Source organism: Nicotiana tabacum, chromosome 1 (genome assembly GCF_000715075.1).
Source record: "Nicotiana tabacum cultivar K326 chromosome 1, ASM71507v2, whole genome shotgun sequence".
Lineage (NCBI taxonomy): Eukaryota > Viridiplantae > Streptophyta > Magnoliopsida > Solanales > Solanaceae > Nicotiana > Nicotiana tabacum.
This window is the reverse complement of record NC_134080.1, coordinates 68,332,103-68,404,191: the sequence shown is the minus strand read 5'-3', so window position 1 is coordinate 68,404,191 and position 72,089 is coordinate 68,332,103. Positions and strand designations below refer to the sequence as shown.

Genomic DNA, 72,089 nt, shown 5'->3' with positions numbered 1-72,089 from the left:
CTGTTTACTTTAAAAATCTTGCTGGCTATCTTTTCCAGATGGTTCACCGAGATCTTGTCGGGAACATGGGCCTCATTCAGGATTTTCATCAATGATCGGTGGTGCTCATCTGAATGGATTAACAATGAGAGCAATGAGATCTGAGCTGGCGTTTTCCTCAACTGCTCTACAACAGAATAGTCATGCACTTTCATTTTACTCAAAAATTCCTCTGCCACTTCTTTAGTTACAGCTTTCTTCACCGGCGTTGGATAATCTATAGCTCTTCTTAACTCCTCTGGAGTAAAACACCTTCCTGAGCGAGTTAAACCTTGTGCTTCACAAACTTCTTCTTTGATTTCTTTCCCTTTGTAAATCACGGTCACCCGTTCATAATTCCAAGGAATAGCTTTGTTGTTGATCACTGGAAGCTGAGTTACTGGTTTTATAATAACAGGCTCTGTGTGAGCTCCCTTCACGACCACAACAGGTTTACTTGCAACCCCTAGTACTACCACTTTAGCTTTCTCGGGTTTCACTGCAACAATGCTTGAAGACCCTTTCTCGGCTACCACAACTGGCTTATTGTCTACCCCTTTCAACTGGACCATTGATTTCCCACTAGTTACCTTTTCCTTTGAGCTGGTTTCACTGGAACAGATCATCATTACCGTCTGCGAGGGCTTCTTGGGATCCCCTCCTTTGTGTATCAACTCAATCATATGGGTCTTATGGTGAGCTGGCAGTGGATTCTGATTGATATTTGGTACTTCTTGGGCCTGAACCTCGATCCGATGAGTATCAATAAGCTCTTGCACAGTTGTTTTCAATTTCCAACACTTCTCTGTATCATGCCCTGGGGCTCCTAAATAGTACTCACAACTCACCGAGTGGTCAAGATTTCTAGGAGGAGGATTTGGCATTTTAGGCTCAATTGGATTCAGCATGCCCAACTGCCTCAACCTGTGGAAAAGACTAGTATATGATTCCCCCAGTGGAGTGAAAGTCTTTTGCTTCTGTAACCTTTCATTCTTGAAAACTTGGTTTGGTCGAAAACCCGTTCTGGGGGGATTTCTGTAGGCTCTTGGAGGTGGATATGTGTTTTGTGGAGCTGGGTATGGATTTTGTGGAGCCGGCGCACGCCATTGTTCGTGTGCTAGGGTTTGGGTATAGGTTTGTGCATGATGGACAGAAAAATGAGGATCTGGCGGTAGGTAGTAATGCTGTGGAGGGCTATATGGAGCATGGGGGTAATTTTGGTGGTAGGGTCGGGGTTGGTTATAGTAGGGTGATGGGCCTTTAGATCCGAACCAGGCTACGGACTCAACAGTCGTGACATCTTCTTTCTTCTTTTTCCCAAGTACACCCCAGTGCTGCTTTGAATGGCCTGAATGGTTGCCTTGATCGCTGAATAACTCATGATTTTGTTGGACTTAAGCCCCTCCTCGACCATGCCTCCCATTTTTACAACCTCATTAAAAGACTTGCCAATTGCGGACACCAAATGACCAAAGTAAGTTGGCTCCAAAGCCTGCAAAAAGTAATCAACCATCTCGCTCTCTTTCATTGGGGGATCTACCCTTGCTGCTTGCTCTCTCCACCGGAAACCATATTCTCTAAAGCTTTCACTATGCTTCTTCTCTAGTTTAGTCAAAAATAGTTGGTCTGGAATGATCTCAAGATTATACTGAAAGTGACAAGCGAATGCTTGTGCCAGATCATCCCATGTGTACCATCTTCCGTGATCTTGGCGGGTGTACCACTCCAATGCTGCTCCGCTCAAATTCTAACTGAAGTAAGCTATTATTAATTCATCCTTTCCTCCGGCTCCCCTTATCTTACTGCAAAAACCTCTCAAATGAGCCACCGGATCACCGTGTCCGTTGTACAAGTCGAATTTGGGCATTTTGAACCCTGCCGGTAGTTGTACATTTGGGAATAAACACAGGTCCTTGTAAGCCACGCTTACCTGACCTCCTAGCCCTCTCATATCCCTGAAGGATTGTTCTATGCTTTTCATTTTTCTGAACATCTCCTCATGTTCGGAATTTTTGGCTGGTCTCTCAGCTTCTCTCGGGAGATCAGAACGTGGATCGTAGGGGTAGGTTTCGGGAGCTTTGAAGGTGGGCTCCGGGGGATAATACTGGTTTTCCTGAGCTTTGAATATAGGTTCACTCGGGGATCTATAGAGTACAGCTGGTGGAGATGCCACAAAGACAGGGGTGACTGGCGGAAGAGGGTATGGAATTGATTTTGGTGGTGGAGCTTGCGGCATATGAGAAGTAGTGCCATGGTAGTGTTGATAAATGGGAAAACCTGGATCGGTGGCAGGATGATCCTGAGACTGAGCTTATGGTGGGGTAAAAGCTGGGTTGGCTGGGTAAGACGGCGGTAATTGCCCTTTGGACCAGGCCTGGTACATTTCGGCCATTTGTTGCTTAAGCTTGAGCATCTCATCTTTCATTTTATTGACGTCCAACTCCTCTACCTCAACACTAGTGTCGACATCTGGGATAGACATGATTTCTGGTATTGGTCCCTTTGATCTGGTTTAGTAATGATAATGTACCAGTATCCTCTATATAAACTAACTGCTTGAATTCTCTGGAAAACAACAAACTTGTTAGTTTTTAGAGTTTAACACATATGCAATTACACGTTGGGATGCAATGCACTTAGGCAATTAACCATTTTCTATCATGCATTTGCTTTGGATGCGTGCGTCATTCCGGCCTCTCATAATTGTGCCCCTTCTTTTAAGCTTCCTTTATTCCATCCTCCTTTATTTATTTTTCATTTCCCCCTTTTCTTTTTAGTAGTGGTAGAATCCTATAGAGATTGCCTACGTATCATGTCCCCGCATGAATCAGACCGTGCGTAGTTCTAGCAGATAAGTGTGAAAGTAAATAAAATATTTTTGGGATTTTCAGCTTTTATAAAAATAGATGCTTTGATCACAAAGACTCAATACTAACAAATTTCAAAAGACTACCAGACTCTGATGCAAAAGACAAAATACAGACTCCGAAATTAAGCTATCATACTTTAAAGAAATACAGACTAACAGAAAGAAAATATAAACCCAACATGACTTACGGACTCCGATAGAAAAGGAAATACCGACTCAAACGGAAAATCATGAGTATATCAATGCTCCTGGTGCCCGTGGGACATCATTCGGTCTCGTCGCGGGCCTATGTGCAAGATCCCTTTGAAGTCGGTCCAAGTTGTTCATTATTTGTTTAACAAAGGTCATCACCGCTGCAAAGAACGTAGTGTGAGTCATATCCTCACAAATGTGGCACTTAATAACGATGTAGTCTGCGATGTTTCTAATTCTCTCTCTTATGACGCCCTTTTCTTGTAACAAAAGCCCAATCTGCTGGGCCCTGGCCTCCAAAGTTTGCTTGGCTGCATAATTTTGTTCCTGAAGTTGTTGCAAGTCTATTTCTAACTGCGCCAATGTTGTGCGTTCCCTTTCAACCTTGAAGTCTTTTGCCTGCTTGATCATTTTGTTTTCCGTGGCGATGACCCTTTTCTTCAACCCCGCGACCTCATCATCGTACCTTTCTCTTAACTGCTTAACCAGACATACCCGTTCATCTGCATTTTTAGCCAATTGTTTTTTAGCCCTGGCCAGTTCACTTTCTGCTTTGTTCAAATAGAAACTATAGTTACTCACTTTCTGCCTTAGGTTAGCTACGAGCTTTTCATCTCTGTTACTTCAGACTGGATTTTCTGCTGCTACTTTTAGTTTCTGAATTTGAGCTCGAAGGGCCTCATTTTCTTTGGCTAGCCTTTTTTTTTCACCCCCATCCGCCGCTGCTTGTAAGCCATTCTCGAATTTAAGGTCTTTGACTTGCTTTTCTAGCTTTCCTATTGTGGCCCTGTACTCGTTTTCTTTGGCCAACCAATCCCACGGTTCTTGCGATGCCTCGACGAATTCCTGAATGTGCAGTTTTTTGGCCGGTCTTTCTGATTCGGCCCTTGCAGTGTTCTTCTTTCTATACCAGTCAAGGTAGGCTGGTGAGACCTCGCCTTTAGATAGATTCCGCACTCGGGTACTTGCCGTCAAAATACTGGCACTCGTTCCAAATAGAACGAACTGTTTTTTCGTGAAATTGGCCGTCGAAGCTAATCTCAACCGCGTGGATACTGAGATCTTCATCTGGATGCATCACCTGACACCTTCCTAATTGTCTTATCACTCGGTAGGGAGCATAAGGTTGAATACCTCGAAGACCCATTAGGAGGAAGTAAGGACCTGTGGCGGCTATATACGCAATTTCTTCAACAGGAAGCCAACCTAGTGTCCATTCTATTTTTCCCGTAGTGATGGTTCAAAGGCGGGCTATCCATTCTCCAAACCCCTCCGGTAACTTGAACCCTGAAACCCTTGTGTTGAATTCTTCAACGCATCTTTTCTCTGCGGATCCATAACTCATATACTGAGGGTGGTGGTACAAGTGCTCGATCATCCACATTTGTAATAGCAAATTGCATCTCTCGAAGAAGTCTGCCCCATCTTTACAAGCTGTGAGAGCTCGGTATATCTCAGACACTATCACAGGGGCGAGAGTGCTCTTGGCGTTGGTAACCAAGACCTTGACGACTCCAACCACCCGCAAATCGATATTCCCGTCTTTTCGGGGAAATACCACAAGGCCTAAAAAAGCTACCATGAAGGCGAAACGCCTATGCTCAACCCATTTTATTCGGTTTCCTTTGCTACAAACCCCGCTTGTCGGATCATTGAACCCTCTTACATGCTCGTACCTCTGGTATATAAAACGTAGAGTAGCAAAACCATCCTCCAACTCAAAATACGGTACTCCCTTGCTTATCTTTAGCAAATCTATGAACTTGTGAGAGTTAACGGCTCTTGGGGCGATCAGATACTTATGCCTCAGCCCTTCAGTACTTCCCATATAACCTGCTATCTCTTCCAAGGTTGGGGTGAGTTCAAAATCCGAAAAGTGAAACATGTTATGGGCCTGGTCCCAAAATGTAACCAAAGCCTTTATGACATCTCCTCTGGGCCTGATTTTTAACAACCCGGTAAGACCTCCTTGATGTATATTGACCTTATCTTGCTCTGATTTTCCCAGATCTTCCCACCACATGCGCAACTCCAAAGGGATCTTGTTCGTGACTGCTATCGGCAAACTTGGACTCGTGCTCATTCTGCACATTTATTAGGGTGATTAAGCAAAAATCAAGACTTATTTGACTCAAAGACAAAATTGACACACTTTTTCTTTTCCTTTTTTTTTTCAAAAATAAAATCCGGTTTTGCAAATACGACCTTTCAGCACCTCGAAGACGAAGATTTTAAGGCTGTATTGGCTAACCGGTGAAAACCTTGAAAAATTACCACAGGCAGCTGTTCTTGCAAAAACGGCCTTCCGGCGCCCTTTTAGAGACATTCGGCTATTTCTGACAAGAATGAAATCACCCTAACTATTTCCAAATAAAAGTAAAATTTTTGTTCTTTTGGATTATCTTTGCAAAAAGGAAGTTGGACCCGATGGGGGTTGCCTACGTATATCACACCCTGTGAGAATCAAACTGGCGTAGTTCGGGCAGATAAAACAAAACTATTTTTGAAAAACAAGCCTCTTTTTTTTTCTTCATTTTTCATTTCATAAAACAAACTGTTTTTGAGAGCAAACCCCACCCCCTCCCCCCTTTTTTCAAAAATTCGGCAGAGTTTTGGCACTATTTGAACATTCAGAATAGGCGATTAACTCTCTTTAACCCTCATACTGCTATTTATCTTTCCATACTCTTTTCTTATATTCAAAAGCCGGTCAACATGCAAATCCGAAGCAAATAAATGCACAAGTAGCAAGTAAGATGCATCAGGATGGTCTTTTCACTTTTTGTACACCTGTCCTAGACAGTCCCAACCCCTGTGTTGAGTCTCCAAAGTCAAAATGCACGTGATGCAAACAAACGTTCCTACTAGGGATCCGGCATGAGGTATTGTTATACTAGGTTTAAAAACCTGGGTTTATTTGTTCTAGACCTGGCTTACCCGAGCGGACAACTCGAGCCGAGGGGGGGCTGCGTACCGGTAACCAAAAGATCATCCGGCTTTGCAACTTGTCCGAACCTCGTTCTATTTGGGATATGACACTAACAGAAAGAAGTCACGACCAGCGTGCACTCCTCGGGAGAGAGAAGAGAGGGGTTTTGTAGCAGTTTAATATATATAGTTCAGACAATATCAAAGCGGTAAAAAGCAACATTTAGCACATTAGGCTCAAACATGTAATAAAATCAGATAACAGATAAAACCAAATATAACAATTCGTCTAAGCTCGAATTCTTGAACCCTGAACCAGAGATTTTGGGTTCGGTCCCCAGCAGAATCGCCAGAGCTGTCACACCTCCTTTTTACCTACACCCCCGGAAGGGTATTAAGGAGTTTTTCCAATTAAAGGACAATCTAAACAGGATTATTATTAAAGATTCAGAGTCGCCACTTGGGAGATTTATGGTGTCCCAAGACACCGGTTGAATCCCGAATCGAGGAAAATATTGACTCCGTTTAACAGTCCGCGAACCAGAAATCCGGGTAAGGAATTCTGTTAACCCGGGAGAAGGTGTTAGGTATTCCCGGGTTCCATGGTTCTAGCGCGGTCGCTCAATTGTTATATTCGGCTTGAATTATCTGATTTTAAACAATTATGAACCTATGTGCAAATTTTAACTTTAACCGCTTTTATTCATTTTTAAGAGAATTGCAACGCCATCAAAACACGTCTCGAGCCACGTCACATAAATGCACCCGTGATTCTTGACGTATTTCAACATCGTTGAGATCTTGATTTGGGTCACATAAATGCGCACCCGAGTTTAGGAAAGTAATATTATTAAATGGCGTGCCTAAAGCAACTACGCATTTTTTAACTTCGCGATGGCCGTGGAAATTTAGCTAAATGGCACGCCTCGATTTCTAAGGATTAAAATTGATGACACAAGGGCCATGGATTATTTAATGAAAATGGCGCACTTCAAGTTTTCTATAAAAAAAAAACTAACTAGCTTTGGGAGGGCCATTGATTATGGAAGGTCAATATAGATAGATGTATAAAGATTAGTTTTTGACATGTACATCAAATGGATTCTACCAACATGGGTCCTGAATTCCAAAAATCCTTATACGTTTTGTATTTTTTTTTTAAATCAAAATAAAAAGAAACTGATGATATCATGAAACAATTGTATAGCAATATTACATGAGCCAGAATACACAAATGACTTGTACAAGAACTAATAATCAGTTCAACATTTGTTAGGTGCGTGAATAGTTGACTTAAACGATTATACTTCCAATTCACGCAATACACTTTCAATGCTTAAAATAAATAAAAAAACTCATGTGCTATTGACACATACAGCTTCAATTGACTTTTCGCTAAAATTTCAATTTTTATACACTACCTACTAGTTATACGAGAACTCATGTAAATCTTTGAATACAAATGAGATCGCAGCTAATCATGAGAAGCCTATCAAACATTCGTACATGGACACAAGAATAGGAAAACAAACCATCGGACAATTTGAATCACTTAGCATGAGTACATGTTTGTCAATTTACAACTGTGACCAACTAGTGATTACAGCTGTTAAATGATCAGTCCCCTGCAATGACTAAACTCCACAATGCCATACAAAAACACTTCTATTCTGATTAGCATGACTCAATTTTAAAGAATTAACTGACAGTAGGATTCAATGAACTAAGATTCAATTCCAGCATCAAAACAAACCATATCATCATAAAAGTCCATACATTTCAGAAACTCATAAGAGAGTAGGAAGCAAAATACTTATTTCCTTCGACAAATAAACCTTGGAACAATCTTAACTAGTACATATTTATCAATCCAAAAGATCCAGAGTTAGCTATATTCAACCAGGCTCAAATCCAGACCTTAAAGCAAAAACAAGCAACCAACCAGATATATTTAAAAGGCTTCAACTAAAAGAGATACCCATCCAAACTATCATGTAATCTGCAATATTCAGAAAGTTATTCTCTTGATCACATATTCAGGGGTGGAGGGGTGATGATCAAAACTACCTAAATGAAATAGAAACAAACAAGTAAACTAACACAACACAAATCCTATTCAAAACTCCATAAATCCATCTTTTATATATATTCCAAGCCAAGCTTTACATTAGGTGGAAATAGAAGCGAATACCTGGAAAAGAGGGTAAACAATGAAGAAGTGAGATTCAGCAAGCTCAAACAATCAGCAGTACAACAGATAACCTCAGATTCAAACCAACAGGTGTTGAGATCGACCCCAGAAACCCATAGAGCATCTACTTGTTCAACCAACTTCACATCCCACTCAAAACGAAATCCATTCTACTTTAAACACTCGAATGAATTAAACTAGACTGGACAGATTGAAAATTTGAGAAAGAAAAATCGAACAAGAGAGATTAATGAAACAGTGAACTAGGATTCATTTCAGGAATTCGAAATCTAAGAAATTAACAAGATAACTTAATGAAACAATAGTTTCTACAGCTGCCTGGTATTTTCAGAATTTCTCCTCTCAGTATTTTTAGAGTATCCGGATCTCCCTCCCTCCTATTTTAGAATATCCAACTGCTGTGTATATCTTAATGCTTATCTCTCTCTATCTCTGCCACTCTCTCCTCCAATGTTCTCCTCCCTCCTTTTCAGAATGTGTTTATGTGTATTTATATTCCTAAAACTCATCCTTTTCCAGCTCTTAAAAGCACTTCAACAATTAAGAAACAATTTTCTCCCATCACCCTATGATTTTCAAACACTAGAACAGGAATCTCAGTACCCCATTACCCCCCTTTCCTATTATTCTATTCAGCTGGTATGGGCAGCCTGATATTTAAATTAGGCGTGCCCTGACAGCCCATGTTGCTTATGGTTTTCCACTAGTAAGGCATTAATCCAACCTATCATTCTCCTTTTTCATTAGTTAATTCAAAAGGTTGTCAGTCCTAGTTTTATTTAATGAGTTTTCCCTATCTCATTTCCAAATTACTCCTCTAAAGCCTAATCATTTGATCAAACACCTGACCTAAATTTTAACATTGTAATGAAAATCAACAAATACCTCACACATGAACAATTAAGTTGGCAAGAAATAATCAGTGAATGAACCAGAAGTTTAAGCAAATTCAAACAAAACATAGAAGGAAAGACCTAAACATACGCAAAAGACAAACAATCAATCAAAAGAAAGTAGCAACTTACTAAGTAGATTTGAAATTGATACTGACATTCCAACTCACCCCAAGATAGTTAATCGCTCGTTCCTTTTCAAGAACTAGCAACCATCATTATCTGGTGGTAAGATGTCCTTGAAATGTTCAGAAAAACTCGAGAATAATCACTCCAAGGTTCAGACCTCAGATTGAAAATTTGAGACAATTGAAAGAGATTCGAGGGGAGCTATGCTGAGGTTCGGAAAGAGGGGTTCATGGGGATTATATGGTGTTGATTTGGGGTTGATTGGGTAAACTAGGGTTCGGGTCCGATCTTCGATCTGAAATTCGAGGGATTTGGCAAAGCTTCGAAGACAATGGTTTGGGGATTTGAGGTGATGAGGTGAAGGAGAATCAAGGGTGTTAATTTGGGGTTGTTTGGGCCACTGGAACCGCCGTGAGGCGATTTCCGGTGGGCGGAAGAGGGCGGCGTGCGGTGGTGCCTGTTCTTGGTCTTTGAAGAGACGAGTGGGGGGGGGGGGGTTGGTATATTAAAATGGGGAATTAACCGGGGCCGTTGGATTAGAGGGGATCGACGATCCAGATTGATCAAGGGAAAAATCAGGGTCGTTTGGTGGCTAAGTGGGTGATCTAGGTATGGGAATGGGTCGGGTTGTGAGAAAGGTTTGGGACCGTTCGATCAGGCTGATTCAATGGCCCAGATTAGAGCATGTCCAAACGACGTCGTTTTGGTTGAGGCTGGAGACGGACCGGGTTGGGGGAGACGGGTCTGGGCTGGTTTGGGGTGTATTTGATTTGGGCTTTGGTGGTTAAATTGAGTTTGGCCCAATTTGATTTCCTTTTCTCTTATTAATTCTTTTTCTTCCTAAATTGTCTTCAAAATTAAAACCAAAAATCCTAACTCAAATTATAAAACCAAAATTGACTTAAAATACTAATCCACTTTAAATAATATTTATCACAAGTAATTAAATACTAAAAAAATAAAATAATCACACAATTTGACATTAAACACTTTAAAAATGTAAAATACGTTATTTTTTGATTCTTTCATTTTTGTAAAAATAAGTAATTTACTACTCAACTAAAAAATTATAAAATTAAATCCTAAATGCAAATGCAATCTATTTTTTTTGTATTTTTCATTTATTTAAACATACAAACATGCACGAACTCATGCAAATAATGACAGAAAATACTATAAAAATCCACAAAATTGCAAACAACGGAAAAAATTATTTTATTTTGAATTTTTTGGGAGTAATTCTCATAGGGCAAAAATCACGTGCTCACAAAAATCACTTGATAGTGAGAATTAATTGAACCCACAACACTATAGATCCTCTTAAATTGATCAGAGGAATTAAAAAATTTTAAAAAAAAATTAAAAATTGCACCCACAGTATCTCTATTGTATGAGGAACACGGCCTCGCATAAACTAATCTATAAATTTAGTGTTTTTAAGAGCATCTAGGGTCTTTCCACTAAATATTCATCTAATTCCACCTACAATTTTAAGTTTAGTTTTTCTATTGTTATTTTATTTGAGAAAAATTAAACTCGAAAATTCAAATGAATTAAAATTTAGAAATTTTGAACAGTACGTGCTCCAACTGAACCAACCTAGCTGGTGACATTTACCATGCAATTGTTCTTTGTTTAATCTTCAATGTTTTCTTGTAACATGAATGTCAATTTCCTTGAAATATAGTCTGCACCTAGAAGTAATACTTAGTAGCCAAAAGTTAAAATATTCTATCTCTAAAAATTCGACTTGATATTCTTCATCAACTTGGAGTACTCCTCGGGCTCTTTGGTACGAGTGATAAGGAATAATTAATTTTGGGATTAAATTTAAGAAGAGTTTATCCTATATTTGGTTGGGAGAAAATTACAGTATAATTAATCCGAGATTATAGTGTTTTTTTATCCTCGTGAAAAGGTGGAATAACTAATCCCGGGATAATTTTTTTCCAACTAAACGACCCCTCATGAATATCTATTTACTTTGAAAAATTGACACTTTTTTAAGTGGATTAAAAATATTCAACGAAATTCGTAGAAGAAAGAAAAAGATCATGTATAAGATGAATTTAGGAATATGTCCTCCACCAGATGTACCATTCCTAGGATCATCAGCTCATGCAATTCTTTGTTTTATTCATACATAAAATGACAACCAACGTAACTTGTGATTCAATGCCAACATAAAAACTCCATATGATCGTCACTTCTATGGTATAGCATCAATTGCATCCTTTCCATTTTCTGAGATAACATTCGAATATTCAAAAACTAGTGATTCGGATGTATTTCTTTTGAGTTGTTAAGCACGAATTTGAGGGACTCTCCATGTTAAAGGATAAAATGTCATAACCTTGTCAACATATTGTTTTCACAAGAAAAAAAAAAGAATATATAGAAGAATGAAGAGATTGAATGGAATTCTGTCTACTTGCAAGTTGCAACAGATGAGAATCTCCTTTATTTTGATTTTTGAGTGCTTTTTCATTGAATAAATCACGGCAAATATAAATCTTTGCCTAAGGTAGGCTTCTAACTTATGGTAAATCGCTAGTCGTAGATGCTGAAAAACTAATATTGATAGTCACAGATGAAGCTGTAACAATTTACATTAACTCTCGATTGCTTAGGTAGTTTATTAAAGACGTATATTTGATGTTTGTTAAATGGAAGGCATAATGTTTTCATTATAGGATCAACCAATACTCTTGGTTTAAAGGTTAACTTCCAAACCAAGATCAACTTAGGGTGTCGGTTAGAATATGACTCTAGCTAATAGTGAGCTCTACTAGGTAAATACTTACATACCTCTTATGTTCACACTAAATTATATCAACTTCTCATAATTGTCAAAATTACGAGCTCTGAGTGAGCTTTGCTTCTCATACAATGGAGAATTCAGAACAAATGAAACTCAACTAACTATTATTGATCACTGTACACTTATACACATAAGCGGCCAAAAAGTCAGCTAAGCTAACTCCACTAACTAATTAACTGTCTAGTGCTCTACTAACCCAGCAAAGGTATACAAGTACAAGTATAAATAAAATCTCAATACCCCCCCCCCCTCCCCCTCCCAAGTCGAAGGTGAGGCAATCATAGCCAACTTGCCAAGAACATAAGAATGTTCACCCCAGTGAGAGCTTTAGTGAGGACATCTACAAGTTGCTCTCCAGTGCCAATGTGATGCAAAGAAATAAGGACCCCTGAAGCTTGGTGCACATAACGTGACAATCCACTTTACTGTGTTTTGTTCTCTCATGAAACACATGGTTTCTAACATTGTGTAGGGCAGGCTGGCTGTCACAATGCACAGGTATGGGCAAGGAGACGGGAACAGTGAGCTCATCAAATAACATGTACAGGCACACTAGTTCACCAACCACCTTCCTAAGTGTTCTGTACTCTACTTCTGCTGAGGATAGGGAGATGGTTTCTTATTTCTTAGACTTCCAACTCACAGGGCTGCCACCTAGGAGAATAATGTAGCCAGACACAGACCTCCTAGAATCAGGGCAAGCTGCCCAGTCAGAGTCACAGTAAGAAGTGATGGAAAGGTCAGTTATATTGTTGAAGTATATACCCAATGTAGGATCATTCTTGAGGTACCTCAATATGTGGTAAGTTGCATGTAGATGGAGTTCCCGGGGGTCTTGCACAAATTGACTCAAATGTTGGACCCCATATGCTATATCTAGTCTAGTGTTGGTAAAGAAATTTAATTTTCTAACTAATTTCCTATAGAATATGGGATCAGGGGAGAACCCTCCATAGCCTTCAGTTTCACTGTTGGTTCAAGGGGAGAGGTTAGGCTAGTTGAATGACTGATTGTCATACTCTTTCAACAGATCTAAAACGAACTTTCTCAGTGAGATAATGATGCCATCTTCCTTGTAGAGAACCTCCAGTCCTAGGAAATAGTGTAATTGCCCCAAATCTTTAATTCTAAATTTCTCATGTAAGAAATGTTTGAGCTGATTAATTTCCTCTGAATCAGTCCTTGTGAGTAGGACATCATCAACATAAACTGCTACAAAGACAGTGGAGGAGACATGTTTCTTGTAGAACATGGAATAATCATGCATGGAATGTGTGTATCCCCTTGAGTACGAGGCCTGCTGGCCTATTTCAACCCATAGAGGGACTTGTTCAACCTACAGACTAAATCTGGTGACTACAGCTCCAGTCCTGGTGGAGCCTTCATGTATACTTCCTCGTGCAAATCTCCATGAAGGAATTCATTATTTATATATAGTTGGTAAACATACCACCCTTTCTTAGCTGCAATAGCAATCAAGGACCTCACAATGGTCATCTTTACCACAGGAAAAAAGGTCTTTGTATAATCTATGTCATCTTGTTGTGTGTACCCTTTCACAACTAGCCTGGCTTTGTATCTTTGAATGCTACCATCAGTTTTATGTTTTATCTTGTACACCCACTTACACCCAATAACCTTCTTCCCCTAAGGCAAATGAACCAAATCCCAAGTATTTTTGGCATACAAAGCTTCAAACTCTTGAGTCATAGCACTTTTCCAAGAAGGATACATGGCTGCCTCTTCATATGAAGTTGGTTCTCTATCATGACAAATGTTTCTTACGATCTGCTAACTATTATGGTGTAATCATCAAGAGCAATGTGATTATTTTATGAAAACAAAGCATGAAGGGAAAATGTATAATTACACTTCAAATTGGATAGATTGCATACATAGTCATTCAAGTGAGAAGGGATCTTGGGTTCCCTGCTAGATCTTCTCTAGCCTAAGGACTCTATGGTAGAAGAATGAGACCGAGTAATTGGAGGTGATGTGGAGTGATGGAAAGGCTCAGCATGAGCTTATGACTTAGAAGAACATGGTGTATTATTGTAGGAAGAGATGGGTGACACATCAAAAGGAGGAGGTGTGGTATTAGACGAAGAAATGGGTGACAGAATTGCATCCCCTTGGCAGTTGTAGGATATGTTGAAGGGATAACAATATGGTTGTGAGCACGTGATTTTTTCCCTATAAGAATTATTCGCATAGATTCAAAAAAAAAATCATTATGTGCAATTTCGTAGATTTTCGTAGCATTTTTGTTATTGTTTGCATTTGTGCATGTTTATTTTATTTAATTTATGAAAATACAAAAATACACAACATTTGTATTTAGGATCTAATTTTTTCATTCTTGAATTAATTAGTAATTTAGTGTTTTATAAAATAGAAAAATAAAAAAAAATCACTTATTTTTGCATTTTTAAATTTTAGTTTCGAATTTTGGTAATTTTTCTTTAATTTGGTATTTAATTAGTTGTGTTAATTATTATTTAGAGTCAGTTAATTTAATTTTATAGGATAATTTGATTAGGAATTAATTTAGGTTTATTTTTAATTTTAATTTAAAAGAAATTAGAAAAAATGAAAAGAAATTGAAAAGAGAAGGGAATTGAATTTGATGTTGGGCCATTTTCATTTTAATTCGTTCAGACCCAAACTTAGATCCATAGAACCCGTCCAAACCATGCTCGTACCCGGACCAAAGCTTTCATTCCCCAAGACTAGGGAAACGACGTAGTACAGGCATGTAACTACGTCATTTTGAGTTCAATAAACTCTAACAAATCATGGCCGTTCATCTCGTTTCATCCAACGGCCCAGAGCACTTCGCCATTTTCATTTAAGACTATCCAGAACCTTCAGAGACCAGTTTAAATCCAAACAGCCCCCCCCCTTCGTTCATCTCCCTCATCTCTCTCGTGATGAACCCTAACGCCGCTTTAAACTAGCTTCAAAACCACACCCCTGAACCCTCTCATCCTCCTCTCCCCAAATCTCAGCACAGCTCCCATCGAATCTTCTTCAATCCCTTCGAATCTCGAATCAAAGTTCGAAGCCCTAAGAAACTAAATCGCTTTGTCTATGATTATGTGGCTTGCATGACCACAGACGTCCGAAGTCTCAAGATTTTCGAGTCTAATTTGGCATAAGCAGTGTTGGTCGTTTGTTCTTGACAAAGAACAAGCGACTAACACTGATTGTGTTAGATCAGGGAGTCCAGCGTTGGGGTCGAGTTGTAGTCGGTAAGCTTTCCTTATCTTTTCCTCTTGTCCGTTTTTGATTCATGTCCTACTCCTCTTTTTTTCTTTTTTCCCTTCTTTCTTGAAGTAGACTGATTAGAGCAAGGTTCCGAATGGCGTTAAATTTTGTGTTCGTGTTGTCTCTCAGTTTTCTTATCAAGGTTTAAAGGTCCATTTGCTAATTTATTGTTAACAACATGCTCGAACCTTTGATTTTGCTCTCGATTTAGTCTCATAAGTTAATATAGTTAGGTCGTCTCATTTTAATAATCTAATCCACTCTTTGCTTGTTCTTGTAATTAGTCAGTTGTACAATTCAAGTTTAGTTTTCAAATAAGTGTTTACTTATTGGTAGACTTAGAATCTAGTTGATTCTGATTGTATTTGAACCTGGGGTTTCATGCCTTTAGGTTCGGGCTCATGTTCTGGGTTGGGTTTTAGTTAATTTAACCCAGGGTCAACTTGACCCATATCGGTTTGGTCTATCTAGTTAATTAACACGGGTCCAGGGGTAATGTGGGTAGTATAGGTAGGGGAATCTTATGTAACAACCTTAGGAAGCTTCCAGGAAATAGGATGGGGGGCTGTGTTTAAAATTCTGATAGTTGATTAGGGGTATTTGAGCAAAAATGAAAACTCTAGAAGGTTTTAAGTGCAAAATATAGTTTATTTCTGTAGCTCTAATGCCTTGCCTATAAAGGCAACTTTACTTGGCATTCAAGGGAGAAATTTTGGGAGAGAAAATAGGGACTGAAATTTTCTGAAAATAAAAAGGGCTGAGTCAGTTTTGAAGAAAACTCTAAAAAAACACATTGATTGCCCTGCATTTCTTTATGAAGATCTCAAAAAATTCTACTTGGTTTTTGGTCTTTTGATCTTCATAAGTTAGTCAAAACTACTGAAAATATCAGATTCTGCATTTGGTTGAAAAATGGTTTGATTTCTGGGACTTGAAAGGCTGGTTTAAAGTTGTTTAGTGTCTGGTTTTACTGTTCCATTGCCTAAAGCAAGCTGGTTTCCTTGCTTTGTTTTCATGATCGTTGGGCTGCTGCAGTTTATTGTTTTCTTACATCTTTTCCTTTCATTTCCAGGTAATCTTAAGTCCTATGGATATCACTTGATATGTAACTCAAAGTATGGGTTTGAAATGAGATAAAATTTGATGCCGCTTTTATTTGAACTTCATCTTTTCTTCTTTCAATTTCATGATTAGTTGATAATATTTGGTTTAGAAAGATTCTGACTGATGTAGTTATCAGGTAATGGGTTGTAACTGAAGTCTAGATCAATGTTGGTTAGTAAATGTTGTTCTCTTATGATTTTTGTCATCATATTTTGTCACCAATGTTGGATTTTGGCCTTGTGTGCTCATCTTTGTTTTTACCTGTGAGTTTGGTCTGTATTAGTGGAGTAAATTAGGAGTTTAGCTCTTTTGGTTTGCAGGAGTTAGAATTGTTGCAACTATCAGGTTTAGAGTTTTGTTAGCCTGAATTGTTAAGAAGTAGGAATTTGTCAATTGGGCTCTTGGCTAGATTTTGTATTCAGCATGTTAGTATAGAACATGTTATATCAAACCTCTCGTTGCTTCGCAATATAATTTTCGATTTAAAATCATTTAGAATGAGGATTTAAGGCATGAAGATGGGTGATAGAGAAACATATGTTAATGCATGTATGCTGAATTTGAGGGAATCATATTAATCTGTATATCATTGAGTAAAGTAATTATGTATGGGAATTGTAACAACAGTTTCTAGAATGCTCAATCGAAGGGTTGCCTCAATTCTACGTATTTGAGTATTCCCAGTAGTTAATGGTTCACTGGTTCACTGCTGAAACCAAGTGAGTTGCTTGGGTTTTGTACTACCATTCGGAGCCCAGGGCCTCTTGAAGCCCAAATGGACTTGGTATTGCCCAGACTCGAGCTCGAGTCCCCTCTTGCTCAAATTCGGACTTGTCTCAGGCCCAATTCAGAGGAAAATCGCAAATAGGGCTGTCATTTCTTGGGTTCGAGCATTTCTTTAGAATAAAGTAGGATTTTCCTTTAGTCTTCAGCGAATTACTTAGGCCTATTAGTATTTAATAGTGTTCATGTTTTAGGAATAGGTTGGGCCAAGTGCTTGAAATAAGAAGTTTAAAAGGAATAAGTACCCCTTAATCATAGGCCCTTTCACTTAATCATTGAATTAGGAATTATATAATCCTTGAACATTCGTAGAAAAGCGATTAAGGCCGTTTAATATATAATCGTAATTGTATACACATTCGCGTGACATAATTACGGTTCTAAAATCAATTCGAAGTATGCGTTCGCGCAACTTCGATCAAACCTTTTTCTTAATAATAAATTTGTTAGTAATACAGTTCCTTTCAATTTAATTTAGTTCTTGCAGTTCGAGGTGTGCAATCCACAATTAAATCACATATGGCCCGCTATTAATTTCATAATTTAGATATAACAAATAACAAATGTTCATAGTTTGCTTTAGGCGCGATTTAATATATCGTTGTAGTTGTGGACACGTTCGCGTGACATGATTACGACTTCTAAAAACAAAACCGGAGTATGCGTTCGCGCAACTTTGGCCAAACTTTCCTAATAATAATAAAGTGTTATTAATTGTGGACACGTTCGCGTGACATGATTTTTGACGCGCCAAACAAATGGGTATACGTACGTGTAACCCGTTTCAAGATAATATTCTTAATTAAAAAGCGGTAAAAGGTAAATACAAATAGGTTCTAAAATCAGTAATTAAATAATTTTAATAAGCCAAGTATGATCAGAGCAACCTTGCTAGAACCACGGAACTAGGGAATGCCTAACACCTTCTCCTGGGTTAACAGAATTCCTTATCCAGATTTCTGTGTTCGCAGATCGTAATTAGAATCAGTTTCCTCGATTCGGGATTTTAAACCGGTGACTTGGGACACCATAAATTATCCCAAGTGGCGACTCTGATTTAGTATAAATAATCCCGTTTCAATTGTCACTCTAAGTTGGAAAAAACTCCTTTTATGTACCCTTTCCGAGGGGTAGGAAAAAGGAGGTGTGACAGCTCTGGTTTAGAAAGATTCTGACTGATGTAGTTATCAGGTAATGGGTTGTAACTGAAGTCTAGATCAATGTTGGTTAGTAAATGTTGTTCTCTTATGATTTTTGTCATCATATTTTGTCACCAATGTTGGATTTTGGCCTTGTGTGCTCATCTTTGTTTTTACCTGTGAGTTTGGTCTGTATTAGTGGAGTAAATTAGGAGTTTAGCTCTTTTGGTTTGCAGGAGTTAGAATTGTTGCAACTATCAGGTTTAGAGTTTTGTTAGCCTGAATTGTTAAGAAGTAGGAATTTGTCAATTGGGCTCTTGGCTAGATTTTGTATTCAGCATGTTAGTATAGAACATGTTATATCAAACCTCTCGTTGCTTCGCAAGATAATTTTCGATTTAAAATCATTTAGAATGAGGATTTAAGGCATGAAGATGGGTGATAGAGAAACATATGTTAATGCATGTATGCTGAATTTGAGGGAATCATATTAATCTGTATATCATTGAGTAAAGTAATTATGTATGGGAATTGTAACAACAGTTTCTAGAATGCTCAATCGAAGGGTTGCCTCAATTCTACGTATTTGAGTATTCCCAGTAGTTAATGGTTCACTGGTTCACTGCTGAAACCAAGTGAGTTGCTTGGGTTTTGTACTACCATTCGGAGCCCAGGGCCTCTTGAAGCCCAAATGGACTTGGTATTGCCCAGACTCGAGCTCGAGTCCCCTCTTGCTCAAATTCGGACTTGTCTCAGGCCCAATTCAGAGGAAAATCGCAAATAGGGCTGTCATTTCTTGGGTTCGAGCATTTCTTTAGAATAAAGTAGGATTTTCCTTTAGTCTTCAGCGAATTACTTAGGCCTATTAGTATTTAATAGTGTTCATGTTTTAGGAATAGGTTGGGCCAAGTGCTTGAAATAAGAAGTTTAAAAGGAATAAGTACCCCTTAATCATAGGCCCTTTCACTTAATCATTGAATTAGGAATTATATAATCCTTGAACATTCGTAGAAAAGCCATTAAGGCCGTTTAATATATAATCGTAATTGTATACACATTCGCGTGACATAATTACGGTTCTAAAATCAATTCGAAGTATGCGTTCGCGCAACTTCGATCAAACCTTTTTCTTAATAATAAATTTGTTAGTAATACAGTTCCTTTCAATTTAATTTAGTTCTTGCAGTTCGAGGTGTGCAATCCACAATTAAATCACATATGGCCCGCTATTAATTTCATAATTTAGATATAACAAATAACAAATGTTCATAGTTTGCTTTAGGCGCGATTTAATATATCGTTGTGGTTGTGGACACGTTCGCGTGACATGATTACGACTTCTAAAAACAAAACCGGAGTATGCGTTCGCGCAACTTTGGCCAAACTTTCCTAATAATAATAAAGTGTTATTAATTGTGGACACGTTCGCGTGACATGATTTTTGACGCGCCAAACAAATGGGTATACGTACGTGTAACCCGTTTCAAGATAATATTCTTAATTAAAAAGCGGTAAAAGGTAAATACAAATAGGTTCTAAAATCAGTAATTAAGAAATTTTAATAAGCCAAGTATGATCAGAGCAACCTTGCTAGAACCACGGAACTAGGGAATGCCTAACACCTTCTCCTGGGTTAACAGAATTCCTTATCCAGATTTCTGTGTTCGCAGATCGTAATTAGAATCAGTTTCCTCGATTCGGGATTTTAAACCGGTGACTTGGGACACCATAAATTATCCCAAGTGGCGACTCTGATTTAGTATAAATAATCTCGTTTCAATTGTCACTCTAAGTTGGAAAAAACTCCTTTTATGTACCCTTTCCGAGGGGTAGGAAAAAGGAGGTGTGACAGCTCTGGTTTAGAAAGATTCTGACTGATGTAGTTATCAGGTAATGGGTTGTAACTGAAGTCTAGATCAATGTTGGTTAGTAAATGTTGTTCTCTTATGATTTTTTTTATCATATTCTATCACCAATGTTGGATTTTGGCCTTGTGTGCTCATTTTTGTTTTTACCTGTGAGTTTGGTTTGTATTAGTGGAGTAAATTAGGAGTTTAGCTCTTTTGGTTTGCAGGAGTTAGAATTGTTGCAATTATCAGGTTTAGAGTTTTGTTAGCCTGAATTGTTAAGAAGTAGGAATTTGTCAATTGGGGTCTTGGCTAGATTCTGTATTCAACATGTTATATCAAACCTCTCGTTGCTTCGCAAGATAATTTTCGATTTAAAATCATTTAGAATGAGGATTTAAGGCATGAAGATGGGTGATAGAGAAACATATGTTAATGCATGTATGCTGAATTTGAGGGAATCATATTAATCTGTATATCATTGAGTAAAGTAATTATGTATGGGAATTGTAACAACAGTTTCTAGAATGCTCAATCGAAGGGTTGCCTCAATTCTACGTGTTTGAGTATTCCCAGTAGTTAATGGTTCACTGCTGAAACCAAGTGAGTTGCTTGGTTTTTGTACTACCATTCGAAGCCCAGGGCCTCTTGAAGCCCAAATGGACTTGGTATTGCCCAGACTCGAGCTCGAGTCCCCTCTTGCTCAAATTCGCACTTGTCCCAGGCCCAATTCAGAGGGAAATCGCTAATAAGGCTGTCATTTCTTGGGTTCGAGCATTTCTTTAGAATAAAGTAGGATTGTCCTTTAGTCTTCAGCGAATTATTTAGGCCCATTAGTATTTAATAGTGTTCTTGTTTTAGGAATAGGTTGGGCCAAGTGCTTGAAATAAGAATTTTAAAAGGAATAAGCACCCCTTAATCACAGGACCTTTCACTTAATCATCGAATTAGGAATTATATAATCCTTGAACATTCGTAGAAAAGCCATTAAGGCCGTTTAGTATACAATCGTGATTGTGTTCACGTTTGCGTGACATAATTACGGTTCTAAAATCAATTCGAAGTATGCGTTCGCGCAACTTCGATCAAACCTTTTTCTTAATAATAAATTTGTTAGTAATACAGTTCCTTTCAATTTAATTTAGTTCTTGCAGTTCGAGGTGTGTCATCCACAATTAAATCACATATGGCCCTCTATTAATTTTATAATTTAGATATAAAAAATAACAAATGTTCATAGTTTGCTTTAGGCGCGATTTAATATATCGTTGTGGTTGTGGACACGTTCGCGTGACATGATTGCGACTTCTAAAAACAAAACCGGAGTATGCGTTCGCGCAACTTTGGCCAAACTTTCCTAATAATAATAAAGCATTATTAATTGTGGACACGTTTGCGTGACATGATTTTTGACGCGCCAAACAAATGGGTATACGTACGTGTAACCCGTTTCAAGATAATATTCTTAATTAAAAAGCGGTAAAAGGTAAATACAAATAGGTTCTAAAATCAGTAATTAAATAATTTTAATAAGCCAAGTATGATCAGAGCAACCTTGCTAGAACCACGGAACTAGGGAATGCCTAACACCTTCTCCTGGGTTAACAGAATTCCTTATCCAGATTTCTGTGTTCGCAGACCGTAATTAGAGTCAATTTCCTCGATTCGGGATTTTAAACCGGTGACTTGGGACACCATAAATTATCCCAAGTGGCGACTCTGATTTAGTATAAATAATCCCGTTTCAATTGTCACTCTAAGTTGGAAAAAACTCCTTTTATGTACCCTTTCCGAGGGGTAGGAAAAAGGAGGTGTGACAGCTCTGGTTTAGAAAGATTCTGACTGATGTAGTTATCAGGTAATGGGTTGTAACTGAAGTCTAGATCAATGTTGGTTAGTAAATGTTGTTCTCTTATGATTTGTTTTATCATATTCTATCACCAATGTTGGATTTTGGCCTTGTGTGCTCATTTTTGTTTTTACCTGTGAGTTTGGTTTGTATTAGTGGAGTAAATTAGGAGTTTAGCTCTTTTGGTTTGCAGGAGTTAGAATTGTTGCAATTATCAGGTTTAGAGTTTTGTTAGCCTGAATTGTTAAGAAGTAGGAATTTGTCAATTAGGGTCTTGGCTAGATTCTGTATTCAACATGTTATATCAAACCTCTCGTTGCTTCGCAAGATAATTTTCGATTTAAAATCATTTAGAATGAGGATTTAAGGCATGAAGATGGGTGATAGAGAAACATATGTTAATGCATGTATGCTGAATTTGAGGGAATCATATTAATCTGTATATCATTGAGTAAAGTAATTATGTATGGGAATTGTAACAACAGTTTCTAGAATGCTCAATCGAAGGGTTGCCTCAATTCTAAGTGTTTGAGTATTCCCAGTAGTTAATGGTTCACTGCTGAAACCAAGTGAGTTGCTTGGTTTTTGTACTACCATTCGAAGCCCAGGGCCTCTTGAAGCCCAAATGGACTTGGTATTGCCCAGACTCGAGCTCGAGTCCCCTCTTGCTCAAATTCGCACTTGTCCCAGGCCCAATTCAGAGGGAAATCGCAAATAAGGCTGTCATTTCTTGGGTTCGAGCATTTCTTTAGAATAAAGTAGGATTGTCCTTTAGTCTTCAGCGAATTATTTAGGCCCATTAGTATTTAATAGTGTTCATGTTTTAGGAATAGGTTGGGCCAAGTGCTTGAAATAAGAATTTTAAAAGGAATAAGCACCCCTTAATCACAGGACCTTTCACTTAATCATCGAATTAGGAATTATATAATCCTTGAACATTCGTAGAAAAGCCATTAAGGCCGTTTAGTATACAATCGTGATTGTGTTCACGTTTGCGTGACATAATTACGGTTCTAAAATCAATTCGAAGTATGCGTTCGCGCAACTTCGATCAAACCTTTTTCTTAATAATAAATTTGTTAGTAATACAGTTCCTTTCAATTTAATTTAGTTCTTGCAGTTCGAGGTGTGTCATCCACAATTAAATCACATATGGCCCTCTATTAATTTTATAATTTAGATATAAAAAATAACAAATGTTCATAGTTTGCTTTAGGCGCGATTTAATATATCGTTGTGGTTGTGGACACGTTCGCGTGACATGATTGCGACTTCTAAAAACAAAACCGGAGTATGCGTTCGCGCAACTTTGGCCAAACTTTCCTAATAATAATAAAGCATTATTAATTGTGGACACGTTTGCGTGACATGATTTTTGACGTGCCAAACAAATGAGTATACGTACGCGTAACCCGTTTCAATATAATATTCTTAATTAAAAAGCGGTAAAAGGTAAATGCACATATGTTCTAAAATCAATTATTAAATAATTTTAATAAGCCAAGTATGATCAGAGCAACCGTGCTAGAACCACGGAACTCGGGAATGCCTAACACCTTCTTCCGGGTTAACAGAATTCCTTACCCAGATTTCTGTGTTCGCAGACCGTAATTAGAGTCAATTTCCTCGATTCGGGATTTTAAACCGGTGACTTGGGACACCATAAATTATCCCAAGTGGCGACTCTAATTTAGTATACATAATCCCGTTTCAATTGTCACTCTAAGTTGGAAAAAACTCCTTTTATGTACCCTTTCCGGGGAGGGAGGGGTAGGAAAAGGGAGGTATGACAGCTCTGGCGACTCTGCTAGGGATTAAACCCAGAATCTCTGGTTTAGGGTTCAAGAATTCGAGCTTATTAATGCGATTTTTATTTGGCTTTATTGTTGTTATTACTGTATTTTGTGGACTTAATGTGCTAATTGTCATTTACCGCTTTGATATTGTTTAAATTGTATATAATTGTCTTCTTACGCCACCCCTCTGAGTCTTCTGGAAATGGTGCACACGTTCGCGTGACCCGCTTTTTCTGTAGAAATTATATCAAATAGAACGAGGCTGGGCAAGCGATAAGGCCGAGTAGACTTCAGTGCTCCCGGTACGTCGCCCCCTATTGTCCGCTCGGGTACCCCAAGTCTAGACCAAAACCCCAGGATTTAAACCTAGAAAAACACAGCTTCATACCGGATCCCTAGTAGGAACGTTTGTTTGCATCATGTGCATTTGACTTAGGGGACTCAACACAGGGGTTGGGTCCGTCTAGGACAGGTGTGCCCGAAATAACAGACTACCCTGAAGCATTCTATGTGCTATGTGAGCATTTATTTGTTTCGGCTTACATGCTGACCGGCTAAGGAAAATAAAGCAAAGAGAAAAACCAAGAGTAATATAGGGAAGAAATAAAGCCTAGTTCTAAAAATCCAGTATTTGAAACATCCCGAAACTCTGCCAAAATTTTTCGAAAAGCGTTATTCCAAAAAGAGTCAAACAATGTGTTCTTCCAAATGTGTCAAAACTGACCGAACTACGCAGGTCTGATTCTCACCGGGTGTGGTATACGTAGGCAACCTACATAAGGTTCGGCCTTATTTTTGGAATAAAAAACAAGAAAAAGAGAGTCAGTGGTCAAGTGAATACAGTCTGGATTTTTGGTCAAAATAAGCCGATCTAACTTCGGCAATGTCTTAGACCATTCTTGCCGAGATAGCCTTAGAGTATTTTTCAGTTGTCGATAGGCTATTTTCGTAAAAGAAAGGACGAGTTTGTGAAGTGTCATAAAATAATCCTCCACGGCCTCAAAATTCATGTGAAATTGGGAAGGGGCCACATTTGCAAAAACAGTCATTTGGCTAATATTGGCATATAAGGGAAGAAATAATGGTCCTTTGATTTGTTTTTTTCTTCTTCGGAAACCTGTTTACAAAAAGGTCCCCTAGAGTCAACCCTAACCTTAACCTTCCAAAGGAACAAATGAATACCATCCAGTATCCGCCAGTAGTGGTCAGGGAACAGGCTCAGTTGCACTTGCGTATGTGGTGGAATGATCTAGATGAAGATGGTCAGAAATGGGTGAAAAAGCAATTGGGTGCCCTTATAAACATTTTTGAGATTAAACCACGGGAAGATCTGATCAAGGCTTTGGTAACTTTCTGGGATCCTGTCCACAATGTCTTTCGTTTCTCGGACTTTGAGATCACCCCTACTTTGGAGGAAATGGCCAGGTACATTGAGTTTTGACGAGATTTGAGGAAGCAACAACTTATATTTCCAAGGGCTCCGTTGGTGCACAAGTTCTTTGACCTCCTGAATATTAGTAAACAGACTAATAAAGACCGCATGAGCAACGGGTGTTGTGCTTTCCATTTCTTATACTTCAGGTTCGGGCACTCTGCTGGTTTTGAAACGCATGAAAAGGGTCTGAGCAACAAACAAGATAAGGGCCTTTGGCAAATTCATCGCCGGTTCGCATTTATTGTGGCATTCTTGGGGATCATGGTTTTTCCAAATAAGAAAGGGACGATGGATATTCATATGGCTAGAATTGCATAAATCCTCACTACTAAGGAAGATCATACACTTGCCCCGTTGGTGTTGGCGGATATTTATCGGGCACTGACTTTATGCAAAGCAGGGGCTCAATTCTTTGAAGGTTGCAATATCCTTCTACAAATGTGGTTGATCAAGCACCTTCGCCATCATCCCAGATTCATGAGTTATGGTTCGATCCCGGGTAACTTCATCACCAGCTACGAAGAGAGGGTAAATCATTACAATGCACCAGAAGGGTTTGAAGCATGGATCTCCCACTTAAAAGTTCTCAACGCAAGTCAGATCGAGTGGACTATAGGATGGCTCCCGAAGACAGAAGCCATATATATGACTGCTACCAAAGGCTACCTGAGGTTAATGGGTGTAAGAAGTATTCAGCCATATGCACCACAGAGGGTCTTGAGTCAATTGGGAAGGTATCAGATTGTGCCCGAAGATCAAGATCTAAGCACCCAGGTCATAGAGTTACATCCAGAAGCTGCATTGCCCGAGGCTGTAGTTCAGCAGGATTGAAATTGTTCCCGGTATCTAAAAATGGCACTCAGGTACCGGACATCGCCAAGGGGGAGGTAGATCCAAACTATGCTGCTTGGTTTGAGAAAATGTCTTGTGTAAATAACGAGCCAGAGCCCGAGAGGCCCGCCAAAAGGCCTCATGTTCAAGCCTTTGATGATAAAATTCAGGAGAGATTAGCCTGGGGGAGAAGGAAATGGAATATAAGGCCACCATCCATGATCTACAAGAAGAGTTGCGAAAAGTCACCTTCAACAATGATTTACAAGCACAAGAGGCCGAGGGTGAAAGGAGAAGACTGGTGCGAGAAAATGAAGCTCTCAGAGCCTAGGTTCGACAGTTGAAAATTGAAGCCGAGAACCCAGGCTGAAGCAGAAAAGATGAAAGGCTCATTTATAACCTTAGTCAAAAGGTACGTGACTATGGAGATGGCCTGCAGAAAGCTGAGTCTGAACTAGCAAAAGCACAAGCGAGGTTGGCTAAAAGTGCCGAAAGGCGTGCAACTTTCATTCAACAAATGAAATAAAGATATGAAAGACGGGTCACAGGTTGGGAAAAGGCAATTGGCAACCTGGAGGGTGAAATGTCTAAACAAGTCAAAAATTTTAAGGCTGAAAGAGAACATTGTTACGCCTTGATGGCGCGGTTGGAAAGGGACTTGCGGCACTTGCAAGAACAAAACTACACTGCCACTCAGGTCTTAGAGGCTAGATCCTGTCAGATTGGTCGTCTGTTGCAAGAGAAGGGCATTATGAGAGAGAGTTCGAAGGATTGCTAACTATATTACCATGAAGTGCAGTGCATGTGAGGACATGATGAGGTCCATGTTTTTCGCTACTATAATGATCTTCATCCGTCAGATAATGGAGGAACTCTATCGGCTCCAAGATGACATGGCAAGTAGGCCCGTTGCAAGACCGGTTGGTGTTCCTAAGGTAGGGTTGGAGGCACTGATGTATTCGTGATTTTTATTTGAGTCTGTAGTTTCTTTATTATGGAGTCTGTACTTTCTTTTTTTTGATAGCTTATTTTGGAGTCTGTAGTTCGTCCTTTCATCAGAGTCTGTTAGTTTCTTTTGAGTCTATTAGTGTTGAGTCTTTGTAATCAAAGCGTTTGCTTTTTATGAAAATGGAAAATCCCAAAATATTTTGTTATTTATTTTACATTTATCTCTCCCAGAACTACGCTCGGTTTGATTCATGCGGGGTCATGATACGTAGGCAATCTCCATAAGATTCGACCATAACCCAAAAGAAAGGAAAGAGTGATAAGTAAAAAGATGAAGAAAAGAAAAGGAGAGAAAAATAAGTGCGAAAAGAAAAGGAAGAGAGAAAAAGAAACCGTGAGAAGGAAACAATGACAAAACAAGAGAGGAAAATGAGAGAGTAAAGGAAATCAAGCAAAGTAAGGAAAAGAAAGAAAAGATAAAAAGAGAGAAAAGAAAAAGAGAAGAGAAAAAGAGAGAGACAAGAGAAGTTGCAAATGGAAATAATGAAAAGCCGGAATGAAGTAATCAACCGATCAAATGCATAATAGAAACGGTTAACTGCTTAGGTGCATTCACTCCTCAAATGTGTGGTTTCCTATCTGTTAAAGTCCTAATCGCTAACAAGTTTGTTATTGATGAGATCCAGGTAGGCAGGTGGTTGGTTTGATTGGAATTCTGGCAACTCACTCCTACAACACCCAGTCCAAAAACAAGCTGAACATGGCCAACCAGGAACTTGAGGCAAGTATTGTCGATCCGTCAAAAGAGGTGGAAGAATTAGAGGTTAATCTGAAAGATGAGTTGTATAAGCTGAAGCAACAGATGGCTGAAATGTACCAAGCATGGGAAAAAGGGCACCCACCGCCAGTATACCCCGCCAACCCTGCTTTTATCCCGCCATTGGCTCAAACCCAAGAACCTCCCACTGTGAACTCATCTTTGGCCTTTCCCCTCTACCAACAGTGATATGGCACCACTTCCCATACATCACAAGCTCCACTACCCGAACAAGTCTCTCACCCTCCTCCATCAGTCACTCCTATTTTTGTGGCACCTCCACCTGCTGCATTACACTGATCCTCCAGTGAGCCTCTGTTCTAGACTTACGATAACCAGTATTACCCCCCGGAGCCCACTTTCAATGTTCCCGAACCCTATTCCTATACTCCTCATTTTGACCTCCCTGTGGAAATTGAAAAACCATCTAAAAATCCCGAACAAGAGGAGATGTTCAGGAAAGTTAAAAGCCTGGAACAGTCATTCAAGGACATGCGGGGGTTGGGAGGTCAAGTAAGTGTGGCTTACAAAGATCTATGTCTATTTCCAGATGTGCAATTGTCGGTAGGGTTTAAGATGCCCAAGTTTGATTTGTGTGATGGGCATGGTGATCCAGTGGCACATTTGAGAGGTTTTTGTAGCAAAATGAGGGGAGTTGGCAGGAAAGACGAGCTGCTAATGGCATATTTCAGTCAAAGTCTGAGTGGATCAGCGCTAGAATGGTATACTCGGTAGGATCACGGAAGATGGTACATATGGGATGATCTAGCCCAGGCATTTGCTTGCCACTTCCAGTACAATCTCGAGATTATTCCGGATCGTCTGTCATTGACAAAACTTGAGAAAAAGCACAATGAAAGTTTCAGGGAATATGGTTTGAGGTGGAGAGAGCAGGCAGCAAGGGTTGACCCTCCAATGAAAGAAAGTGAAATGGTAGATTATTTTCTGCAGGCCTTAGAACCTACTTATTACAGTCATCTAGTATCAGCTGTAGGCAAGTCCTTCAATGAAGTGGTAAAGATGGGCAGTATGGCAGAAGAAGGGCTCAAGACAAACAAAATCATGAGTTACTCGGCTATTAAGGCAACCACCCAGGCTATTCAAAATGGAACTGGGGGAGTAATTGGAAAGAAGAAGAAACAAGATGTAGCAACGATTAATTCAGGAGCTTGGTTCAGACCCAGGGGTCCATCACATTACTATAACCAGCCTCAACCCCACCACCAAACCTACCCTCATACCCCATATAGCCCGCCACAACACTACTACCCACCACTAGTCCCCCATTATTCTGTCCACCATGCCCGAATATATAGCCAACCTCCGGCCCATGCACAATGGCGTGCGCCGGTCCCACAAAATACATACCCAGCTCCACAAAATGCCTATCCACCCCCAAGAGCATACCGAAACCCTCCTGGATCAGGTTTCCAGCCCAACCAAGCATTTAATAATGAGAGGTTGCAGAAGAAGAAAACCTTCACTCCATTGGGAGAATCCTATACCAGTTTGTTCCACAGGTTGAGACAATTGGGTATCCTGAGTCCGATCGAGCCGAAACTGCCAAATCCTCCCCCGAGGAATCTTGATCACTCTGTGAGTTGCGAATATTGTTCTGGTGCTCCAGGGCATGACACAGAGAAATGCTGGAAACTGAAAACAGCTATTCAAGAGCTCATTGATACTAATCGGATTGAGATCCAAGCTCTGGAGGCACCTAATATCAACCAGAACCCATTGTCGGCCCATCATGAGACAAATATGATTGAGATAGTGCATAAGGAAGGGGGGCCTAAGAATCCTTCGCAAATTGTCATGATGATTCGGCCCAGTGAAGCCAGGCCATTTGAAAAGTCAACAAGTGAGAAGTCTGTGTCAAGTTGAATGGGGCAAATAGTGAACCATCTGTGGTGGTCAAGAAGGGGTCCTCAAGTAACGTTGTAGGGAAACATGAAAGAGCGAAAGTGGTTGTGCCAGGAGTGGAGAACAAGCCTGTGGTAATTGTGGAGGGTGCCCGCATAGACCCTGTCATTATCAAGTTGGTAACTCAATTACCGATAGTCAACATCAGGACAGTCCCGTGGAATTATGAACTAGTGACAGTGACTTACAAGGGGAAAGAAGTTAAAGAAGAAGTTTGTGAGACCCATGGTTTGACTCGATCGGGGAGATGCTTTGCCCCCGAAGAATTGAGAAAAGCTAAAAGCTCCAAAGACAACCCAGTGCTAGTGAAGAAAGCTGTGACCGAAGAAGAAGCAGAGGAATTCTTGAGAAAGATGAAAGTGTAGGACTACTCCATTGTGGAGCAGTTGAGGAAGACACCGGCTCAGATCTCACTATTGTCAGTATTGATCCATTCAGACGAGCACCATCGGGCTTTGATGAAGATTCTGAAAGAGGCCCACGTTCCTGACAAAATCTCAGTAAACCACCTGGAAAAGATAGCTAACAAGATATTTGAGGTAAACAGAGTCACTTTTTCTGAGGATGAGTTGCCCATGGAGGGCACTGAGCACAATAGAGCCCTCTATCTCACGGTGAAATGCGAAAATTCCGTGGTTACCCGAGTACTGGTCGACAATGGTTCCAATGCGAACATTTTCCCTCTCTCCACTTTGAACAAATTGAAGGTGGATGATGAAAGAATTCACAAGAACAGTATCTACGTTTGGGGATTTGACGGTGGAGGGAAAGATTCAGTTGGGGACATAGTGCTTGAGCTTACAATAGGGCCTGTTGAATTTACCATGGAATTCCAAGTGCTCGATGTGGCTGTTTCTTACAATCTGCTATTGGGTCGACCCTAGATTCATGCTGCAAAAGCGGTCCCGTCTACTCTGCATCAAATGGTCAAGTTTGAATGGGATAGACAGGAAATTGTTGTGCACGGCGAGGATAATTTGTTTGCCCACAGTGATGCCATTGTTTCGTTCATAGAGTTTGAAGACGATAAGGGGCCATGGGTTTATCAGGTTTTTGACACGGTATCGGTAGAGAAAATTCCAAAAGGGAAGTGCGTTCCAATGCCGAGGGTAGCCGCTGCAGCAGTTATGGTAGCCGTTGAAATGTTGAAAAATGGTTTTGTACCAGGCAAGGGTTTGGGTGCATCTCTGCAAGTTCGTACAGTCGTTGTCTCTCCCCAAAAACTTGGATACATTTGGTTTGGGGTTCAAGCCCACAGTTGTGGACATAAAAAGAGCCAAAAAAGCTGAAACAGAGGGCATGGGTCCTCCCAAAGCCCATCCCACGTCTCTCCAGATCATTTGTCAGGCCCGGCGCCAAGAAACGCCCAGCAACAACAGTTCCCAGTCCTATGGTTGGTCCTGATAAGGAGTTGCTTGAAAGGTTTGAGAAATTATTCGACGAGGTGAACATGGTGGCAGTTGGAGAGGGTTCTAGCAAGGCAGATGTGCAATTTGTTAGGCCCGGTGCAAATATTAACAATTGGGAATCTACTCCTCTCCCCACCAGGAAGGAGTTTTGGTAGTTTGCTTTGATTTTCTTTCAGTTTATCTAGATTATTCCAGGGTTGTAATTCAGATTCTATGTTTCGTCCGTTTGGATTTATAAACCTTGTTATCTTTTAATTTCAATGAAATACAATTTCCCTTTTCCTCATTCCTGACAGTTTTATTTTCTTTTCTTCCTTGTACATATCTTTTTATGCTAGTTTCAATAACATGACATGCATGAGGAATCTTCGGCCCAGTCTTAAAAGCCAATCTAATTCGGAAATAGTAATTCAAGAAATAGAGTGTGATAATGAATCAGAATACGACGAGGATGAGGCCTTTGAAGAGATTAGTAAAGAACTAAGCCATTTTGAAGAAAAACCCAAGCCTAACCTGAGTGATACAGAAGCAATCAATTTAGGGGACCCAGACAATATCAGAGAAACTAAGATAAGTGTCCATCTTGAACCTCAACTCAGGGAGGAGATAATTAAAGTATTGTTTGAATACAAAGATATTTTTGCATGGTCATATGACAACATGCCAGGTTTAACCACTGACTTGGTGGTTAACAAATTACCCACTGACCCGACATTCCCTCTTGTCAAGCAGAAGTTGAGGAAATTTAAAACTGATATGAGTGTGAAAATCAAAGAAGAGGTCACCAAGCAGTTCGATGCAAAAGTCATTCAGGTCACTCGGTATCCCACTTGATTAGCCAATGTAGTACCTGTGCCAAAGAAGGATGGCAATACCAGGGTGTGTGTTGACTACCGTTACCTCAACAAGGCGAGTCCCAAGGACAATTTCCCGTTGCCAAATATCCACATTCTGATTGAAAATTGCGCCAAACATGAGATTGGGTCTTTTTTGGACTGTTATGCGGGCTATCATCAAATCCTAATGGATGAGGAAGATGCAGAGAAGACGGCATTCATCACGCCATGGGGAACATACTACTATAGGGTCATGCCATTTGGTTTGAAAAATGATGGGGCAACTTACATGAGGGCAATGACAACCATATTCCACGACATGATACACAGAGAGATCGAGGTCTATGTGGATGATGTAATCATAAAGTCTAGAAAGGAGTCTGATCATGTCAGAGATTTGAGAAAATTCTTCCAAAGGCTTCGCAGGTACAATCTTAAGCTCAATCCTGCAAAATGCGCATTTGGTGTGCCATCTGGAAAATTGTTGGGGTTCATAGTCAGCCATCGAGGTATTGAATTGGACCCGTCAAAGATCAAAGCCATCCAAGAATTGCCACCTCCAAGGAACAAAACTGAGGTGATGAGTTTATTAGGGAGGTTGAATTACATCAATAAGTTTATTGCTCAGCTTACGACAACTTGTGAGCCTATCTTCAAACTATTAAAGAAGGATGATGCGGTTAAATGGACAGATGAGTGTCAATAAGAATTCGATAAGATAAAGGGGTACTTGTCAAACCCACCTGTGTTGGTGCCACCAGAATCGGGGAGACCTTTGATTCTATATTTGACGGTCCTGGACAATTCATTTGGTTGTGTGTTGGGTCAGCATGACATCACCGGCAGGAAGGAGCAGGCCATCTATTATCTCAGCAAGAAGTTCACATCTTATGAGATTAAGTACACTCACCTTGAGAGGACATGTTGCACCCTAACTTGGGTAGCACAGAAGTTGAAGCACTATTTGTCATCTTACACTACGTACCTCATCTCTTGTTTGGATCCGTTAAAGTATATCTTTCAGAAACCTATGCCTACAGGGAGGCTTGCAAAGTGGCAGATTTTGCTCACAGAATTTGACATCGTCTATGTGACTAGGACTGCAATGAAAGCCCAGGCATTGACTGATCATTTGGCTGAGAACCCAGTGGATGAAGAATATGAGCCTTTGAAGACTTACTTCCCTAATGAAGAGGTAATGCATATTGGCGATGTGGAACCAGTTGAAAAGCTAGGATGGAAACTTTTCTTTGATGGGGCTGCTAACATGAAAGGCGTCGGGATAGGAGCGACGCTTATTTCTGAAATAGGGCATCACTATCCTGTTATGGCTCAGCTTCGTTTCTACTGCACTAACAACATGGCTGAGTACGAGGCATGCATTTTGGGTTTAAGGTTAGCTGTAGATATGGGTGTCCAGGAAGTCTTGGTCTTGGGAGACTCGGACCTTCTGGTGCACCAGATTTAAGGAGAATGGGAAAATTGGGATTTGAAGCTCATACCGTACCGACAATGTTTGCATGATCTTTATCAATGGTTCCAATCAATAGAGTTCGGGCATATTCCAAGGATTCATAATAAGGTTGTTGATGCTTTGGCTACTCTGGAATCAATGTTACATTATCCAGATAAGGCTTACGTAGACCCTTTGCAGATTCAAGTCCACGATCAGCACGCTTACTGTAATGTGGTAGAGGAAGAACTTGATGGTGAGCCTTGGTTCCATGATATCAGGGAGTACATCAGGATGGGGGTGTATCCGGTACAAGCTACATGTGATCAAAAGAGAACAATTCGGCGATTGGCAAGCGGATTTTTCTTCAACGGAGGGGTTTTGTACAAAAGGACTCCGGATCTTGGATTGTTGAGATGCATAGATGCTAGACAGGCCACAACTATCAGGACCGAAGTACATTCCGGAGTCTGTGGACTGCATATAAGTGGGTACGTGTTGGCAAAGAAGATCCTCCGAGCAGGTTATTATTGGCTCACCATGGAGCGAGATTGTATCAGTTTTGTGCGCAAGTGTCACTAATGCCAGGTGCATGGAGATTTGATTCATTCTCCGCCATCTGAATTGCATACAATGTCCGCACCATGGCCCTTTGTTGCTTGGGGCATGGATGTCATTGAGCCAATTGAGCCAGCAGTGTCCAATGGGCACAAGTTTATTCTAGTGGCCATTGATTATTTCACTAAGTGGGTTGAAGCTAAAACTTTCAAGTCTATGACCAAGAAAGCAGTGGTCAATTTTGTGCACTCAAACATCATTTGTCGGTTCGGGATCCCAAAGGTGATCATCACAGATAACGACGCTAATCTCAACATTCATCTGATGAAAGAGGTATGTCAACAGTTTAAGATTACACATCACAATTCCATCCCATATGGCCCCAAGGCGAATGGAGCAGTCGAGGCAACCAACAAGAACATAAAGAAGATACTTCGGAAAATTGTGGAAGGTTCCAGACAATGGCATGAGAAGCTGCCTTTTGCATTGTTGGGTTATCGCACTACTGTTCGTACTTCAGTAGGGACAACTTCTTATTTGCTGGTATATGGCACGGAAGCAGTGATACCCGCAAAAATTGAAATTCCATCCCTTCGGATTGTTGCAAAAGCCAAAATTGACGATGATGAGTGGGTTAAAACCCGTATGGAACAATTGAGTTTGATTGATGAGAAAAGATTAGCAGTAGTGTGTCATGTCCAATTGTATTAACAGAGGATGGCAAGAGCATATAATAAGAAGGTGCGTCCGCGGAAGTTTGAAGTGGGTCAGTTAGTATTTAAATGCATTCTTCCTTATCAGGCTGAAGCCAAAGGCAAGTTCGCCCCAAACTGGCAAGGGACGTTCATCGTGACAAGAATGTTGTCCCATGGTGCTTTGTACTTAATAGATATGGAAGGCAAATGTGTAGAAATGACCATCAATTCTGATGCGGTCAAGAGATATTATGTATGATTTCTTTGTTTAAATTGTATTTGTTTGTACTTGGCATGTTTTGAAGATTAGAATAATGAAGGCGTTTTGTTCTGCTATCTAAACACTTTATCCTTTGTTATCCCCTTGAGCCTTATTTATTTCCTTTCATACCCCTCTTTTGGAATCAGTAGCAAAGATCAGAAACGCAAGCGCGAAAGATGAGTAAAGGAAAAGAGAAAAAAAAGAATGAAAAAAAAAAGAATGAAAAGAGAGAGAAGTAAAAAAAAGAAAGGAATGAAAAAAAAAGAGAAAAGAAAAGGAAAAAACAAACAAAATAACAAAACAACAATGCAATAAAAGAGAAAAGAAGAAAGAAAAGAAAGAAGAGAGAGAGGAAGAAAAGAAAAGAAAAATCACAACAACAAAGCGATTTCTACGACACGAACTACGTTCAACCTGATTCCTTTTAAGGATACGTAGGCAGCCTCATGGTTCGGTCCCGTCGAAAAAAAAATCCAAAAGTCCCCAAGCAAAGAAACTGGGGCAAAAGTTGTGGTTGTTGTAAGAAATCTGATTCCAAAAGTTGTAATTTTGAACCCACTTGAATTGTTTTGAGCTTTTGATACCTTTCTTTCTAACCCTATCCAAAAGCCCATATTACAGTCCAAATATAGACCTTCCAATCATTCTTCGAAGAATGCCAAGTCAAGCAAGGAGAGGTAGTGCATTATCAGGGGCAACACTCTGGTCCAAGCAGGAAAAATAATGAAAATGAGAGAGCCTTATTGGTGAAAACCCTCACGGGCACCATAAGACGACGGGAGCTGAGAGAAATCAAAAATGAGAGAGTCTTATCGGTGAAAACCCTCACAGGAACCTTGAGGCGAAAATAAGTTGAGAGATAAACAAATGAGAGAGGCTTGTTGGTGAAAACCCTTCAGGACACCGCAGGCCGAACAAGGTCAAGGTTTTGGTGAAGAAATCAGGTTATGAAAACTCCGGGGCAACAAAGTATCGCAACTGAAAGTTCATTGGTTGGACAGATTGAGCCGATTAATCTGAAATGCATGTCATGATCATTGGTGCTAGCTGCTCCACTCAGATAAGTCCCTTTTCTTTTTTCCCTTCAGAAAGTCTTCCCGTTTTGGATTTTGCTTATCCTTAACTCTGAAAGTCATTGCATTTCATTTCTTTTGGGTTTATTTCTCTAAGATGTTCTCAATGTTAGTTCTGTTTAAGCAAATAAAAAGGAATTTCAAAGCTTACTACCAACTCCCAAAGTTGCACAAGGCGCAGGGCAGACAAGGCATTGCTAGAGGTAGTATGATGTGAAATGGGGTATAAAAGGTCAATGGAAGTTCCATCGGTGAAACGGTTTAGTAATTTCGTGGAAAATGTGAAGGGTCAAATAGATGGGTCAGAGATGTAACACAACGGTTTGGGTATAGAACACTTGGGTCATCCAAGGTCATGGGGGTTTGAAAGTCAGCAGGGAAGTCAAGCGGTTCTTAGCCAGTTCAGAGGGAGCCAATCAAAACAAAGCACGACAGCGGAGAAACCTTCAGCAAAGAATGCCATCAACTAACCACCACATTTTAAACTGACAAGATTTCTCTTTGATTGAAACAGGGGCAGAAAATTCCGGTTGTTTCGGAGGAATCCTCCGCAGGGAAAAGGCAAGCACCAGATAGGTTTGACTTTTGATTTTCAGGTCCCGCCTGGATAATGGGATTTAATTTGAAGTTCTCAGGACCCTCCTGAAAAATGGGACCTAGTTTAAAGTTCAAAACAATCATGAGTAGTAAGATCTAACATAAATGTACCCCAAGGAATATAAGATGGTTTCAAAGTTTGCATGTTCAAGAGAAGATTCAATTAGGAGTTTTCAGGACCCTCCGGAATAATGGGACTTAGTTTTAAGATTTCAATTAGATAACAATATTTAGCGTAAGTTCTGTTGTAGGGTAGTATAAGTCAGCCGTAAAAGTTGTCACTCTTAAGATAAGACTTGATGTTTGATTTTCAGGATCCTCCCGAATAATGGGATGTAGTTTAAGACCTTCTTATATAACAAGATTAGCAGAAGTCACACCTTTAGAAGATATAATTTAGATTTTAAAACCATCATTTAATTAGGAGTTTCATGACCCTCCTGGATAATGGGATTTAGCTTTCAAATTCATAGAGATATTTGGTAATATGATTCAATTAACACTCACAGATGCGCCCAACACCAAACTGGGGCAGAAGTTTTCTTTGTTTTGTTTATTTTGTAGAAATCAGGTGCCCACCTGGAGAACAAGGGAATACATTTCAAGTTCAGCAATCAGGCGCCCACTTGGAGAACAAGGGAATACGTTTCAAGTTCAGCAATCAGGCGCCCACCTGGAGAACAAGGGAATACATTTCAAGTTCAGCAATCAGGCACCTACCTGGAGAACAAGGGAATACATTTTCAAGTTCAGCAATCAGGCACCCCCCTGGAGAACAAGGGAGTATAGTTCAAGTTTTAGTTTGCAAAGTTCTTACTGATGTTTGGTAACATGCCAAACTGGGGCAGAAGTTTTCTTTGTTTTTGTCTATTTTGTGGAAATCAGACGCCCACCTGGAGAACAAGGGAATATGTTTCAAGTTCAGCAATCAGGCACCCGCCTGGAGAACAAGGGAATACATTTCAAGTTCAGCAATCAGGCGCCCACCTGGAGAACAATGGAGTATAGTTCAAGTTTCAGTTTTCAAAGTTCTTACTGATGTTTGGTAACATGCCAAACTGGGGCAGAAGTTTTCTTTGTTTTTGTCTATTTTGTGGAAATCAGGCGCCCACTTGGAAAACAAGGGAATACATTTCAAGTTCAGCAATCAAGCACCCACCTGGAGAACAAGGGAATACATTTCAAATTCATCAATCAGGCGCCCACCTAGAGAACAAGGGAATACATTCAAGTTTCAGCAAGCAGGCGTCCACTTGGAGAAAAGGAAAACATCTCAGGTTACAATTCAAGGCATCAACAAGGGGATACCACTGGGAGAATACAAGTCAACCAGGCAACAAGAACCACAAGAGCAAATGTGAAGATATAGATAGGATTCTGTAATGCATAGATCATAGTCTAGTCTAGCTTCTTTTTATTTTATCATGGTGTAATAAGGGGTTCAGTAAGCAGTAGCAGTAGCAGCAACAGTGAAATCACAGCTTCATGGTAGTCCCAGCTACCAAACGTTCTCGAACTACACTGGCATGATTCCTTTATAGCCAAGAATATGTAGGCAACATCGGAAGCAGGGTGCGGTCAAATATTTCAAAAATGCTTCCCACGGAGTATTCAAACGGGCAAAAATCGCTCGTATCCGCTCACTTTATCTTTGCACGAAAACTCTTCGTGTTTCCAGGCAAAGAGGGGCAGCTGTGAGCACGTGATTTTTGCCCTATATGAATTATTCCCATAGATTCAACAAAATAATTTTTCTTCATTATTTGCAATTTCGTAGATTTTCGTAGCATTTTTGTTATTGTTTGCATTTGTCTGTGCATGTTTATTTTATTTAATTCATGAAAATACAAAAATACACTACATTTGCATTTAGGATCTAATTTTTGCATTCTTGAATTAATTAGTAACTTAGTGTTTTATAAAATGGAAAAATCAAAAGAAAATCACTTATTTTTGCTTTTTTAAATTTTAGTTTCGAATTTTGGTAGTTTTTCTTTAATTTGGTATTTAATTAGTTGTGGTAATTATTATTTAGAGTCAGTTAATTTAATTTGATAGGATAATTTGATTAGGAATTAATTTAGGTTTATTTTTAATTTTAATTTAAAAGAAATTAGAAAAAATGAAAAGAAATTGAAAAGAGAAGGGAATTGAATTTGATCTTGGGCCATTTTCATTTTAATTCATTCAGGCCCAAACTTAGATCCATAGAACCCGTCCAAACCATGCCCGTACCCGACCCAAAACCTTCATTCCCCAAGACCAAGGAAACGACGTAGTACAGGCATGTAACTACGACGTTTTGAGTTCAATAAACTCCAACAAATCATGGCCGTTCATCTCGTTTCATCCAACGGCCTAGAGCACTTCACCATTTTTGTTTAAGACTGTCCAGAACCTTCAGAGACCAGTTCAAATCCAAACAGCCCCCCCTTCGTTCATCTCCCTCATCTCTCTCTTGATGAACCCTAACGCCGCTTCAAACCAGATTCAAAACCATACCCCTGAACCCTCTCATCCTCCTCTCCCCAAATCTCAGCACAGCTCCCATCGAATCTTCTTCAATCCCTTCGAATCTCGAATCAAAGTTCGAAGCCCAAAGAAGCCAAATCGCTTTATCTATGATTCTGTGGCTTGCATGACCACAGGCGTCCGAAGTCTCAAGATTTTCGAGTTTAATTTGGCATAAGCAGTGTTGGTCATTTGTTCTTAACAAAGAACAAGCGACTAACACTGATTGTGTTAGATCAGGGAGTCTAGCGTTGGGGTCGAGTTGTAGTCGGTAAACTTTCCTTGTCTTTTCCTCTTGTCCGCTTTTGATTCATGTCCTACTCCTCTTATTTTTCTTTTTTCTCATCTTTCTTGAAGTAGACTGATTGGAGCAAGGTTCCGAATGGCGTTAAATTTTGTGTTCATGATGTTGCTCAGTTTTTTGTCAAGGTTTAAAGGTCCATTTGTTGATTTTTTGTTAACAACATGCTCGAACTTTTGATTTTGCTCTCGATTTAGTCTCATAAGTTAATATAGTTAGGTCGCCTCATTTTAATAATCTAATCCACTCTTTGCTTGTTCTTGTAATTAGTCAGTCGTACAATTCAAGTTTAGTTTTCAAATAAGTGTTTACTTATTGGTGGACTCAGAATCTAGTTGGTTCTGATTGTATTTGGGCCTGGGGTTTCATGCCTTTAGGTTCGGTCTCATGTTCTAGGCTGGGTTTTGAGTTAATTCAACCCAGGGTCAACTTGAACCATACCCGTTTGGTCTATCTGGTTAATTAACACGGGTCCAGGGGTAATGTGGGTAGTATAGGTAGGCGAATCTTATGTAACAACCTTAGGAAGCTTCCAGGAAATAGGATGGGGGCTGTGTTTGAAATTCTGATACTTTATTAGGGTTATTTGAGCAAAAATGAAAACTCTAGAAGGTTTTAAGTGCAAAACATAGTTTATTTCTGCAGCCCTAATGCCTTGCCTATAAAGGCACCTTTACTTGGCATTCAAGGGATGATTTTTGGGAGAGAAAATAGGGACTGAAATTTTCTGAAAATAAAAAGGGCTGAGTCATTTTTGAAGAAAACTCTAAAAAAACACACTAATTGCCCTGCATTTCTTTGTGAAGATCTCAAAAAATTCTACTTGGTTTTTGGTCTTTTGATCTTCATAAGTTAGTCAAAACTACTAAAAATATCAGATTCTGCATTTGGTTGAAAAATGGTTTGATTTCTGGGACTTGAAAGGCTGGTTTAAAGCTGTTTAGTGTCTGGTTTTACTGTTCCATTGCCTAAAGCAAGCTGGTTTCCTTGCTTTGTTTTCCTGATCGCTGGGCTGCTGCAGTTTATTGTTTTCTTACATCGTTTCCTTTCATTTCAAGGTAATCTTCAGTCCTATGGATATCACTTGATGTGTAACTCGAAGTATGGGTTTGAAAATGAGATAAAATTTGATGTGGCTTTTATCTGAACTTCATCTTTTCTTCTTTCAATTTCATGATTAGTTGGTAATATTTGGTGTAGAAAGATTCTGACTGATGTAGTTATCAGGTAATGGGTTGTAACTGAAGTCTACATCAATGTTGGTTAGTAAATGTTGTTCTCTTATGATTTTTGTCATCATATTCTGTCACCAATGTTGGATTTTGGCCTTGTGTGCTCATCTTTGTTTTTACCTGTGAGTTTGGTCTGTATTAGTGGAGTAAATTAGGCGTTTAGCTCTTTTGGTTTGCAGGAGTTAGAATTGTTGCAATTATCAGGTTTAGAGTTTTGTTAGCCTGAATTGTTAAGAAGTAGGAATTTGTCAATTGGGCTCTTGGCTAGATTCTGTATTCAGCATGTTAGTATAGAACATGTTATATCAAACCTCTCGTTGCTTCGCAAGATAATTTTCGATTTAAAATCATTTAGAATGAGGATTTAAGGCATGAAGATGGGTGATAGAGAAACATATGTTAATGCATGTATGCTGAATTTGAGGGAATCATATTAATCTGTATATCATTGAGTAAAGTAATTATGTATGGGAATTGTAACAACAGTTTCTAGAATGCTCAATCGAAGGGTTGCCTCAATTCTACGTGTTTGAGTATTCCCAGTAGTTAATGGTTCACTGCTGAAACCAAGTGAGTTGCTTGGGTTTTGTACTACCATTCGGAGCCCAGGGCCTCTTGAAGCCCAAATGGACTTGGTATTGCCCAGACTCGAGCTCGAGTCCCCTCTTGCTCAAATTCGAACTTGTCCCAGGCCCAATTCAGAGGGAAATCACAAATAGGGCTGTCATTTCTTGGGTTCGAGCAATTCTTTAGAATAAAGTAGGATTTTCCTTTAGTCTTCAGCGAATTATTTAGGCCCATTAGTATTTAATAGTGTTCATGTTTTAGGAATAGGTTGGGCCATGTGCTTGAAATAAGAAGTTTAAAAGGAACAAACACCCCCTTAATCACATGCCCTTTCACTTAATCATCGAATTGGGAATTATATAATCCTTGAACATTCGTAGAAAAGCCATTAAGGCCGTTAATATACAATCGTGATTGTGTACACGTTCACGTGACATAATTACTGTTCTAAAATCAATTCGAAGTATGCGTTCGTGCAACTTCGATCAAACCTTTTTCTTAATAATAAATTTGTTAGTAATACAGTTCCTTTCAATTTAATTTAGTTCTTGCAGTTCGAGGTGTGCTATCCACAATTAAATTACATATGACCCTCTTAATTTCATAATTTAGATATAACAAATAAGAAATGTTCATAGTTTGCTTTAGACATGATTTAATATATCGTTGTGGTTGTGGACACGTTCGCGTGACATGATTGCGACTTTTAAAAACAAAACCGGAGTATGCGTTCGCACAACTTTAGCCAAACTTTCCTAATAATAATAAAGCGTTATTAATTGTGGACACGTTCGCGTGACATGAGTTTTGACGCGCCAAACAAATGGGTATACGTACGCGTAACCCGTTTCAGGATAATATTCTTAATTAAAAAGCGGTAAAAGGTAAATGCACATAGGTTCTAAAATCAGTAATTAAATAATTTTAATAAGCCAAGTATAATCAGAGCAACCGTGCTAGAACTACAGAACTGGGGAATACCTAACACCTTCTCCCGGGTTAACAGAATTCCTTACCCAGATTTCTGTGTTTGCATACCTTAATTAGAGTCAATTTCCTCGATTCGGGATTTTAAACCGGTGACTTGGGACACCATAAATTATTCTAAGTGGCGACTCTGATTTAGTATAAATAATCCCGTTTCAATTGTCACTCTAAGTTGGTAAAAACTCCTTTTATGTACCCTTTTCGAGGGGTAGGAAAAAGGAGGTGTGACAATGGTCAAATAGATGGTCTACAATATGATCAGCAGGAAAAAATGGGGGTAAATTTTACACATCTGAAGTGAGGGTGAAAGGAAAAATGGACTCATAGAACAAGACAACCCTAGAAATAGATATTCTCTTGGTGGCTAGACTCATTACTTTGTAACCCTTTGTTCCAAAGGGATACCCCACAAATACATGTGAAGTCTCCCTTGGCTCAAATTTGTCCCTGATAGGTTTAGGCACAGTAGGATAGCACAAACAATCACAGCTTCTCAGGTGAGAGTAGGTAGGTTTCCTGCTATACGATAGTTCAAAAGGACATTTATTCTTTAAAGGGACTGATGGGACTCTGTTGATTATGAAGGTTGTTGTAAGGACACATTCTCCCCAGTATTTCAACGGCAATTTGAATTGGAAAAGGAGTACCCTGGCTACCTCAAGAATATATTTGTGTCTTATTTTTACCACCCTATTTTGTTAGGGATGTATAAGGACATGTTTTCTGGTGATTTATACCCTTTGATTGGAAGAAAGAAGAAGCCCTATTGTTAGTGAATTCTGGGCTATTATCAACCCTCACATACTGGATGTTGGCTTGGAACTGATTTTCTACCATCTCATGTCCGAGGATTATGTTGTAACCTATGTCACCATCTAATACTTTAAATAATATGGTCTTGGTCACCCCTTCGACATTTGTAGGTAATAGGATCTCTCCTCGGGTTGTCAAGCTTGCCAAGTTGAACCTAGCAACGAGCTTTATTGCCTAAATGATGCTTCCAGTTAACTTTGCTTGTTCCAGCACACTCCATTGAATAATGTTGGATGAGCTTCCTTAGTCAATAATAACACGCTTAATCTTGAAATCTAAGACATTGAGAGAAATTATCAAGGTATCATTATGTGGCATAAGAAGTCTGTCGCCGTCTTTCTTCGTGAAGGTGATGTCATTTTTTGTGACTTCCCATAGTCTCTTGTTGTGGGTCACTAATATCTTTATTTTCTTGGTTGCCGAGAAATTTAACGATCCGGCCGGCCATTTCATGAGTTATCGCTCCGTTTCCCCCATTTCTGCTTCTTTATGTCTTGTGCAGCTGTATTATGTGGTATGAGACACTTAGTCTCTTTTGAGTAAGCTTAAGTTGAAAAAGTCAATTGGCTGTTGACTTATGTGAAAAAGGTTTTGGATGTGAATTCTGATGGTTTGGTTAGCTTCGTTAGGTGATTTGGGACTTAGGAGCATGATCGGAATGTATTTTGGAGGTCCGTAGAGATTTAGGCTTGAATTGGCGAAATTGGAAATTTGGTATTTTCCGGTAGGCCGTGGAATTTTTATATAGAGGTCAGATTGGAATTCCGAAAGTTAGAGTAGGTCTGTTGTGTTATTTGTGACGTGTGTGCAAAATTGTAGGTAATTCGGATGAGGTTTGATAGGTTTTTGCATCGGTTGCGGAATTTAGAAGTTTGGAAATTCTTAGGCTTGAATCCGATGGTGATTTGATGTTTTGATGTTGATTTGAGTGTTCCGAAGGTTTCAACAAGTTTGAATGATATTATGGGATGTGTTGGCATATTTGGTTGAGGTCCCGAGGGACTCGGGTGAGTTTCGGGTGGTTAACGGACCAATTCTTGGTTTTGGAAGTTGGCAGATTTTCTGGTATTTTATTGCAGAGAAATCCTTCATCGCGTTCGCGAGAAGGTCTCGCATTCGCGAGGGGATGTTAAGTGATGCAAGTGAGTTATTCTTCGCGTTCGCGATGTAGATCCCGCATTCGTGAAGGTTTAAGAGAGTAAGGCTACGCGTTCGCGACCTAGGCATCGCGTTCGCGTAGAGTCAAGCTGTGAGGTCTTCGCGTTCGCGAGTGGGCCCTCACATTCGTGAAGAAGGGAATCTGAGTCTGAGTTAGTTTGTGCTTCGCGAACGCGAGGGCACTACCGCGTTCGCGAAGAAGGAAATGTCTGGGCAGAATGTTTAAAGTTCAAAAACGAGGGTTTAGTCCATATTTTCAAAAACTCATTAGAGAGCTCGGGAGAAGGCAAATTTAGAGGGGATTTTTAGAGGAGTGATTAGGGTAAGTGTTCTTCACTTGTTTTGGGTTAAATTCCATGATTATGTCTTGATTATTATCATTTAATTTGGGAATTGGGGTAAAAATTAGGGAAAATTGAAGAAAATTTGGAGAATAGATTTTTGGGATTTGGATGACCATTTGGCGTCGGATTTTGATGAATTTGATATAGGTAGACTCGTGAGCGAATGAGTTTTTCAGTTTTTATTTTTATTTTTATTGGATTCCGAGACGTGGGCCCAGGGGCCGATTTGGTCAATTTTGGGGGTTTTGAGTTAATTTGATTATTTTCGCTTGGACTTTGTTCCTTTAGCAGGTATTAATGATAATATACTGATTTTTGTTAGATTCGGGCCATTTGGAGGCCGAATCGAGAGGCAAGGGCATCACGGGCTAGAGTTTAGCTTGGCTTGAGGTAAGTAACGCTTCCAAACTTGGTTCTGAGGGTTCGAAACCCCGAACTATGTGTTCTATGATTACTATTGAGGTGACGCAAATGCCAAGTGACGGGTGTGTGGGCGTGCACCGTAAAAATTACGGCCTGGATCATTCCATGGCACCACTTAGTAACTCTTTCTTGCTGAAATCTGTGTTGTAATTATGTGCTTAAGTTAATGAACTGTAAATCATGCTAATTATCATGTTAAGGCTTCACGCCAATACTGTTGAGACCCGAGAGGTCGTTTCTTGATGTCATATCATTAGCTTCATTGATATTTTGTACTCAGCCCTATTCGTGTATATTATATCATGCCTCAGTCTTGATTATTGTTATTTGACATATCATATCATTGTTTCGGCTAGTATCATGACATTTTGAGCCCGTGTGTGTGAGACTGGAGAGTGATGACTGAGTGAGGCCGAGAGCCTGATATTGAGTGACAATATGGGATCGAGCTGCACGCCGCAGCGAGATATTGATTATGCCTTTGTTGGCTTGTTATTGCGCTTAGGCTGAAAGGATCCCCCTAGAGTCTTTACACCCCCAGTGAGCGCGGTTGATGATATTAAGGGATGGATCTTCCTTGGACATGGATCTTGTCCGAAGTATTTATACCTGGAGCTGGATCTTCTCCATAGGGATGGAATGGCCTTCCTCGGTACTAGATGACTGCGGTCAGTGATGTATATATATTCCGAGATGGATCTTTCCAGGGCCGGATAGCCATATACAGTACCGAGTGGTTGATCACTTGTGAGTGGAGGTACATGGAATATTGATCATGCTATTTGTGTGCATTGGTACATAGAGTTTTCCTAAATTTCATACTTTGTATTGTTCAGACTGTATTTATTTACTACTGAGTTTTTACTTGCACTGCAAGCATGTCTACTTTTCTGTACAGTTTAATTGTATTACCTGTTGAGGTTTGGTTCGTCACTACCTGTCAGTCCATAATTTGGACTTGTTACTTACTGAGTTGGTGTACTCACGTTACCTTCTGCACCTTGTGTGCAAATCCAAGTATCTCAGGGTACGGTAGCGGTTGTTGACTATTCCGGTCGCAGACTTCATGGAGCTAGCGAGGTAGCTGATTGTCGATTCACAGTTCCGCTTTTCTCCTTCTCTATCTTCCTATTAGTATTTTGTTGTTATTTCCAGACTGTTTTGGTCTTGTCTTATTTCAGAATTATTATAGCATTGCTCATGACTTAGTGACACCTGAGGTCGGGCTTGTATTTTTCCGCTTTGTCTAATTTTAACTTTATATCTTTATTGGATTTCAGTTGAAAAATGGTTTTGCTTAAGTTTTAACGAAATGTGGATTTAATTGTGAATGTGTCGGCTAGCCTAGTTTCACGATAGGCACCATCACGACCGGGTCGGTTTAAGGTCGTGACAAGAAGGTTACACCATTAATTTCATTTCCTCCGAAAATCATGTTGATAATCAATTGAGGGGAGTCTTCGGCTATCTTCGAAGGCTCTGCATTGCCCCGGCTATGGTCGTAATTGTTCTTGGCTTGGTTGCTCAAGAATTCCCTGAGATGGACATTCTTCAACAACGTTGCCACCTCTTCACGCAAATGTCGGCAGTCCCCAGTTTTGTGGCTATAAGTCCCATGATATTCGCACCATAAGTTAGGATCCCTCTGGCTAGGATAGGATCTGATTGGCTTCGGGAATCGTGCCTCTTTAATATTCCTCATTGCTGATACCAACTCCACGATGCTAACATTGAAATTATAGTTTGACAACCTAGGATAAGCGGAATCTCGTGCCCCTAATACCTCTTTATCTTGTAATGACCCGTTGTTCCACCATGGTCGGTTCTTCCATCGGGAGCGAACCTATCCGAGGATCAGAACCCTTTCCTGCCACATTATTCGTTTCTCTCGTATGGCAGGAAACGACCTTTAGAAGATTGCCGATCCGCATCGAAATCGCTTTTGAACTTGTCTTGGTTCTTGTCTCGTTGTCTCTTGGTTGATGCCAAGAATCCGAGCTGATCGGCTTTTATTCTTATTTTTGACTCATAATGGTTATGGACATCCGCCCACGTGGTTGCTTGGAATTCGAGTAAGCTTTCCTTTAGCTTTCGGGAGGCGTCAGAACTCCTCGGATTCAAACCCTTTGTGAATGCCTCCGTTGCCCACTCGACTGGTATAACCGGTAGCAACATCCTCGCTTTCTGGAATCCGATCACGAATTCCTGCAGTGGTTCAAACTCACTTTGCGCAATCCTAAATATGTCTGCCTTTCTAGCCTCAGCATGGGCCTTAGTGAATGAATCTGCAAGCATTTCAAAAGAGTCAATTGCATGCTCGGGTAAGAAGGAGTCCCATGTCAGGGCCCCATTTGTGAGGGTTTCACCAAACTTCTTCAGTAGAACTAATTCGATCTCATATTGAGCCAAATCGTTCCCTTTCACAACTATGGTATAAGTTGTAATATGCTCATGCGGATCCGCAATCCCGTCGTATTTTGGTATATCCGGCATCTTGAAACTTTTCAGAATTAACTCTGACGTTGCACTCGGCTTAAATGGCAATTGCGTGTATTTCTTCGAATCTGGGCCTTCAAAACTAGTGGCACGCCCGAAATCTGATCCATTCAGGGGTGAAACTCCTTCGCATTTTGATCTATCCGTTCGTTTATTTCTTTTATAAATCTCATGAGTTCAGTTTTGAAGGGGTCATTCCCGTTATCGTTATCGAATCCGCTATCGATCCCTCCGATACCGTCGAAATCGACCTCACCCCTTGGAGTGTTGTTATCAACTCTTTGAGCCGTTTGATTTGCATGAATGCCGGGAGGAACCTGTCCCCTTCCGTTTGCATTGTTGGAAGCGCTTGACAATGCTTGTTTTAACTCCGCCATTACGCTATCTTGACTTGAGATATGGTTCATGATGGCTTTCTGTTGCTCCATCAAGATTTTCACTATTTCCACGACATGTTTCTCCTCTGTGTCATCGGGAGTTGTCTCCCGCACATGCCTGGGATACTGCCCTTCGCGAACCGGGGCTGTTTCGTCCCCTTCGTTACGGGTGACGGTGATTAAATTTTCATGCTGAGGCAAATTCTTGTGTCCCTCAATGTTGTGCATGATGTTGACATCATTAGCTGTCATTTTCAATTTCTTGCTAAGGAAAAGATCAAACAAGTTAGTAATAAATGTATGGATCAAAGCAATTATGCAACTGTCTAGGTCCTACAGTGGGTGCCAAACTGTTTACCCGTAAACAGTACAATTAATTTTATTACGTGGTTTATAGATAAGCGAACTGATTTGATCCAAAAATGATAATAAAATAAGATTAAAAGTAAGACTTACCAATTTAAATTAAAGAAGATGACAAGCTTGGCTCCGAGAGCAGTGTCTCCGAGTACAGAAATGAGAGCAATGTAAAAGAGCAAATAAAATTGTTTAATTGAGAGGGAAAATGAAATACAACATATGTCTTGCCAAGAATTTCGTATCTTACAATGGATGTTGAGCCTGATATTTATAGATATACCTAGGGAAACAAGATCCTAGGATTAAGCCCTACTTGAATGATATTGAAGGAGTCATTGATGAATATGTACTGACAGACTATGAATGCAAATATTCTCTGCGACGACTACCCCTTTAATGTTAAATAATATTCTTCATTGAATGTTATCCGATGATAAATATTCCATCTGCTTCCGTTGGCTATGCTGCCTTCGGGGTTTATCCGATGTCAGCTACAGTTGTTGTTCACGGTATTAATTGTTACTTGCTATCATTCGACCATTTATTATAAACAAAATTTTCCCTATACACACTATCTTGTGATTTTGGGCATTGTGCGTACACCGATCAATTGAACAATTGAAGAAAATTCCCAATTTTGAACTTTTCAGGTACGGCCCTCCTTGTGGCCTAAGACATAAGGAACAAAAATGTAAAAAGGCAAGAGAAAAGAGGCTAAATCCAAAAAGTGAATGACCATACACCTACACTGGCTACACACAGAGAGACAGAGAGGTAGTGACATAAAAAGTAAATAAACTTTTTATTACTTTATTCAGGTCTTAAACCCCAAGTGCAGGTCAGCTTAAACCCCTCTATTTTTTTTCTCACCAACTCAAATTGTTAATTTTTCTTTTCTTGTTTCAAGATCTTTATACTTGTGGGAATTTACTTAATGGGCATATTTTGTTAATGCTTATATTCAAACTTGATTTTGGAGAAAATAGGAATATATCTTCTCTTCAAAAATATTCTTGTGTTGTTTTAGTTGATGTGCTTTTCTTTTTTGTCCATATGTGTAGAAGCATTGATTCTTTTAAGTATTGCATTTCAACAAATGAGTAGCAGTTCATTTATTCATATTGTGTTCTTTGATTTCTGCATAGATTCTTTGCTCATAAAGTTAATTGCTTTTTTGGCCCCTCTTTTTTGACATCCTTTCAGTGGGACCAAATCCAATTGTAGGTAAACTTAGACAAAGTGTAACTGGTGTAAGCTAAGTCTCATATAGGAAAGATTCATGGCTTGTATTCCATTTTCACCCTTCCTGGAATGGTGTATAAATAGAGATGTGCTTAATGTTGATTATTGGCATTGCACTGCAGGAACACCTTTCAGTGGGACCAAATCTAAAATTTGACATTTTTTGGATATAGCAATGAGCTTCAGTGGCTCTACAGCAGGTTCTGGTGGGTTTATTTTCATTTTCCAGTGCACATAGGAAATGAGAAATTTTTCTAAAATCTGATTACTATTCAAGTACTATGCTCTAGGAAAGCAGGAAGTTAGCCGAGTGATTAAAATATGTTGACGTTGCAATGCTTTTAGGTAGCAGAACAAGTCAAACATCGTTTGAATTTGGAAGGACTCATGTTGTTAGGCCCAAAGGAAAGCATGAAGCAACTATTGTTTGGCTACATGGTTTAGGTGATAAAGGTTCAAGGTACTATTTCTATTATTAGAATTAATTGCGCTCTCAAGGTGACGCCTTTGAGGACAGTAAAGCCGCCATAAAGATTGTCACAAAAATTGTTAATTGATATATGAATTAGTTTTTTAAGTTATGATTAACATCATGTTTCAGTTGTTACATAGTGTTTTTTGTGCCTGCACTATCAGGCTCTACTGTAACCTGTATTAATCATTTCTTTCGTTTACCTCTATTATGTCCAAATATAATAGTCTGAGTAAGATAGGAATACGTCATTGTCTCTTTGGATCATTTACTTGATACTTAGGGATCAGGCTGCCAGATATTGAACCAGGACCACTTGTTCACTTCCTAATTTGTCCTATAAACCAATTAAACAAAACAAAATAGAGTTAATTATTCATGATGTCAGTGACTAATTTGGTATCACTAAGACTAAGATTAGGCCCATAAACTTTCTAATTAAAGAATGTAGTCTAATTTGTCCCTTTCCATGGACCTCTTCACATAATTGGTTCTCCAGATTCTTTGTGGTCCCCGGGCTAAATGCATCACTAGTCTCCAAGTTGTTTCTTCACATTTTCATGCACAAAGTTGTCAGTTCTTATATGTTGCATATTTATATCCAACTTGTATTATCTTGCTTAATTAGCTACCAGAACTATGTTGCATAAACTCTCAAAATATGCTGCCGCACCCGTGTCGGATCCTCCAAAAACGCACTATTTTTGGAGGATACGACACGCGCCGATCGACTTTTTTGAAGAGTCCGAGCAACATAGCCAGAAACTGCTGCTAATTCTTCTCTCTTATACGCTTTGCAGCTGGTCCCAGCTTTTTGAAAGCCTTCCACTTCCTAATGTAAGGATGTGATCATATTGTTTATGCAATGTGATTTATCTAATAAGATCGAGATTTGTAGTGACTTGTTGTTATCTTACCTTTTTTAAATGGGCTGCAGGTCAAATGGATTTGCCCAACTGCTCCTACTCGTCCTGTTGCTGCCTTTGGTGGATTTCCCTGCACTGCTTGTAAGCCTTGATTACAGCGCCATTGCAGTTATCTGTTTTTCATAAGCATATATGTTCTATATTGTTGTATGCTTGCTTAGCAATGTTTTATTCACACTGTTCATTGTCTTTTGCTTATTTACGGATAAAGATAAACCACAGAGGATTTATTAACTTGAATCATTATAGGGTTTGACGTAGGAGATATTTCAGAAGATGCTCCTGATGATTTGGAAGGCTTAGATTTTTCTGCGGCACATGTTGCAAATCTCTTATCAACAGAGCCAGCTGATGGTATGTTTCTTTTCAACTCTTTTAGAACAAATAAGAAACATAAAAAATCTTATGCAAGATAAAACTGGTGCGTCAAACATCATATGTAGAAGATAATTTCATCAGCATACATTCTAGAATTTTTTAAAATCCACTCTGAGGTGATATCTGATTTGGCAGTTCATCATTGCATACCTGTACGTAACTCCTTCTTTCATCTTCAGTTAAATTATGTGTTGGAGGATTCAGTATGGGAGCTGCAGCTGCTCTTTATTCGGCCACATGCCATGCATTCAAGCAATATGGTAATGGAAGTCCTTATCCACTGAACCTGAGTGCAGTTGTTGGCCTTAGTGGCTGGCTTCCTTGTTCAAGGTAGAACTTCTTTGCTTAGACATATCTGCAGCTTTTGTTCCCGTGGAATTTGTTCCGCTTAATAGCTGTTTTTTTCCCAGGACATTAAGGAACCGAATGCAAGGAATGAATGATGCTGGAAGACGTGCAGCATCCTTGCCAATTTTGCTGTGTCATGGCACTGGTACTTTTATAGCACACTTTCAAAATATCAGTCTTAAAGTTCAGCAAACCTTCACTGTTTTAGCACATATTAACTTTTCAGAACGCAAATATATGAAGGACCTGTCAGGGTCTTTACTCATGTAAATTCCGCCATTTGTTTGTTGTCTGATCAGATTCCAATACTACGACCATAAGGAATACCAGCATTACTCTTAATGATGCCCTAAAGCGCAGACTTCTAGACATCTTAAGGTTTTTCTTAAATACAATAGTCACATAGTCGCATGTTGTATAGGGAAATGCTAATACAGGACCTCCTGTGGGATAACATCTTGATAACTTTTGGTTCACTTTTGACAAATCTCAGTGTGTGGAAAGGTTGGTTGAGAGGATATAGAAGCGACCTAAATTTGTTTAGCTATCACACTGTTTTGTCCTCATTTCACCAGGTTGTAAGCTTAGGGACAACAGTGGCTATTTCTAGAGGTTGAAGCCTGGAAGAGGCTTTTGTAGTTATTAAGACATGAATAAATTGAAGCAACTGAGAAATGGTTATAATCCAACATACTGCTAGTATCTGCAGACAAGTTTGTGGTACTATCATAATTTGTTTTCTCCTCTTTTTTTCCCGGTTTCCCCATGAATATTTTCGATAAATTACTATAGATTGACCAGTCCTTAATTCCTAGCTACTGATCTAGTTAACATGTACCGCATATTGAGAATTACACTGTCTGACTTATTTTTTCCAAAAAAAAAGCCCTGTATGAAGGCTGGGAACATTAATAGGATATATATTAAGGTCTGTGGTATTCCACATAGCTGTGATTTTTCTAATTGGTTGGCCATAGTTGTCAACAGGAAACTTGCACTCTTGCTGTTGTACGTACTATCTATGCCACAGAGTTATGCCATTGAACATGAAGTTAAAATATGAACCTTAACGGAATACACAATGGTTCTTGTTTCAGGTGATGATGTAGTGGCATATCAACATGGAGAAAAATCTGCAAGAATTTTAAGCTCATCCGGCTTTCAGAATCTGACCTTTAGGAATTATCAGGGGTACCTATACATTTCCGGCTTTGTTTTTTTTTTACCACAGTAAATTTAGATGTTCCTTAAGATTTATCTTCAAGTATTCTTTTTCCTTCAATAGGCTTGGTCACTACACAATTCCTGAAGAGACTGATGAAGTTTGTCGGTGGCTAGCTGCAAATTTGCGTCTTGGGGGGACATGAAAAATAGTTGCTGAAGCTTCGGTATACGCGATATACACGAAAAATAACACCCATAGTATATGAACAGCTAGCCTAGGGAGAGTGGTTCATGGTATACTTGCATTATTGTGCATCCTATTATTGTCTATTAGTCTGTTGTATTGGTCAAAAATAAATCAAGTGTGGCTATGCAAGTTTTTACAATTTGATTATTTTTTCTTGAGAGGGCAAAGAAATCAGTGTATTCTTGTGTAGTAAATAAAATGTAATTTCTTGAAACCCCTTCTTGTGTGGATTGATAGCCACCGGGGTGAATGAAAGAGGAATCGAATCTTTGTAGGAAGTCAAGGGTTCATCTATTGCTTTACAAGAAAACAATTGGCGAAACATTTTCTAGTTAAGAATTCAGAGAAATCTGGCCATAGATATAGTTTTAAATATTTAAAATAATATTTGGGATATTATATATTGTTGCCTGTTTTGCAATAATTGGAAATGCACACACTAAAGGGTGGGGTCATATGGTTGGCAGTATAAGAAAAAATAATTGCAGATTGAAATTTCATATAATTAATACAATTTTGGTTCTTAAGATAAAACTTCAACGTTTTGATAAAACTGCCGATTGTGATTGCATAAGGAGACGTATTGTTGACCAGACTAGCAAAACAATATCTTCATAAAATGATTTAATATTGATTTGGCATCAACGGAAGTCTCTCAATAACTAATTCAGTATTTGATTGACCCATAAAATAAATAATGTTTGCATAAGTAATACTACAACGTTTAGTTGACACCATTAAGCTTAACTTATATAGGATATTATTTATGCACAATAGATGTAGATAAAGTTATTTAAAGATAAAAATATCTACAAACTTGGTACATTGAATTAATATTCATACATTAATATTCACCAATAACAATACACATTATGATTTGGGGTATTCACTTTTAACCCACATGAGAAACTATTTACATTCGTTAGCCGAAAAATTATATAAAATTTGTATTGTTTTTGTATATATATATATTTCGGCTATTATTTTAAGAGCGGCTATACAATTACAATTTTCCTTATAATTTACCACATAAACAATACTTACATTATAACTTACACATAACTAACACAAAAATCAAACTAACCCTTAAGTGAACACACTGATCAAACTAACCCTATTCTGATTCCTTTCTACCTACAGAGCTTCGGCACACTATGCCTTATTCTACTCTCTCTCTCTCCGGGCTGTATCATTAAGTACATGTAAAATTGGGATTTTTATATAAATAGTGGGTCAGATTCATTATTAACTTTTTCTAGTCGATATATAGATTATACACGGTGTACACATATTATAAATAGATCAGTCTTACAATACGCGCGTTACACGTGTTTCCCATAGTTTGAAATTCATTCTATATAAAGACAGAAATATGGTCAACTAACTTGCAAAATATATTTTTTTTCTCATGATCAAGATGCAAATTATTCAATTGCTTTAATAAATACTATATAGGAGTTGTTTCCAACATATTAGAAAATAATAAATTATAATTGCAAACATAGATTAATTCAGCTGCTATGGTATGATTAATCTACAGTTCTTTATTTATCTAAACACATAATCATGCATCTCAGATTCTTCATCTGGATGCATCTGGATGTTGTTTTATATGGAAAACAAGCGTATATGATTGTAGTAGTATTACTTGTAATTATTATGAAAGGGCTACGTTCATACTATCTTGGAAGGATTTGTAATATGAAATTCAAGTTGATCAAAATTAGAATTTATTCTTGTCATCAATTCTTACATATGTTGTGTTTTAACTTTCTTGTGTGTCTATAATCATTTCTCATTTAAATAAAGACTTTTAAAAATTAAGTCCAATTTGATTCAAAAATATATTTAAATTGTTTAACTTTTTATTACAAAATTTATAAAAACATTTTGCTTTTTTTTTTTAAATTTATGATTTCTTATTTTGTTGCATTTATTTTTTACTTTCATAAACATATATAAACGATTTTTCGGCAAATTGTAATCTTATTTTCTTTTTTAGTATTTTATTTTCATGTATAAAATGGTAAATGCTTTAATATTACTCAATGAGATAATTTGTACTCCGAAAATTATATCTTTGAAAAGATTTAGTACTACCTCATAATAAAATAAAAGGCAAGCGGTCTACAAAGTTAGAAGAAAAAGAAAGAAAAAAATACCTAAATTGAAAGTTGTCGAAACTATCCTATTTATAATTGAAAGTGCTTATTTAATATTCCTAAATTTAAATGTTGTTTAAAGTATTCAATTTTAGAATTTGAAGGAATTGAAAATTAAGATCCTAAATATTAGGAAAATAATTAAATAATTATTTCTAAACATTAGGGAAAAAATTAATGACTATTCCTAAATAATAGGAAAATAATGAAAAGACTAATTTTTCTAGTGTGAACTCTATCTTAAAAGGGTAAAAAAGGCGAACGATATTTCCCTAAAGGTTTTCGTGCTTTTAATATAGTATAGATAGATAGATAGATATAGATTATACATATTTTTTACATTCGAGACTATTTTTAATTTAAGTGGTTAGATGAATAATTATTTAGGTTAATTGTTCCAAAAGATTTGAGTACAATCACCTGAAACACCAGAAAGCATTAAGGATAGATCTTCTAGGTGCAAGTTTCTACTATCACTAATATACAACAACAACAACAACCCAGTGTAATCCCACAAGTGGGGTCTGGGGAGGGTAATATGTACGCAGACCTTACCTCTACCCCGAGGGGCAGAGAGGCTGTTTCCAGGAGACCCTCGGCTCAAGAAGGCAACAAGAGACACTATATTAGTACTATCAATAGACTCATAATAAAATAACATAAAATACCATAAAATCCATAACATAACATAAATACCATAAAATAACAAAATAACAGCAATATAAGAGATATAAGAAATACGAGAAAGATGTAAGGTATACTAATAAACAGCAGATAAAGCCCATAATCAGTAGCTGATCAATAGCATCCTAAGACTAATTCCTAACTGGCTAGTCTCACTCTAGTGCGCTGTAGGAAAAAAAAAGAAATCACAATTTCCCCTAACCTACAACCTTAATGCTCGATCTCCATAATTCCCTGTTTAGGGCCATGTCCTCAGTAACCCTAAGTCGCGCCATATCCTGCCTGATCACCTCTCCCCAATACTTCTTAGGTCTCCCTCTACCTCTCCTCGTACCCACCACAGCCAGTCGCTCACACCTCCTCACCGGTGCATCAGTGTTCCTCCTCTAAATGTGCCCGAACCATCTGAGTCTTGCTTCCCGCATCTTGTCCTCCATGGGGGGCACACCCACCTTCTCTCGAATATCTTAATTTCTAATCTTATCCTTCCTTGTATGCCCGCACATCCACCTCAACATCCTCATCTCTGCAACTTTCATCCTCTGGATGTGTGAGATCTTCACCGGCCAATACTCGGTCCCATACAACATAGTAGGCTAACCACTGCCCTATAAAATTTACCTTTCAGTAACGGTGGCACTTTCTTGTCACACAGGACTCCCGTCGCTAACCTCTATTTCATCCACCCCACCCCTATACGGTATGTGACATCCTCGTCGATCTCCCCGGTCCCCTGAATAAACGACCGCAGGTACTTGAAACTACCCCTCTTAGGGATGACTTGAGAATCAAGCCTCACTTCCACTCCCGCTTCCGTCGGCTCTGCCCCAAATTTGCACTCAAGGTATTCCGTCTTCGTCCTACTCAACCTGGAACCTTTGGACTCAAGGGCATGTCTCCAAACCTCTAACCTCTCGCTGACGCCGCGTTGTGTCTCGTCGATTAGGACTATGTCATCAGCAAATAGCATGCACCATGGTACCTCCCCTTGAATATGATGCGTTATAGCATCCATCACCAGGGTAAATAGGAAAAGGCTGAACGCAGACCCTTGGTGCAACCCCGTAATAACCGAAAAATAATCGGAATCGCCTCCTGCTGTCCTAACCCGAGTCTTAGCTCCATCATACATGTCCTTAATCGCCCTAATGTAGGCAACCGGGACCCCTTTAGCCTCTAAGCATCTCCATAAGACCTCCCTAGGAACCCTGTCGTACGCTTTCTCTAGATCGATAAACACCATGTGGATATCCTTCTTCTTATCCCTGTATTGTTCCACCATCCTCCTAATAAGGTGGATAGCTTCTGTGGTAGATCGCCCCGGCATGAACCCGAACTGGTTGTCTGAAATAGACACCGTCCTTCGCACTCTCATTTCTACCACTCTGTCCCAGACTTTCATGGTATGACTTAGTAATTTAATACCCCTATAGTTGTTACAGATCTGGATATCGCCTTTGTTCTTATACAACGGGACCATTGTACTCCACCTCCACTCTTCGGGCATCCTATTAGTCTTGAATATAACATTAAGCAACTTAGTAAGCCATTCCAAGCCTGCTCTACCCACACACCTCCAAAGCTCAACCGGAATTTCATCTGGTCCGGTAGCTCTGCCCCTTCTCATCTTACGCATTGCCTCCATGACCTCATCGACCTCAATGTCCCTACAATCACTTAGTTCATGGGGGCTGTCGGCATTCCTCAATTCACCTAGTACAATATCCTGATCCCCTTCCTCATTTAGAAGTTTATGAAAGTAGGTCTGCCATCTCCTCTTAATCTGGTCATCCCCCATCAAAACTTTGTCATCATCATCTTTTATGCACCTCGCTTGGTCCAGATCCCGAGCCGTCCTCTCTCTCACCTTAGCGAGTCGGAGTAACTTCTTCTCCCCGCCTTTGTTCCCTAGTTCCTCATACAAACGAGCAAAAGCTGCCGTCTTAGCCTCCGTCACTGCCATCTTTGCCTCCTTTCTAGTTACCTTATATCTCACAATGTTCGCTCTCTTCTCCTCCTCGCCAGTGCTCCTCACTAACCGCAGGTAAGCCACCTTCTTCGCTTCCACTTTACCTTGTACAACGGCATTCCACCACCAGTATCCTTTGTGGCCACCGGTGCTGCCTGAAGATACCCCTAACTATGGCCGTAAATTCAGGGAGAAATTCAAAAATAGCCAAATTTACAAGTGGTTATTCAAAAATAGCCACAGTTTCAACAGTAATTGAAATTTAGCCACTTTTCATGTAAAGATAAATCTGAACGAAAATACTATTCAAAATCTGGAAAACTACTCCAGTATAATATATTGGAATTCCAGTATAAGTATAGTGGAACTCCAGTATATTATACTGCAGTTCCAGTATAATATACCGGTCCCGCATAATATACTGGAACTTTCCTTGTGTTGGAGTTCCAGCATAATATGCTAGAAGTTCATACACAGGTGCACCGATCTTCAGTATATTATGCTGAAACTTTCCGTGTTGCAGTAAAATAGTGACTATTTTTTAATAACTTTGCAAACGTTGACTATTTTTGAATGACCAGTCTGAAAACTGCTTGGCCCGTACTATTTTTACGTAAATTCACGGCCTAAATTTGTCGACTCATTTTAAATAATGGGCCTAAGGTTTTCCTTACCAAGCCCAATAAGCTTGAAAGCTTACATCATTTAGCACACAAGATCCAACCCGAAACCCCTTTGGTATGGTGTATGGAAAGAAATAATTATGGTGTAAGGGAGTTGTTATAGTTATTTCATGTTTGGTATATATTTTCTATTAATGTATAGTTAATCCTTGTGTAAAGTTATACACCAATTTTAGTATAACTTTAGACCACTATCAACATGAATAACTAATTCATATATAATTTATACATGGATAAAACAACAAAGGACAAAAATATCCTTATCTTTTTTCTTAGAAGCCTCTGAAAGTCAAGTATCCAAAGATATTATTGTAAACTCATAATCGTTTAGTTTAAAAAATAAATAAATATTCTAAATGATATCTTGTATATCCAATTTTAGTAAATGAACCAAATACACAATAAAAAATAATTTCTATATTATTAGTCCATATATTATTAATTTATGTATTACCAATCCATGTATAACTTATTTTCGAACCAAGATACCCCTTATTATTCTACACCAGTAAATGAATGCAGTGACCGACAACCACTAGTGCAACACATTAGTAACACCAAAAGAGCCAAGAAGAACAAAGCTCAAGAAATGTCAGCTATAGGAGGAAAAGAAAAGAAGAATTAATCCAATTATTTACATTAAAAATAGCCGATAAATATTATATATATAATCATGTATAATTAATACAAATAAAATTTATATATACAAACTAGAAATACGAATTGAACACAAAAAATAATATGTTCTAATCGTATAATGGACCCTTTTATGCTAAAAGTGGGTCTAAAATAAACCTAAAACAATTGAATTGTAAATTTAATAGTTTATTGTTGACAATGCAATACATATTAAATGGAATATTCTTCTTTACTATTTTATTATTCTCTATCATAATAAGTGGTATTTCTCTAAAAGGCATGAATGCAACACGCACGATGCTTGATTTTCTCTATGTGATAATCTAGTTATTAGGCGATGTGACATCCTTTATAGTTGATCAGTGGATCAATTGAGAATAACTAGATTATACAATCGATGTTTTATGTGATAATCTAGTTATTCTCGATCACTTAATTAGTACTTTGCTCGGATACTTGATCAGTGGATCAATTGAAATTCAATAATATTCGATTAACCTAGGATATATTTTTTATCACTTTATTTAACCTAGAACATGCATAATTCTTGATTTTAACTGACAAGATGCCCGGACATACTTACAGTCTTAGTAAATTAATTATTGAGTTTTATTGTATGAGCTATCGAGTCTAAGTTTTATTGTGTGTGTGTGTGTGAGAGAGAGAGAGAGAGAGAGAGTCTTAATTATATTCCCACTATATGTCATGATGGCGTCCAACGTCGTCGTCAGGCAAGCTAACGGTGAACTACCAACTTAATTGTTCATTTTATTATTTTTTGAAATCATGAATCTTATTAGATAAAGAAATTAATGCATTAAAATTATAGGTTACCATTTAAATAACATATAAAGTAAACGTGTGTCAATGTTAAGCAAAATCATAAACAAATTCTAGAACATCCCAAAAATCGGGTGCCACAAGTGCATGAACATCTACTAGAATAATATAACACTACCACAACATCTATCTGGAATACAAAATAGACAAGATATAATAACTGAATAAGATGGGGACTCTTTGTGCTGCGAATCGTAGCGTAGAATGCAACTCACTATAAAGTCAACTCAGCAGCTACGCCAATGCGCCAGGATGACCACCTAATATACATGACTCAGTACCTGCACATACAGTGCATAAGAGTAGCGTGAGTCCGTAATTCAACGCGTACCCAATAAGTATCTATCCTAACCCCGAAGAGATAGTGACGAGGGATCGACAACGACACTTACTAGTAGTCCAAAAAATCAAATATAATAAGGTAGACAAGTATGAAATATGGTAAGTAAATGGTGAGAACAAATATAGGCAAATAATACGGTCTACAATTGAACAGTGAACACAAAGTCCTCACTCACCAGACTACCTACTTCATGAAAGTTACCGAGCCCCCACCTTCTAGATTTCCTAGATATGGTGTTACCCATAACTGAATAAAACAGAGTATATTTTGAGAGTTGTCACATTGGAAGGATAATCTTGTCCGACCCAATCTTAATGTCATGCATATTGAGAAGAACTATTTTGACAGTTTGTTCAACATAGTGATGGATGATAAGAATAAGATAAAAGATAACCCAAAGGCTAGACCGGACTTATAAAAATATTGCAGGTGGACTGAATTACATTTGTAGTCTGCGAACAATGGTAAGGTATTCAAACCCAAGGCCAACTACACATTCACTTTGGAACAAAGACGATAGATTTGTGAGTGGGTTAAAAACCTAAAGATGCCTGAGGGCTATGGCTCGAACCTGAGAAAATGTGCCGATATGGTTGAAGAAAAGCTGACTCAAATAAAAAGTCATGACTGTCATATCTTCATGAAAACTTTAATCCCTATTGCATTTTGTGATTTGTCTGAAATATCTGGAAACCCATCACAGAGATAAGTTTATTCTTTAAAGACTTATGTTCTACCACATTAAGGGAAGAAAACTTATTTCAAATGAATCAGAATATTCCTGTAATCAGTAATAAGCTGGAAAGGATTTTTTCATGTGGTTTCTTTGATGTGATGGAACACCTTCCAATTCACCTTGTACACGAGGCACGACTTGGAGGGCCGGTTCAATCAGGTGGATATATCCATTTGAGAGGTAATGATCAAACCTTGATCCATTCTTGTAATTTTCTTTAACCTTATCGTCTAATATGATAATGTGCAGGACTATCGACAAGTGTAAGTGATTTTTTAAATAGAGAAATACGATTGAAAGATCTATATGTGAAGCCTATCTTGCAAAGAAAACTGCCCCTTTTTGTTCTTTCTACTTTGAGAGTCATATGCCATGTTCTAGAAATAGGCCCAATCGGCACAATATCATGATTGAGAATGATCCATTATATCCACCAATGTCCATATCCAATAAACTAGGACGAGGTTCTAAAGATCGATAAAAAATGGGCCTAAGAAGTATGGAGTACAAATCAACTTCAAATCATGTATTGCTAAATTGTCCGGAAGTTCAACCCTTTCTAAGTAAGTGTTGGCGTATTATTAATTTACATAGACTGTTATTTAATTAGGTTGATGCAACTAATAAAATTTTTAATGTGTCGCTCAGTGACTTCATGAGTCAATTTGGCCATAATACTGTATATTCTACATTTGAGGCGTGGTTTAAAGAGTGTGTAAGTGAATCTTACATACTCACTCACATGTGAATATACATATTTTCTCACTTTTGAATATACTTGCTCACTTGTGATTTTTTTAACACTACATGTAGGTCAATAATCCAAACAATGGTGTTAATCAATTTTTGAAAAGATATATCTTGGGGACTTGCACCTATGGTTACAACTATGTCTATGTATTTTGTGAATGATTACAAATTTCACACCGAGGAATGCTCCAAGTATAAAAAGCAATAACAGTGGGGTGTGTGTTAAAGGTGATGAAGGCAACCATGATCGAAAAAATGATTATTATAGTGTGATCAAATAAATTCTAGAATTATCATATTCAGGTTGGCCAAATAAGAAGATCATACTTTTTTGATGCAAGCGGTTTGACCCTACACCTAGAAGAGGTATAAATGTACACTGGCAGTACAACATAATTTAGGTTAATAAAAACCAAGAGTATGATCACTATGATCCTTTTATAATTGCAGAAAATATTAGGCAAGTGTATTATGCTCCATATCCATTGCGGAGAGATAAGTCTGATTGGTTGGTTGTAATCAAAATTAAGCATGTTATTAGGGTGAAAGTTGAGAATGTGCTAGATGTTGCTTACCAAAATAATACCTCAAGTGTTAACCAAATGGTGGACGATCAGTTAGAAGATGATTTGGAGCATCCTCAATGCATATTAGAAGAAGTTGATATGGAGGAAATAACAACAATAGAAAATGAGAACGAAGAATCACCTGATGAAAATGAGATAAGTGAAGAGGAAGAATTTTCAGACGAGGAAGGATATTTCGAAGACGACTAGCATGTTAGTTTTTCAAGCACTCTCAGCTTATATAGATTTATATTCTCAATTCTAACATTTTCTTTAATTTATATAGATGACCGGTAGGGGTCGAGGTAGGTATAGGAAGGATAAGAAGCCTATTGATCATGAGGATAGTGCTACACCTTCGTTTCCTTCCACTCCACACTTGCATCCCTCCACTGCTGATGGTCGACAATAATCTTCTAAGCACACATCTTTTCCTCCACATCCATTTACTCATCACACTACCTACCATTCGCCCTTCCAGCAGTACTCTTACCATTCTCCACCACATGGATATAACCCACTAGCTCCACATAATCCTGCACATAGTTACATGGCTACACCGGTTTAGCAGTCACAAGGCCATATGGTTATACGCCCGTATAACGACCCGGCGGGTTGTTTTGAGCATTTGCACTTAGCTCGATGGTTTGAGGGAATAAGTAGCTCTGTATCATGTATTATGACTTGTATGTATCATCGGTTTCAGTTTTCGGGCGATTTAGAATTAGTTTGGAAGAATAAAATTCATGTTTGAAGCTTTGAGTTGGAAGAGTTAACTTAGTTTGACTATTGAGTATTTGACCTCGGACTGGAGTTTTGATGGTTCCATTTGGTCCGAATGGTGATTTTGGACTTGGGTGTATGCCCGGATTTGCATGGAAGTTTCGGCACTATTTGGCAAAAGTTAGCAATTTAAAGGTTTGAAATGTTCATAAGTTTGACCAAAAGTTGACTTTGATGATATCAGGCTCGGATTGTAGTTCCTGGAATTAGAATAGCTTTGTTATGTCATGTGGGACTTGTTTGAAAAATTTAAGGTCATTTCGAGTTGATTTGATATGGCTCGGCACGAGTTTTGGAAGTTAAAAATTAATTAAGTTTGATTTGAAGTGCGATTCGTGGTTTTGATGTTGTTATGAGTAATTTGAGGCCTCGAGTAAGTCCGTGTTATGTTATGGGACTCGTTGGCATGTTCGGATAATGTCCCGAGGGGATCAAGTGAGTTTTAGATGTGGTTCAGATCATTTTGTTTCATGTTGCATTGCTGAAGTAGTGTTGTTGATAGTGTTTCTGCATCTGCGGAAGTTTGGACGCTGATGCGGGTCCGCAGATGCATACATGTCATCACAAAAGTGGAAAAGTCATGCTGTGTATGAAGGCCACATGTGCAGGTGCAGGAGCGCATCTGCGCGACTGCAGGTGCAGTTCTATATGCGTAAGAGCGTGACTGCAGAAGCGAAGTGACAATCGCAGAAGCAATGGTGTAACAACTCGACCGGTTGTTTTGAGCTTTTGCATTTTGCTCGCCAGTTTTCGGGTATGACTAGCCCCCTGTGTTGTATATGACTTATGTAAATCGTCAGTTTCAGTTTTCAGGATAATCAGAATAGATTTGGAAGAATAATTCTCAGTTTGAAACTTTAAATTTGAAAGGTTTGACCAAGTTTTGACTTTTTAGTATTCGATCTCGGATTTGGATTTTTATAATTTGGTTAGCTCCGTTAGTGATTTTGGACTTGGGAGCGCACTCAGAATGTATTTTGGAGGTCCGTGATAGATTTAGGCTTGAATTGACGAAATTGAAAATTCGGCATTTCGATCGGCAGTGAAAATTTATCGGGGTCGGAATGGAATTCCGGAAATTAGAGTAGGTCCGTTGTGTCATTTGTGACGTGTGTTCAAAATTTTAGGTCATTCGAACGAGGTTTGATACACTTTTTGATTGAATTCGGAATTCGAAAGTTTTGGAATTCTTAAGCTTGAATCCGAGGGTGATTCAATGTTTTGATATTGTTTTGAGTGTTCTGAAGGTTGGAACAAGTTTGAATGATGTTATGGGATGTGTTGGAATGTTTGGTTGAGGTCCTGAGGGCCTGGGGTGAGTTTCGGGGTGGTTTCAGACCATTTCTAGTTGCTGGTTTTTGGCTTCAGGGGGTGTACAGTGCGTTAGCATAGATCTAACAGCATTATCATAGAGAAAATTTGGAAAAAATGGAGTTGTGCTATGCGATCACATAAGTCTTCCCTCGTTCGCATAGAGTAACATCTCTGCTGCATTGACCCGACTTTGGAAGCCTATATCTCACAATCTATAAGGAATTTGAAGATGATCCAAAAATGAAAATTGTATCCCTTGATATCTAATTTTCATAAAGTTAAACCAATTATAATTTGGAATTTTGTACAAAAAGTTATAACCATTATACTAGTGGCTATCCGGAAGAGTTGGAGAAGGCTGTTGGAAAAATTTGTTCTACGCGATTGCGGGGGAATGGCCGCCATCGCATAGGGTAAAATAAGGGCTGGAAAATTTTGTTCTTCACTATCACATTAGTTTGTTCGCGATAACATAGGGTAAATGCTTGGGTAGATTATAAAGTACTCTATTACGAGGATTTCAGCCATTTTTGCATTTTTGGAGATATGGAGCTCTGATTGAGGCGATTTTTGAAGGGATTTTCAGAGGATTGATTGGGTTAAGTGTTCTTCACTCAAATTTGGTTAAAATCTTATGATTATGTCTTGATTCTTATCATTTAATTTGGGAATTTGGGGTTAAAATTGGGAAAAATGGAGGAAGGTTTGGAGAGTTGATTTTGGGGATTTGGATGACATTTGATGTCGGATTTTGGTGAATTTGATATGGGTAGACTCGTGAGCGAATGGGTTTTCCAATTTTGTAATTTTTATCGCATTACGAGACGTGGGCCCGGGGGTAGGGTTTGAGCCAATTTCGGTATTTTTGAGTTAATTTGATTATTTTCGCTTGAGCTTTGTTCCTTTAGCGTATATTGACGATAATATACTAATTTTGGTTAGATTTGGAGAATTTGGAGGTCGATTCGAGAGACAAAGACATCGCGGGCTAGAGTTTTGACCGATTTGAGGTAAGTAATAATTGTAAATGTTGTCCTGAGAGTATGTAATCCCAGATTTTACATCGTTGTGCTACTTTGAGGTGATGCACATGCTAGATGACGAGCGTGGGGTCGTGCACCACTGGATATTGTGACTTGGGCCGTCCCGTACGACTGTTAAGTTGCGTATTTGATTGAAAACTGTTTGATATCATTGTGTTTTGGAATGTATTATCATGTTTTGGGCTGAATGCCATATTTGGGCCTCATGCCAACTGTTTTGGGCCTTTAGGGGATTTTTACTACTATTCCTCACTGTTTTAACTTTATATTTGTACTCAGTCATGCTGTATTCTACTGTTTTTATAACTCAGCCGTATTTACTCCGTTTTTATATTTTAAATGACATTTTGGGCTGAGCATCATGTTTTACTGTTGCCCGAGTGGCTTGAGATATTTCTGACTGAGTGAGGCCGAGGGCCTGTGTTGTGAGGATATTACGGGATCGGGTTGCACGCCACAACAAGTTGTTACTGATTCATGATTATGAGGTCGGGGGCCTGATTTGTTATACCACGAGATGGCTTGTTATGAGGTCGAGGGCCTATTTGATATGCCACGAGATGGCTTGTTATAGCGCTTGGGCTGTAGGAGCCCCTCCGGAGTCTGCACACCCCTAGTGAGCGCGGGTACCCAGTGTGAGATGTGATATTGCCCGAGGGGCTATTGTTGTTTCATGTTGTTGCCCGAGGGGATGTCCTTGATCCGTGTTTTGACCGAGGGGAGATTATTGATTCATGTTATGCCCGATGGGCTGATTACGAGTGATTGTGAGGTAGTTCAAGGGGCTAGTTCTGTTGATATTTTGCTTGAGGGGCGGTGTATGGTACATATTTTGCCCGAGGGGCTGCTTACATTTCTATCATTTTTACTCACTATTTTATCACTTGTTTGAAACTATTGGAAGATGTTTTAAAAAGGAAAGTGTTTTTACTGAAACTGAGTTTGATTTACGAAATAAATAATTTCTGTATTGTTTTGGAAATGTACTGTATTTGCTGTAGCGTTATAACGTGGTTTACATATTTTCTTACTGCTCAGCTTTTATTTACTTGTATTACTTACTGAGTTGGCGTACTCACATTACTCCCTACACCTTGTGTGCTGATTCAGGTATTTCTGAACCCGGTAGCGGGTGTTGATTGCTCAGTGGTACAGTCATCGGAGTTAGCAAGGTAGCTGCCCGACGTTCGCAGCCCTGCTCTTCTCCCTTTTTCTTCGTTAGACTGTTTTTAGTATATTTTCAGACTCTTCGTTGTATTCAGACCATAGTAGATGCTCGTGACTTGTGACACCCCGATACCGGGCTAGTGTATTTATTCCGCACTGTTCATTTATTCTTACATTATGAAATAGTTGATTAATTAAAGGCTTAAAAATGACATTTATTGAATAATGGTTAATTCGGAAATTGTGTCGGCTGGCCTAGTTTCACGATAGGCACCATAACGACCGGGTCAGTTTTAGGGTCGTGACAGATGGATGCCGAGTTAGTGCTTTTTAGTAGAAGCAAAGGTTGGTCCGCACATGCAATTTCACAGAAGCTAGAATTTGGTCGCAGGTGCGACGTACCTGGCAGACTCACTATTATCGAGGTCATGTATTTATTTATCACAACTTAAGATTTGGAGCTTGATTTTGGGCGATATTTGAGAGGATTTTCATCACATGGATTGGGGTAAGTGTTTACAACTCGGTTTTGATTATATATCGTTATTCTATCTTTGATTTTGTCATTTGGATTATAAATTTAAAGAGAAATTGTGGTTTTTGAGTTTTGAACATCGATTCAGAGTCGGATTTGAGTGAAATTAGTATGGTTGTACTTGTAATTGAATGGGTTGTCGAATTTTGTAAGTTTTGTCGGTTTCTGAGGTGCAGGTCTAATTTTGACATCTTGGTTGACTTTGAATAAATGTGTAATGATTCGACTTTTATCATTTGTGCTTGTTTCTTTAGGTATTTTTTGATGTATTTGAGTTTCTTTTGGTTTGTTTCGAGTCATTCGGAGGTTGTTACGCTCGAGATGTCATTTCTAGAGTATTGTTTGGCTAGCCAAGTATTGGATTCAGCTTGTTCGAGGTAAGTAACATATCTAAACTTGGATTTGAGGGTATTTAACCTTGAGAACTATGTTATAAGAGGTGTATTGAGGTGACACATATGCTAGGTGACGAGAATATGGGCGTGCACCGGGGGAAATCATGATTCTAGTTGACTATTAGACTGTGACCAGGCTTATTTTGTTGTTATATATTGTTACATCCATGTTCTCCTTGTTTGATTATATGAGATGTGAAACATGTTAGAAATCATATTTAGGCTATGTGCTTCTGTTGAGACCTTAAAAAACTTTCTATTGTTTTGAGTTATCTGCTCTAACTGTAATGATATACTTAGTCATGATTCTTCATTTGTATATCATATCTCAGTCTCTGTTCATCATTCATTGTTACATCATGTTATCATTGTTTGGGCTGATTGGCATGAGATTTGTTAGCCCGAGAGACTGGAGAAATTAATGACTGAGTTGTGGCCCGAGGGCCGAGTTGTGAGTGACATTTATGGGATCGGTCTACATGCCGCATCATGCCTTACTTGTTACATGCCTTCATTGTTAATTGATTCTCGAAAATCGTGTCTTGGTTTGTGAATTGTCATTTCTTGCTATTTGATTTTGCGAGTTATCAAGTAACTTTTTCATCCACTGTGACTTCTTTGTGTAGCTTCGTTGTTGCGTTGATTTGTTGATACGCCGTAGTTGGTTGTAGTTTGTTTGCTTAATTCATATTATTTAGGGAGTGGGTTGCACGCCGCAATGGTAATGAAATAATGTGAAAAGATATGATATGGAGTGATAAGGATTGATGATATAATATAGGTGGGATCGGGTTGCACGCCGCAGTGGATTTATATATGGTAATGGTTGTGATAGTAAATTTACCCCGATTGTAATTCTCATGGTACATTTCATGTTAGAACGGTTTATCGGATGAATGATTATTGTTGTTTCTTAAATTATTTCATTTCTATTTGGATTGTATTTGGTTAATTATTAGTATTCTAGTAATGGAATGATATTGACTTCTTGTGTGAGTCATGCATTCTACGTGATTTGTTATGTTGCTTTAACATGCCGATTTGTGACTTCGTTATTTCTTAATAAATTGGTAGTCAAGGTGAATTTTTGTGCATGTGGTCATTATCTCATATCCGATCGACTTATTGGTAATTTAGCAATTTTAAATAAAAGAATTCTTAAGGTATTTCACTTGTGTGTCTTTCGAAATGAAACACATATCTCACTCGGTGCTTACTAATTCAAATAGTTATCACATTTTTGCTTTAATTGGATCCTCAAATTTTACTCATCACCTCATTGTTGTGTACTTTTCTTAAACATTGCTATTACATTTTATTTTTAACAAATTTTATATTTAACTCGTTAAACTTAATTGATATTTTACTTTGTTTAAATACGATATATTTACTTCATCTCATTAATTTCCAAACTAAGCTCATCCGATACTCTAGTTGTACAACCTCTCCTTTATTTTACTTTATTTGAATCCTAAAATAAATTTAATATGTCATTTGACGCTTTACTTTATTCAAGTTTGGAATTGTATTCTATTGTGTTTAAATTTACCCCTCGATCATCTTAGTTGATATTGATACAAATACGATGTACATGGTAGCACGAGGACTTTGCATGCGAAGGTGATTGCTATTGTGGGCACTAGGTGCCATACGTATAAGATTTAGAAGTTGTGATTCATAATTTGTGAATACGAGGAGTGGTACGTTGGGTAATTCTTGCTATAATCCATTCATTAGGAACAGTTTGATTAATTGAGTTGTCATCAATTTTCCTTACTTGAGTTTATTCATATTTCATCTGTATTCTAACTACGTTGTTGCTTTATTACCTAGTTATTTCTTGCTGCCATTTGTGCTTATATTATTTTCACTGTTGGTCATGAATTTGTGATCCTTCCGTTGTTGGTCTTACATTGATGTTCTTCCATTGTTAGATTTATGTTATATCCTGCACATGTTTACATGTCTGGTAGGTATCTTGACCTAGCCTCGTCACTACTCTATCGAGGTTAGGCTTGATACTTGCTGGGTACTGTTGTTGTGTACTCATGCTATACTTCTGTACATTTTTGTGCAGATCCAAGTACTTCTGATTAAGTTGGTTTTAAGACTTATGTCTGGGTGGCTGGAAACTTTAAGTTATACTTTCTCGACGTTCACAGGCCCCGAAGTCACCTTCTGTCGTCTTTTATTTCCACTGTTTACTATTATTCCGGGACATTGATGTACTTGTTATTTCTAGTTACTCTTAGAAAAGCTTATGACTTGTACGATCAGTTTTGGGATTGTATGACCGATGTTGGTTCAACTATGTTGTTACAGTTATTATTTAATGTATTGCAGTTAAGTTAGTTAAATCCTTTTAATAATCAAAAGGCTTACTTATCTTAGAGACTATGTGCCATCACGATATCCCAAGGTGGGAAATTGGGGTCGTGACATATCTGCTCTAACTATAATCATATACTCAGTCATGATTCTTCATTTGCTTATCATATCTCAATCTCTGTTCATTATTCATTGTTACATCATGTTATCATTATTTGTGTTGATTGACATGAGATTTGTAAGCCCGAAAAACTGGAGAGATTGATGACTGACTTGGGGCCTGAGGGACGAGTTGAGGGTGATTTTATGGCATCGAGTCGTGTGCCACAACAAGCTTTATTGATTTATTATGGGATCGGGATGCACGTCACAACATGCCATGCTAGCTTATATTAGCAGTGAGCGCATGTACCGAGTGCCGAGTGATTGAGTGTGCCGAGTGATTGAGTGTGAGACAGTGAGATTGAGTACTCTGAAAGTGTGAGTACATGAGTTCATCACTGTGATGCATTACATTTGACATGCATAAAGATGCATTTACTCATGCTATATGGTATTTTGACATTTATGACTTCACATGCACATTGACATGTAGGCATAGAGGTATACTTTCCTTAAGCTATCTGGGAATGAAATATCTTATTTTTTGTTGAAAGTTTTTGGGGAAAATCACAGTTTCCTGATATATATTTTGGTGATTTTAGTAAAAGATTTATGTTTTACTGTTATACCTAAAAAGCATGCTTATCTTCCATAATTGTGAACGAGCTGAGCATCATATCTTTGAGTTATTACTTGTACTACTTTTATTATATTGTTACAAATTGTTTTTGGTTATTGGGTTTGGACTTTGATCATTTTCCAAGCTCATCACTACTTTTAACCTAAGGTTAGGTTTGTTACTTATTGAGTACATGAGGTCGGTTGTACTTATACTACACTTCAGCATATTGCGTGTAGATTTTGGAGCTGATATTACTGTGTATGGCGGGAGCTGGCATTGAAGATATACATGCATTCAGATTATAGCTGCCTCTTGTTCTCGGTAGCTTTAGATTTATAAATCTGTTTATGTATATTTCGAACAAATGATGTATTTATTTCATACCAGCTTTGTAAACCCTCAATCTTAGAAGCTCATGATTCGTACTATCACTCATGAGGTTGTTGTATAAAAGTTCAACTATTTCATCATTTATTTTCTCAGTAAATCTTATTTGAATTGGATTATTGTTAATTAGCTTACTTAACGGGTTGGGTTAGGTGCCATCACAATTAGTTGGGTTTTGGGTCGTGACAAGTTGGTATCAGAGCTCTAGGTTCATAGGTTCTACAAGTCATGAGCAAGTTTGTAGTAGAGTCTTGCAAATCGGTATGATGACGTCCATACCTATGTTCGGGAGGCTACATGGCATGTAGGATAAACTTTCCATATTTCATTCCTTATCATGCGAAATTGATTCAACTTGAAGCATAACTCTTTGAATTCCTTACACTTACTCGTATACGCATATGAGCGAGCGGTATCAGCTATGCATCGACGGCTTATGATTTTATGGATAAGGCGCGAGATGTGTTTTCTATGTTTTATGATGGGCTAGTCTGGAGGACTTGAGGTCAGGTTTTGATCGTCGCTTGGGCTCGGTGGTTCCAGATGTGTGAGCATGTGCTTTTGGACTTATATGTCCGGTAGTGCCCTTGGGAGCGAGACTTATATCTCGGTGAGTGCGTGCATGATTATATGATGAGTATGATGTGACTGTGGGATGTGTTCAGATGGCTTAGGTATGATGAGAAGGGTTTGCTTGAGATATCATAGGTACAAGAAGGATTGTCGCACCCCCTTTTTCCCTCCGCGGAGAGAGAAGTTCGGGTTTTGACATTCATGGGGGTAATAACTCATTTCCTTTTGGAAATTTGGGTATTTGAAGAGTCGCCACCTAACGGATTATCGTGCGTTAGGGCACCTAGAGTAATTAACTCTTAGACTAGTTTGTATTACCAGAGAATTAGGGTAAGAGCTCGAAATAACCTTGAGGGGAAGGTGTTAGGCACCCCTCTCGGTCCACAACGGTGGGTCCCGGCCGAACTTGTACTTATAAATTAGTCCTCTTAACAAATA

At 38.7% G+C, this 72,089-nt stretch overlaps 1 protein-coding gene across 1 annotated transcript; it reads left to right on the top strand.

The window, feature by feature from the left end:
- Window positions 1-48,955: 48,955 nt before the first annotated feature.
- On the top strand, window positions 48,956-53,177 carry LOC107772090 (uncharacterized). The gene is made up of 10 exons (XM_016591579.2): window positions 48,956-49,091; window positions 49,618-49,701; window positions 49,841-49,955; window positions 50,768-50,804; window positions 50,905-50,974; window positions 51,143-51,247; window positions 51,451-51,601; window positions 51,682-51,764; window positions 52,717-52,810; window positions 52,905-53,177. The coding sequence occupies exons 2-10, from the start codon at window positions 49,671-49,673 to the stop codon at window positions 52,984-52,986; spliced, it is 768 nt and encodes a 255-aa protein (XP_016447065.1). The 5' UTR covers window positions 48,956-49,091; window positions 49,618-49,670; the 3' UTR covers window positions 52,987-53,177.
- Window positions 53,178-72,089: the final 18,912 nt, after the last annotated feature.

Bases quoted from the DNA above. Each gene is read 5' to 3' on its own strand.
- LOC107772090 (XM_016591579.2), top strand. From the start codon at position 49,671: ATGAGCTTCAGTGGCTCTACAGCAGGTTCTG. The intron at 49,956-50,767 runs GTACTATTTCTA...TACGCTTTGCAG, and splicing joins TTAGGTGATAAAGGTTCAAG to CTGGTCCCAGCTTTTTGAAA. The intron at 52,811-52,904 runs GTACCTATACAT...TTCCTTCAATAG, and splicing joins ACCTTTAGGAATTATCAGGG to GCTTGGTCACTACACAATTC.